Genomic DNA, 72,089 nt, shown 5'->3' on the forward strand with positions numbered 1-72,089 from the left:
TCACTTAGAAAATAAAATGGAATTACTTAAGTTTTTTGTGTTTTTTCTTTATCTCTACAGGAAAAGCATAATCCACAGACAGAATGTTATGCGTTTGCTTTATCTTAATATAACCTTTCTCAATGTAAATGATTAGTTATAATATTGTGATTCTATTTGAAAATGAAAAACAGAGCAGATGGTGTTCTAGCATAGGAAGTGTTTGGTCTGTTGTGTCTAAGTAAACATAAGTCAAGTCTACAGGCCATGATTTCCTTCAGTTATAATCCGAGTACGCAGCCACCGGTCAGAGCTAAACAATAAATTGGTTCTCTTGAATGCCGTGATTCCCTTACTACCTGTGATACAAAATAAAACTTGGCTTTGCCTAGGAAGTCAACTTTAGAATTTGAATTATTAACATAGAAAGAACTGTCTAACTCTACTACAATCCCAAGAATCACTTTCCCCCAATTAATTAATTTGTTACCTCACTTCCTCTATATAAGATGTTTAAAAATATCACAAACTGGCCTACCTTTTAATTCAGAACTTCGACACATGATGAAGTGACAATCAGCAAATTTGTTATTCCTTGTATCTTCTTTCTTCCGTTTTTCTTGTCCTTCTTTCTTCCTCTCCTTCCTGCCGCCTGCCTCCTCTCCCTTCTCTCCTCCTTCCTGTTTTTTGTGGTTTTTGTTGTTGTTTTTAATATATCTGAATTCTCTCAGGTTATTCCTTTTCGCCCTCTGATCACTCTGGCAGCTGGTCTGGAGATCAGACAAATTGCTTCTCTGAAAGTCAGCTTGCCTTCCCTTATGAGCCCTAATTCAGAATAGTTGCTGTTTTCACTTTATTCTCATTGAACCTTCAGAACAGGACTGTTTTATGAATTTTAACAAAAGAAAACATAAGAGCAATTTATGTCATTAATTGCATCAGCCTTTTTAGGGAAATAGCGTAAGTATGAAGTATCAAAGATTTTTCTGAAAGTAATTGGAATGTTTCACAGGTTTGATTGAACTTACTTGGCCCCTAGGGAGATCCTTAATGGGTGATTAACAAATGTATTTCAGTTTGCTTTTCCTCCATTACCTAAAATTACTCTAGCAAGGAGTATAATAGAGTTTTTCATTCAGGGAACCTCAAAGAGCTTTAACGGTCTCATTCAATTCTAGAGTTATTAACAATGATATAGTATATTCCCTTCTTTAAAATCACTTGCGTACTTGACATTTTTATAGAAAAACCTACAGAGGGAGAGTTTGATACTTGATGTAATTCTAAAAACCTATGTTTAAATCTCAGAAAGCACAGTTAAACAGCCAAAATAATTAAAAACAATCTCATTTCTCTACAAATTAGAACAGTGGTCGGCAAACTGCGGCTCTGTTGACTAATGAGTTTGTTTCTCTCTCCCTCTATCTTACTCCCTGAAATCAATAACATATACTTAAAAAAAAAACTCTCAGTACATTACCATGTAAAACAACCACATTATTATTGTTAATAAATATGCTATTAAGTATGTTATTATTTACCATGTTAATACATAATCTTGCAAAACCTTCTGATAAAAGTTTTACATGACCAAAATGTACCATTTACAGCCAAGTTATTGCTCATTAGACATCTAGACAGCTGGGTAAGATTTTTTTCTTTAAAAATATGCATCAATTAAATATTTTGCGAACTTGACACCAAAGAAATTTTCTCAACCTTTTCATTATTCAGAAAGTTATTCAATTAAAATCAACTAAATAGATTACAAAGAAGAAAAAAACTATAAAAATCTCCTGGTGAAGATATGAATTGGAACCATTGATTGAGATTGTTTCCATATTACTGACATTTATAATCTAGAATCTTAAAATTCAGTATATGCAATTCAATGTATAAATCATTATAGAATTCCATTCGGCAACTTAGATGTTAAAATGGTTCAAAAACAAACATATAATAATTATGAAGGTTTTTAATATGTTTATCCAGTGACTTTTAAATATTCTGTATTTTGGGGCAATATTCTTAATCTCTTAAATATTCATTAAACTAATTTAATGGAGAAAAGTAATAAAAATCATTTTGCAGCAATTTCATAAATGTGAATGAAATATAATACGTTATAAAGCACAAGTGACTCCAGCATCTTCGGCATGGGTACAGGCTCTCACACCCCACTGTCGGATTTTACAGTCCTCGATAGATGATTCCCTCCCAAAGCAAAATATTTCATTCAGCCATATTGGACCAGTACCTACAGAAATCAGATACAATTGCATTATTAGGAAGTATAGTTTAGTTTTTATATTTGAATGAAACAAAGCCATTTATTTACTCACTAATTTAACAGAATGTGTTGATCATTAGGATTAAAAAATCAGTACCCTGCCACAGAAAACTTTATATTTTGTCAATGTGTAAAATACTAAAATCCAAAGAAAGGAATTCATTGCAAGAAAAGATAACTTTAATAAAGAAGGTTTTGAAATGTTTTCTAAAAAATTTTCTAAGTGTTTCATTTATTAAAGTTCTCCTTTCTTTTAGGCTTATGACATCTAAAAACAGAACCTTTGAAAACTTCTAAATGAATGATTTCATTGGGTTTTGTGGAACATACAATATGGCAAACCTCCTAATGAATTTTCAAGAACATTTCATGCCATTAGGAAACTGTTGATTTAGCAGCTAAATTTCAGGAAGCACCTTTGCAAAACTGGTGGAGGGCTTTTTCATTTGGATCAATATGTTAAAAGGTCCTCTTTCAGTCACAAGAGCTATATGAAATGTACTTAGAAATACTAAATTCAACTTGCAAACAGGTCTTTGGGTCACTATAAAACAGAGTTAAATAAAACCTTGTTTTTCAGAGGCATATGTAAAGCACATACAATGGCATTATTCTTCCTGATTTTTCAAATATTCTGTTAGCTCCATAAGTTAACAAGATGTGCATGATTATTAATGTGTACAATAATATAGTCAGATATAAATATAATATAAGAATAAATTAGCAGGTATTGGGAATTTTGTAATCACAATGTAGATAAAATTTGACCCACTCTTAAAAAGTGGATAGAGGTTTTCATGCATAAAATAGAAGTCATTCCATATAGTGGGGACAACATGACCATGCTGGCATCCAAACACAAAGTATATTAATGAGGAAGAAGGAAGGTGATAAAAAGCTAGGACCACACTATAAAATATTTTAAATTTTAAGTCACAACAAGAAATGACATAATCAGAACTACATTTTAGAACTGTGCCTACCATAAATGTGGAAGTTAAATTGAGGAGTCTATAACTTAATAGGATCTTGATGTAGACATTTTCTGTGATGACTCATGTTTTTATTTACTTGTTGCATTAGACAAGAAATTTTGATTTCCACATGTAACATAAATTGGTACAATCACTTAATTTTTGTATAATTTGTGCCTTCACTAGAAAGATCCAAATACAAGACGAAATTATATTTTGGTTTACATTACTGAGGGAACTAGGAACATTGTATTTTTCATTTAATATAAGAGAAATGAAATCATTAGGATTCAAACCATTTATTGGAAAAACAAAGGCTATCCTGGACTGGTTGGTCAATTGTAAAAGGGGGACCTGGTAAACTCATGTGAGCTTGAAATGTTCATACAGGGATTGTCTGTTTTTAGAAACCACAGCAGAGGAATCCATGAATGTTAGAATACCATTCTGGGGTATTAAGCATGAATATCTCAGCCCACTTTTGGAAGACTTTACAATGTAGGCAGAAACACTCAAAGTACTTTTGATTTGTTATCTCATTGAATCCTCAAGAAACCGTAAAAAGTTAAGTGCTTCTATGTGCCATTTTACTGGAGAGGAAAGTAAAAATCGGAGACAACAGGTAACGCTGGTCAAGGTCACGTAGTTAATGCCTGGTGGAGCATTCCCCGGCATCCGTCTAGAGCCAGGTTTCAATCAGTGATTCACTGCAATGCTCTGCATTATTCATTGGGTTGTTCAGCAGATGTTTTGAGCATCTACGTGAGTGAACAAAATCAAAATCCATTTCCTCTTGACCTGACTTCCTAGGGAGGACTTCTGCTTTAGGCAAATGGAGCAACTGGGCTCACGTATGTAGTTAGTGGCAGAGCTGACCCTGGCATGTAGAACTCCTAACTCTGACCCCACTGATGTGAAAATCAGATTGTGCTGGTGGGTAATCAGGTCTTTTCTATGTGGAAAAGACTCAGACCCAGTGAACATACTAAGCCTTTCCACATATGATTTAAAAAAAATTTACTCTTCTAATAATGTTGTAAAATAATGGTAATTATCTCCATATCATGGGTAGACAAACAGACTCAGAAAGGATGTTTGGCTTTCTCAAGGAGAACAGAGCCAGCAACAGAACATAATGCCCTTTATAGCTTGGTGATATTTATTGACTACATAGGAGCCCAAATAAGAGTTATAAAAGTAATGTTCAAAGATTTGTCATTTTATTTTTATATTAATTTATTCAGGACTATTGAGCCTAAGGGAAAAATTTACTTAATACACATTTCCCATATCCTTCCAAATTGGTTTCTGCATTAAAAATTAATGCTAAGGTGGCATAAAATTAATACGATTTTATCTTCATCTGAACCTCAAAGATAAAAAAAAAAGCGAATTTGTTTTTATTTCTTCAGGTAATAACTGTTACTCGAGGATTTTGTTGCGGCTGGTGTCATTTTTATTTTTTGCCTCAAAACTATTCTTTCTTTTTCGTGGGAACTTATGCAAAATTGATGAGTATGTTATAGATGTTTTCATTCTCTAATCCTATCTATCATCTATCTATCTATCTATCTATCTATCTATCTATCTATCTATCTATCTATCTGTCATCCACCTAATCCTCTGCACAGCTTCAATTCCTTTAATATTTGAGGGCTGCGTCGGGACAAACTGACTTGGTATTCCAAAAGCAGACATAATGAAGGCACTGTCCGTGGCTTCTGGGGTTCATGAGCTTGGTCTGTGACACATGTGTCAAACACACAGCCCGCGGGCCAAATCCGTCCCGGCAGGCCTTGCAATGTGGCCCGCACCGCGCTGTCATCACTGCACTCCGCTGCGTTTCCATCACAATGACAGTTTATGACTGTTCAGTAAACCATTCGGCCCACGATTTAGGCTGGATTTTAGATTTTGGCCCCTTCTCTGATTGAGTTTGACACCCCTAGTCTGTGATGATTGAGAGCATGTTTGATAGAAAATGCCATTTTCCCTTCATCTCTTCTTTGAAAAGAATGCAGATAGTGTTGTTCTTTGAGGGACTGAGTTTATTTAATATACTCATCACTAACTCAAAACTTTTATGGGGGGGAAAGGGAATCAGATTTTATATATTAGCCAGATATATAGCAATGTGATGAGATTTTTAGACTAGCTGCTGAATTGATATCTGTGGGAGTAAAAATCACGTGGTTAACAATCTCTGCCTGAATGTGAATGAAATCTAGTTATGGCTGAGTGACATGCATTTGCATCCATTTTAAGACTTCTAGTAGGGAAGTACTTTGTCAACAGCCTCTCAAGAAAATCATTGTGTTTCAGATCAAAGTGAAAATGGAATGGGAATCAGAATAGAGAATGATGAAACAGTCTAACATTCTGGATTCTAGTTTTGTGGTTTTAAAGAAGTCACACATGTCTCCTACTGTATTAGACATGCAAAATAAAGGGATATGGCTGAAGTACCTCTAAAATTTCATTTACCTCTTAAAAAATCTATGATTTTAAGATTTGAAGAAGCAAGCTCTTCCAACATGAAGTTCTTAAGCATAAAGAACTTAGAACATTTTGTCTAGTGAAGAGACAGGTTATGACAATAATAGAACACTCTTTTCTCCCCCCAAAGAAACAAAAACAAAAACAAAACAACACATCATAATAGCCACGTAAACTTGGGCAAATTTTGTGACAGCTTTAGTTTCTCTATGAAAAATTGGGGCTATAATATCTATTTTTCACAAGCACAATGTGCATTAAATGAAGTCATGTAATCAGCACTTGCTAAACAATATTATTCCTACTTCATACTGTCTTTGTTACCATAGTAACAAAACAGATGTGCTAAGAACTCTATAGGCTCCATATCAGGTTCCATAAGATCCAACATGCAGACTTCTTTTAAAGCTGTCAATATGCAATGTATAGTATGCAGGAATTTGAGCTCCTATCCGTTGAGATATTTTACTTATCTTTGATATTGTTTTTTACTCCTATTTACTAAAGCTTAATTGAGAAGCATAGTTAGCTATACCTTTGATCTCCTTCGGCTTATTCTTGTATTTATTTTAAAGTCCACTTAGAAATTTGATTATGCAACGGGATAGGAGTGATGAATAGCATATGACATTTAGTGGTATATCTAGAACTGTCTTTTGTTTCTGCTCTCAGGTTTGGGGCTTCAGGACAAACTTCTGTAAACTGAGGAGAAGAGGAGATAGTAGCTGCTCCTGGCCCAGCATATGCTTCCTGCATTAGCACGGGGGCTCAGGTGGGTTAGAACACGTTCCAGGAGGTACCACCATTGGCAAAGCTCACCCAGGTTTGCTGCAGGGAGACCACTGGGACAAGGGACGGGAGAGCCTGCCCAGGGAGGAAGTGATCGCCCTCTACTTCCCTGCCCCATGCAGTGACAGGCAAAATGCTTCTCAATGCTTCCTAAAGTTAACCTTTTGGTCTACTGAGGGGGAGGGAAAAAGAACATTCCACTTTAGCAAAAGACACAACCAAATGGAGGAACCTATGTAAGGGAGCATGCTTTAAGCTTTATTCCTATCAGCCACTTTCCTTGCAGCTGCAAAACTAATTCTTCTTAAAGCCAACAAGGATTCTCTCTGGTGAGCCAGGTCTGCCATTTCAAAACTGAGAGAAAAAGAGAGAGAGAGAGAGAGAGAGAGAGAGAGAGAGAGAGAGAGAGAGAGAGAGAGAGAGAAGGAGGAGCAGGAGGAAGAGGAGAAGGAGGGGCAGGGGGAGGGAGGGAGGAGGGAGAAACTGCATGAAGAAAATGGTTTTCTTTCTTTAATGGGGACTTATACAAAGAAAATTAATGCAAATGTGTTTTTTTCTTCTTGTTTGTATTGAAAGAGAGAGAGAGAGAGAGAGAGAGAGAGAGAGAGAGAGAGAATCTGATTATTCTTGCTTTACTAAGAAATTACAAATAATTTAAATTCTAATACATCCTTTTCTCTCCCAAACCATTCCACTCATATTTCTGTTTTCTGTCTCTATGCTGCATTCCAATGGCTTTTCCTGCACCTCCCCCTCCACCCCAGCTACCCTGTAAATGTAAGGTGGAGTGGGAAAGGAAGGGGGAGCGTAAGCAGCTTTACATAAAAAGGTTGTTTGCCAAGTCTAATCCCAAATCAGTTTACAAAGTAAGCCTGTTTCTTAAAACAAAACATACGATGAGGCAGATCGTGAAATTTATGTCTCGGACTTTTTCTTCAGAATGAATATCCCGTGTTTTACTACCTCTCCCAGCTCATCTTGCTTTGCGGTTTTAAATTTCTCACAATCATTCATTCCTCCCTTGTTTGGTATGGATTCCATGCTGTGAGCACAGACTAGACCTGGGTCTCCTTGGGTGGAGAGGGGAGATTATCCCGGTTCCTAGGACATTCAGTCACACCCCTCTCTGTTCAGTACGAAGTCACCTTCAACTCTGTGACCCTTGGAATGTCACTCTGCCACTGTTCAGTGCCACACAGACCTGGCCCTCCTAACTCTCAGAGGATGGGAAGTAGCCTATTGAGGGTGCTCTCCGCCTCTGTTGTGCAGTGCCACCAGACAGGCCTTATACTGGACACATTTTTGTTGTTGTCAATCCTCACCTGAGGATAGTTTTCCATTGGTTTTTAGAAAGAGTGGTAGGGAGGGAAAGAGACAGAGAGAGACAGAGAGAGAGAGAGAGAGAGAGAGAGAGAGAGAGAGAGAGAGAGAGAGAGAGAGAAACATCGATTGGTTGCTTCCTGCGTCCCACCAGAGCAAGGGATTAAATATGCAACAGAGGTATATGCCCTTGACTGGAACTGAACCCAGGACCCTCCAGTCCACAGGGTCATGTTCTATCCACTGAGCAAAACCGTCTAGGGTTTGACACTTTTATATGCCAGCTCTTTTAAGATTCAAAATAAATCTGGCTTGGTATTATTACTATTTTCATTTTATTAAAATAAGAGATTGACATCTGAAACATAAGTATCGGCACTAAAGTTTCAACTCATATCTCCTTCATTATCAAACGCCTGTTCTTTCTGATTCATTTCAGCAGGTGCTTGAAAATGTATACAGACAACAAAATTCTGGCATACCTTGCTGCTTTATCAATAAAACTCTAGTATAATGTATTGCAATATATAATATATAGCATCCCCGAGTCCCCTAATGCACAGCCTCAGTAAAAATGGATATTCATCTTAGAGAACTGGCCAGTTATCTCAAGAAAACTGCCTCCATGTAGCCAAATAAATAAATAAATAAATAAACAAACAAACAAACTAATTTCACATGAGACTAAACTCTATTGTTTCATTACTTATTTAAATAGAAAACATTTTCTTGCCAGTATTCTATAATAATTTTCTTTTTATTTTTTTTTGCCAGTGCATTAGACCAGAAACTCCCTCAAGATTTAAGCAGGCATGAATAAAAGCTGTGGAACAAAGGATATTTTACTTGTGAGACTAGGTCTTAAGGTGAATGCAGTGTTGAAACAGTGGCGATTTTACCATCTGGGATATAAGAAGTTAATAAGTTGTACCATGAGGCTTGTTCCTTAGAGATACAAAGCTACAATAAATGCAAAGTTGTCAACTCTTTGGACATGTAAAGTGTAAGTCATCTTGATAAAAGCTATTTTAGAGTATTTTTCTTTTTTTGGGTTGAGCTATTCAGTCAGTCTATATTGGTTGAATGATCTGGACAACTGGCAAACTATATTCCATTTTGTCAACAAAAGCACATCCTAAGAATTCAGATCATCATCACATGCTGTTATTTCCAAAACTGACGAGTTCTTAGCCATCACCTAGCAGTGAGTAATCAGCATGGATGACAGCTGCCTTCTATTAGAAATGAGCTGTCCACTTTATAGATCCTAAGTCACCTTATTAATTCACTTGTCCTACTTTGCCAATCCCTCTATTTTCCTCTGTTAGTACCCTGCAACTAACCAATTGAATTTACATAAAATTTACATATTAAAATTTGTCTGAGAGCATGTATCACTTGATTTTAATGTCCCTTTCTCTTCTACTTCCTAGAAAAGGCCATTTTAAAAAATCCTAGACACAATTTTTCTTCCTGTGCTATAAGTATCTATCTCTACTTGCTTCTACATATTAGAGTATGCCTGCGCTTCATTAAAACAAAAAAATTTTAAAAATCTGTAATATTCTCAACAACAATGATAATTTTTTTTAAAGTACCTTGTCTGCCCAGCCAGTGTGGTTCAGTGGTTGAACATTGACCTATGAACCAGGAGGTCAGGGTTAGATTCCTGGTCAGGGCACATTCCTGGGTGTGGCTCCATCTACAGTAGGGCATGCAGGAGGCGGCCTATCAATGATTTTCTCTCATCATTGATGTGTCTATCTCTCCCTGTCCCTTCCTCTATGAAATCAATAAAATATATTTTTTTTAAAATTACCTTGTCCAAAACTGGCTCCCTTGTGCACAGTTAAAACACCGCGGTAGCCCAGACTCCTGCAGATGACCAGTCCACTGCGCAGCTCCCAGTGGTCATCACAAACTGTGCCCCACTGGTCATTGTGGAAAATCTCCACTCTGCCTTCATGAGGGCCACTGCCGTCGACTAGTCGCACTGTCCGAGGTGGAGCTGTAACCAAAGTCAGCAGGGGTTAGTTACATATTAACACTGTTTCCTAATGCTTTAAAAATCATTTTAGTACTTCTCAATAAGGTCAACTATTGGGATATATTTTAAACTTTCTAGCATCACCCACTGAAGAGTTAAGTTACAAGCATAGCATAAGTCAAAGCTGAAGATTAAAATCTATTCTCTCTGTTTTAACATTTATGTAAGTTATGTATATGAGAACACTTCTAAGATTATATTTCAATGACTATAAAACTCAACAGCTACAAGCTTTTAAATGTTATATAGATTTTGCATACTATTTAGAAAATTTTATAACAAATGATTTATTATATTCTTGACACGCTAACACACAAATTGGAAAACATAGTACAGTGACTTTCAATGATATAGGAGGTGGAGGAGAAGATATTTTATAATATCATAAACACAAAAATAGATGACCAAACATCCTATCTTCTAGTAAGAGATACAAGATAACTATAGTGACATTTATTTAGAAACTAGAGGGCCGGTGCATGAAATTTGTGCATGGAGGCAGGGGGTGTGCCCCTCAGCCCAGTCTGAACCCTCTCCAATCTGGGACATCCCTCTCAAAATCCAGGACTACTGGCTGCCAACTACTTGCCTTCCTGCCTGCCTGATTGCCCCTAAATGCTTCTGCTTGCCAGCCTTTATCATCTCCTAACCACTCTCCTGCCAGCCTGATTGACACCTAACTGCTCCCCTGCAGGCCTTGTCACTCCTAACTGTCCTCCCCTGCAGGTCTGGATCCCCCCCAACAATGATCCCCTGCATGCCTGGTTCCTTCCCCCAAACTGCCCTCCCCTGCTGGCCCAGTCACCCCTAACTGCCTTCCCCTACAGGCCTGATCACCCACAACTGCCCTCCCCTTCTGGCCATCTTGGGGCAGCCATCTTGTGTCCACATGGGGGCAGCTATCTTTGACCACTTGTGGGTGGTCATCTTGTATGTTGAAGTGATGGTCAATTTGCATATTATCTCTTTATTATATACAATAGCAAAGATATTACTTATACTAGTAAGGCTACTGGATTTTGTGTCCCAACATGTTTTTCTTTCTTTGAATGAGATACAAAGCAGACAATTTTTGAACTAAGAGAATAAGCTTTCTGATCTCTTAAGGATACTAATTCCATCATGAGGACCCTATCCTCATAATAACATCTAAACCTAATTATGTCCTAAAAACTCTACCTCAAAATATCATCACAATGGTGTTTTTGACTTCAACGTATAAATTTGATAGGGAGAGGAGGATGAATGAACATAATTCAGTCCATAGCAGTATGCATTAGATTCACAGATGGCCGGCCCCACAGCTAGGGTTTCTGATTCAGTAGGTCTTGAGTGGGACAAGTTCCCAGCTGATGCTGATGTTGTTATTCCTGAGACTTTGAGAGCCACTAACCTACAAGATCACATTATATATTTAAATGAGGAGACATGTTAATCAGACACACCTGCTGATGCTTTTATAGGATTCTTTAGAATGTATATTTATTCCAAACAGAACGGCTGAATTCCCCCCCCCCCCCCCCCAATTCCTTATGCTTGTGGGATTTTGAAGGGGAATATGTCCTCTAATGAATTTTCTATGGCTACATATGTTTGGAATGTCTATGCCTATCTGTCAAATAAATACTTTTCAATTATAAATCAATTACAGAAGTGTGACCATATTTTGTCAATCCTTGATCACCTATGCATGGATACAGAAAAAAGGGACAGGCCAACAGGCTCTTTCAACTACTCTGCTTTGCTCATGGAGAAAAGTTCATTTTGTCATTCTGAACATCCACAATCCATTTTCTCTGTCAGACTGCAGGTCAGAATTTCCTCTGAATTTAGCCAGCTCATTATATGGTTGTGAATAATGGCTATGGTTTCTTTGCTATTAAGTAACATGTTTTGTCAGACGGATTTTTCTCCATTGGGGAATATTTACCTTGTACCTAAAGAATGCTTGTTTGTATTTTTTTGGTAGCTGTCTTATTTCTCCTGTTAACTTTATCAATGTAGACTCTCTCCAGATTCAAATCAGGTAAACACAGATAAACATTGACCATGTGTCCCTCTAATGACTCTTTTGTATTAGTCATTACTTTGTAATTGGCTAAAAACAGAAACACAAACCAAAATGGAAATGATGATGTAGGTAGGAACCACAGGATTTCCTATGATCCTAGGGGTAAGGATATGTGTAGGCATCTATTAATAGAACAGCTGGACTAACTCAACTCTGCTTAGTAATCTCTCTCCAAGCTTTACACAAAAGCCTCTCCGTAAACTATTGCATTCTTTTCTTTTGTTGAAATATAGATATCTGTTTTCCAATTCGCATGATAAAACATGTGTTTTAATAATGCTCGGGTTTCTATTTTATAGTCTCCTTCTCAGTGACAGGTCTAAATATCCAGGGAACTCCTCCTTTGATTTCATTTGAGTTACGTTGTCCATCTATGGTCTTAATAGCTTGGGCCAAAGACAGTGTCACTTGCATGTACATGGTATTTCTGGAGTGAGGGGCAGAGGCATTTCCTAGTTGAAGAGTTTTGAGCAAAGACAATAGCTCATTCCATAAAAGTCATTTTAATAATCTTTGTGTATTTATGCAATATTAATTATACTACATGGTTAGCTCTGTGTTCTTTTTCATATCTGTGACTGTAGATATGAAAAATAAATTAAAATCCATGAGACAGGTTATTGGACACTGGTTCTGCCTCTGACACTGTTTGTTTATGGGCCTTATTGGGACATTTAACCTAACAGCTGCTTAAAAGGGAAAATGATATTTGCTCTTAAATGTATCTTCACATAACTTTTCTGTACCAGGCATTTAAATGGGTTCCTGGAAAAGTTTGAATAATATACGAATCCTTCCTTCAAGATTCATGTATTTTTCAGATCATTATGAAAGTTAGAAATAGTGCATTCTTTAAAATGGTATACAAGTACAAAGTTTTTATTTTTACAAGTTTTGAAAATTTTGAGGTTATCGTTTTCTGTTGAAAGCATTGGAATATGTTATATGTGATATTAATCACCTTACTCATTAATGTTTCTTTTTATTTGACCTTTGTTACTTAAAAGCATGATTACCTATTATTTTTAGGAAAGTCTGCTATACCAGTGAAGAATAAATTATGGCCCATGGCCAATTTCAGCCTATTGTCTGTTGAACTAATGAAGTTTTATTGTAATGCAGCCACACCTATTTGTATGTTGTTTAGGACTCCTTTCAGGCTAAAACAGCAGGTTGAATAGCTGTGACAGAGACCTTCTGGCTTATTTGCTATCTGGCCCTTTATAAAAAAAGTTAAAAACACAATAGACAAGGATTTCAGTAGGGATAAGCCTGCAAGTGATCTTTGAAATAACCAAGGTCATAATTCATCTCTGCTTTCCTCTCTATTCAAACCCTTTGAGAACCTCTACACCCCTCACTCCTGCTTTTTATTTTATTTTATAATATAACTAAAGGCTCGGTGCACAAAATTCAAACAGTGGTAAGGTCCTTAGGCCTGGCCAGCGATCAGAGTCATTTGAGGCCTTCCAACTGCTAGCTGGGACCTCCCTTCCCTGGCTGCCACGGGGATAATTTGCATATTAGGCTTTTATATATAGATTATTCAATTTGCCCAAATAAGCCTTACACTCCTTAATTTCTGGAGCTTTGGTCCTTTTCTGAAATGTTCCTTCTATTCCCCCTCACCACCTCCCTGCACCTTTCCCTCCCCCACACACAAATCTCCCATTTCTTCATCCTCAATTCTCTCTCCCCCTACCCCCTCAGTTTGTACAGGATTCCCACTTCTAACTCCCACAGCAAGCTGACCTATCAAAACACTGTCAAATAGTTTATTTTCTTCACTAGACAGAAATCCTTATTGTTATCTTTTTAGCACTTGACAAAGTCTATATTTTCACTTAGTAGTTACTTGAGAAAGTGTTATGATATGAATGAATGAATAAATGAATGAATGGTGAACTCTTCTTGATATGCAAATTGCATTAACTGAATGAATTAAATTGGTAAGTGCTTAAAATATCAAACAATAGAAATAATAAAATTTAGTATTTTACAAGTCTCTAGAGGGAATATAGTCTCTATATGTAGAAGCAGTAAGGGAAATTGTGAAGGAAAAGATTGATTTAACTGAATTAATCGTGAGTATTTTTATGGAGAAAAACGACATAGCTGTCTACTGAAAGTCCCCAAGGCAGCAGGGTCCGGTGGGAAGGTCTGACCAAAAGCCTTACATATTCCAAAACCTGATTTTGTAGGGTTAGAGAATTTATCTCTTAGTGGCAGACTAATGTTAAACAGAATCTTGAGACTAAATGTCAATTCAATTTACAAGGAGAAATGTGATTGCCTCAAAAACCGAAATATTTGTATCTGCTTGACAAGGCCATTTTCTCCCCATGAGCAATCTTTATAGGAAGTCAAATTACAATAAGTGAATTCTTCATTTAATTAATTTATTAATTTACACTGAGACATAGCAATGAGATTTTGCCTCTGGGACTGGACAGCAAGCTCTTTGGTTAACACATTTTTCTTTATATATGTTAATACATTCAGTCAGGTGAATTGATTTGACATTTATCTCTGCTCTGATTCATTGTAATTTAACTTTTTAAAGGCAATCTTACTATTCCTACTTCTTAGTTCTGGGGGGAAGAATGTAGTACTATAATTTCTAAAGTGTGTATATAAAATAAAAACAATATGAAATATTTATTTAAATAGCACATTCATATTTCTATGACTACATGATACCAAATAAAAATATGTAATAGAGCAGATACTCTATAAAATGGTTTATAACTTAATCTGAGGAAATGACACCAAATATAATAAAAGTTAACAAGTTCAGAAGTTATTTTTATTTTTTTATTACAGATTTATTTTTAAAGGGGGGAGTAAAACAGAAATATATTAAGTATCTCAAAATAGACAGTTATACAGTAGATGGATAGTTTTTGAGACATTAAGACCAATTGTCAAAAAGATTGTGTAGAATGGGGGAAAGATGATAATAAAATATTAAATGACTATATTGACACTTACAATTTATTTCAATTATGGAATGACCAGTCGCTATGATGAGTACTATGGCAGCCAACAGGCCCAATCAGGGCCCCAATTGGCCCCTCCAATGGCCCCTGCCTCCAGCAGATCCTGCTCCCAATCAGCCTCCCCACTCTGATTAGGGGCAGGGCCAGCCAACACCCCACAACCTCTCACCCCTGCTGGCACCACTCCCAATGGCCCCCCAGATCCTATTGTGGATCTGCTAATCTCTATTAGACATACAACATTCTAATTTGAAAAGAGAAGTTGGTAAGAATGTGAACTCTGGGGCTTTTTGCATGTGTCGATCATGGCTGCTTGGGTGAAGAACTGAGGTTAAAAACGACTTGAGGAGTGGAACTCATTTTCAATTATGATATTGTTAACCTTGTGGTCCTTTTTATATAATTTATTTAAATTGTGATTTAGAATTAAATATATTACAATGGTAATTATTATATTTGAGTTCCAAATGTAACAGACATTTAAAACAATGGCTGCAGATTGACCTGGATGTCCTTGCAATATGGCAAGATTCCTCCAAGAAGGGAACTGGTTTTTCTTTTTAAGATCATTATTGGAATGAGGCACTTAGCTCTGAAAGCCACAACCCAGATTATCAGATGTTTGGAGAAACAAGTTAAATTTCCCTGGAAAAGGAAAAGGAATTAATATCAGACGTTGGGTGTCATTAATGCCTGTGGTCTTGATCCAATATCTAGAAGGGTTTTGGAATCAGGAGAAAGGGCTGTGTGTAGATTAAATAGGAGTCCAGAGACAAAAGATAATTTTTAAAGGCATTGGGGGGTCAGAGGAGTCTATCTAAAGGAGCTAAGTTCTCCTTGTCTCAGGACCCCTTGCTTTTTATTAACAAAACTTGTCCTAAAGCAAGGTGGAGATATACACTTCACAGTGTAGTGTTTCTACAGAAGCATTGTTAGATTGGGGAATAGCCTATGGTTGTTCAGTTCAAGTGTTTGGCCAATAGGAGATAATAACATGTAGATTAAGATGCCCAGAGCTGTCTGGCAGCAAACAATCATCCTTTTCAGGTTTGGGGAAATGCCTTAAGCCATTCCAGCAGGTGATAACATATGTGACTCAGCCTTTGTTGAGTCCTCAAGTTCCATCAACCTTTTGATGAAACTCTTACAATTACGACATGCTGGAATTGGCTTCCAGCAAGGAATGTAACAGATTTTGAATCTGACTCTGGATGTTAAGAGAGACAAACATTCTGGAAATCCCAGGACAGAATAATATGAAGAAACTAGGGCTGTGGTAACAAATGCTCACAGTGTGAGGCTTAAAACAACAGAAATGCATCTCTCACAGCTCTGGAGGCCAGAGTCTGAAATCACATCCTTCCTTGCCTTTCGCCAGCTCCTAGTGGCTTCTCAGCTTGCAACTGCATCTCTCCAATCTCTGCCTCTGTTTTCACAGGATCCTCACTGTGTCTCTGAGTGTCCTCCTGTTATAAAGGTGTCATTCATTAGCGTTAGGGCCTATCTGAATCCAAATGACTTCATATGAACTTAATTATATCTGCAAAACCTTATTTCCAAAGAAGGTCACATTCTGAGGTTTTAGGTGCCCATGAGTTTTTAGAAGCACGATTATACCCATTATCACAGAGGTGGCAGGGATTTGAATGAGGATATATAGAGGAATATAAGCTTTCTATGTTTTCAAGTAACTATTTTAGACAGGAATCATTCAAGTTGTTTTAGAGCATGAGGCTATTGCTCAAATAATTTCATTTCAGTTTTAAAGCACAAACTGACCACTAAGAGTTGAGACTGCAGAATAGCTGGTTACATTGCAAATTAGTTAGCAAAGTCAGCCATGGTTATACTGAACACCCATAGTTCAATTGCCGAATAACTAAAGGTTGAGAATTTGTTGCTTCAAATTAACTATACTAAACTCATGATACTAAGTAAATCAAACTTAATCATGCATAAGAGTGTATTAATTCAATTTATGCAAGTTCAAAAATAGCAGAAGGCTATTATTTTCAATATTGATTTGTCAAGTTTTTGAATGAAATCATAAGATAGGACTTAACATATTACTAAAAAAGTGGTAAATATTTAATATGAAAGAACTTGGTATTTCAGAAGACCTCTCTAGTTGAACAGATTCTCATAGGAATGTGATGTTTAAGAATAAGCATATGTGTGGAAAACAAAACTGAAAAATCGAGGGAGTCCAGAAAAGCAGAGCATGGTCCCTGGTGTAAGTTCTCCTGAGTGTCATCAGCTATAAACTGTTCCTACCACTGGATTTTCAAAATACCAATTAAATCAAAAGGTCTGTATTTCAAAAATCATATTGCTTCTTCAAGGGATATTTGTCATAATTTTAAAGCAACCTTACTATTTTTAACATGTCATTTTTAAGTGAGTCTTAATTTCTAGAGTTATGTAGGAGAATATTTAAAACTTTATAAAGGGGAATTTTATTTACTCATTTGTAAGGTATTTTAATTTTTGCTCTTCACTTAAAACCCTAAGGCATAAAAATAATCAAGTCATCTATGAATATATGAAACAAAGCTAATTTAGAAAACTCACATCATAAAAAAGCATAAATTACATTATTATTTTTTTCTGATTTCTGAAAATGTAGGCCTCAGCTAGATCTCATGGAAGCCTTCATGTCTATCTTTATAAGCTGTTGAGATGTAAGTGACCTAACTCATTGTGGCTTCATTTACTCATTTATAAAAATAAACATAATGCCTACTTCCTACGATTGAGGTTTCAAATATGACAATATGTAAAAAACTGGTATTTAAACTTTAAAGTACTATATAAATGGTAGTGATAGAATAATTATGCTTAATTCTGAAAGTTATTGTAGAAACCTATAAAAGCATTTACTGTAGGGAATTTGAGCTGTGGATCTCGTGGAGAAAAATGTCCCAAATTTGGCCCACTAACATTTAATCTGTCTGATTCTTGGCAGGGCTGACCACTCAGTCAGATTTTCTGGCTTTTTATGAAGATAAAATAATTTTTAAAGGAACTGAGTGTTTGTACCTTGATTTGGATCGGGAAGTAAATGAAAAGACAGTACCCATTCTCCTGGGCACTCTAGGCTATGTTTTGTTTATGCTCGTAACTGTCCAAAGCTCTGCAAGCTGCTACCAGGCTGACTTATAGGAATTGTGAGAAGACAATAGTGTGAGTAGTCTTTATTACCCTACAATCGATAGGAGAGGCCATAACTTGTGTCTAACAGCTGTGCCCAGAGGTATTTAAGGACAGATCACTCGAAAACTCAACAAAAATTCAGCCAAGAATGCTCCAGCAAACATTGCTTCCATTTGCTCAGCTTAAATCTTGACTATTATTTTTTTAAGAAACTCTTTTATAATTTTAACAAAATTACAGTTATGAAGTAGCAACGAAAATAATTTTATGGTTGAGTCTTACTACAACATGAGGAACTGTATCAAAGTGTCATTAGAAAGGTTGAAAACCACTGGTCTAGGGAATTTGGTCTTAAGACTCACGTTGCAGGGCAGGGCATTTCCAGAGGCCAGGCTGAGGGGGCAAGGGATAGGTTGTGAAGCTCTATTCAGATTGTGCTTTACTTGGAATGAACTAAACAACCCTGTGTTAGTCTGAGATATGTTCATGCAGAATCTGAAGAAGCACCCAGTTCTCTAAAGGTCAGGAAACCCGCGTGTCCTCTGAGGTTGTGGAGGAATGTGAAGTGGCACATTGGGTCTCTCCACTCCCATTGCATCCTGGCACATAACTGGATGAATTTCAGGTTTTCCTGGTGTAGAAGAACTGGCTGGAGCTGGAACGAATTTCCCCCTTTCAAGTGGCTCTGTTAAGAGCCGCTGTGAGAATTAGCTGGGCTAAGGACTAAACGGGACAAGGGCTTACTGCTGGATCCATTACTGATTGAAATCTCTATTTCACCTTACAAAACATATTAGTTATACACACCATCCAGGGACACGTCTATTGTGTGAATGAAACACTGTATATGTTTAGCAACCATCTGTAGAATCATACAAAGCTTTAAACATTACATAACTGTGGAGAATGGGCAGCAGCTGTCTGAGTTTCCTGGAGCCATTGCTACTCAGGTACGCTCTGCTGTGCTCAGTCACCACTGGGGCCACGGAGAAAAGTGAGGAGGCGAAAAGGAGACTCAGTAAAACAGGGACAACAAAGCAGTCAAATTATATTGGAAAATGTTAAAATTGAGCCTGTAAGTGAAATAAAGATAGTATAGTAACAGGTGGCTCCTTTCCCCCTGCACATAAGTAACTCTCTCTGCTGATAATGGAAGCTTTGTGTACATCCTGGGGAGTCTGTATTTCTCAGTAATATTCTTGGGGGAGGAACTGCAGACAATAGATGGAGGGGTAGATGAAGATGGAAACATACACAAATAAAGATTCATTGAGAGTGCTTTCTGGAATTTGATCTAATGGAAGTCGTGCTGTATGAATGCTTATCTCCATGGGGTCTTTAAATTCATAAGCCCATTCTGGAAAACTACACTCATGACAAACTTGTCTCTCTTCCTCCTTCCTCTCTCCATAGCCTCCGTATACAGACATGTGGTATTGACACTAAAGAAGACATAAAACGGGCGTGGGAGTGTTGAATGGAGTCGTAGTTACACACGGGGACTTTGGGGATGGATAGCGTGGCTTTAAGTTTCTGCCCTTCTACTTAGTAAGCAGTGGAAGCGTCAGTTTCTAATCTATAAAATGGGAATAATAACAGTACTTACCTCAAATACTCTTCTGAGGGTTAAGTGATATAATGCATCAAAAGCCCCTACTGCACAGCAGATGTTCTCTAAATGCTCTTCCTTGTAATTATTTAGTGATTGGAGAAGGTGAGTATGCCACACACTAAGAATCTATTTGTAGTCTGAGGTGTCAGGTAACTTATGAATGGAACCCTCTGGGCTTGTCTCCGGGTTGTCCGGGCTCTGAGCCATTCTGTGGCCAACACGGACTAGTGAATAGGCTGCTCGGCTTACACCTGCTCCCCAGGGCAGAGCAGGAAGGAGGTCCTGTCCACTTAAACCATGGACAAAGAGGTCCAACTAGTTTCAGATGTTTGCACTAACTGGCTAGTCAATGTTGCCAGCTTGCTAACATTTAGGACTACCTGACAACTGGCTAATTTCTCCCCTTCTTCCTTTTCTCCCTCCTAACCCCTGAGACTGGTGTCATGGAGGCCCAGACCCAGAGTATCACTGACAATTCTGATTTATTTCAACATTTCAGCTGCTTTCTCATCAGCAGTGTCTTGGGCTCATGCTTTGTCTTTCAGAGCCAAAACTATTGTTTTATGAGCCTGACATTTTTTTTTTTTCCTGACCTCTACTGACAGCTTATGGCCTCTTGCATGCACTCAGGTAGGATGCTGTTTTTATTTATAATTTATGCTCTTCTGCTTGGCTCAAACTCCTTGATTTGTGATCTGGTCACACCTGCATTGCTCTGTCTAATGTGAAATCTTATCTTATTTTCTAGCATCTCTCTTTCTGTCCATGACATTTCTTTGGCTTCTTGAACTTTCATTTTGCTTTCACTCCTTCGTATTACAGATTTGAAATGTCTACATTATACCAACAAGGAATAGCAATCAGTTCAAAAGAGAACACTGTGAGCCATGCCTTATGTGTTTAAAGCACTTTATGATTATAGAGAGTACCTACACACAGCGTATCTCACGTGATCCTCACAACAACCCTGTGAGGTAGGTGGTCAGACGTCCGTTTCATAGGGAAGGGGGTGGAAGTGGTGAGATACATACAGGCACACTACTCAGAGTTCTACTAGACCTAATGCTGTGAATCCTGGGATTATGTGTTAAACCTTGAAGGAAGGAGGAGTTGTGAAAATGTAACCTATTAATAGAGAGATAGTCAAGAATGACATGGAATCCCACATATTTCCTATTCTTTTTTCTTGATCTTCCTCTTCTAATCTTTCATCCTTTCTCATTTTTAGCCCTTTCTTTACCCACACAAAATATTTCCAGTTCTACTAAAATATTTCTTTTCTCCAGGATCTATATTCGATATTTATAGCACAAGATATAAAAAGCTTTTAAAAATTTATATATATATATATATATATATATATATATATATATATATATATCTCAGCATTACTTTTTAATGACAAAAAAAGTATTACTTGAAATGGCCAGGTAATTTAAGAAAACAAGTTTCGTTTCTTATTCAAAATGTGTTCAATGAACTATTACCTCACTATAAAACTTGGAAAAAATGCTGTAATTTGGTAAGAAGACAAGAAGGTAAACTAAGCAAATCAAAATCAATTTATCTTTTTAATCTCCTAAGGAAGTAAATATTTTGATCTCTTTTAAACACCTATAGAGAGCCCTGTTCTTCCTCCAATACAGTTCCACTATACTTTATAATTGTCTATTTACATGTCTATATCTTTCAGAGATGATTAGCTCAGTAAGCCAGATACAACAGCAATCTTATTAGTTGTGAAGTTCAGCTCCAGGAGGTATAAGATAAACATATGTTGAATGAATGAATGGATTTTCTCTTGTTATCCCTATTGCTGGTTGAGGCATAATTTTAAAGTAAAGAACCCACATTTAGTCAGTACCCATGGGATTTCTCTTAGAACCCAATGGACTAAATTGGTTCGGCAAACACTGGATGAGTGGGTGGCAGAGGATACCTTGCTTGGCGCTGAGGGCTGGTTGGAAAAACATGCCAGTCATACAATACCAGTTAGGAATGCTAAGGGGTGATGATGGGATACTAGATTAGGGAGAGGTATGAGCATAAGAACAGAGGCCCAAACAGTACCCAGGACCAGTAGAGGAAACCAGGAGGAAGCTGGGCACCACGCGGAAACCAAGGTTGTTTGGAGGAGTCACAAAGGGATCTTGGAGTCAGTTGTACTGGTGACTTGTCCAGAGGTGAAGGGCCTTTTAATGAGATGGTAGCAGAAGGTGTCCCGTCAGCCCACCTGATCTTAAAAGGGTCCTGCCCTAATATGATCAGGGAGTGATACCGGTCCTGACACATATATAAAAGAGGAATTTAATTATTATTGTTATTATATTTAAATAATGCCTGAAACATATAAAAACTGTATATTAAAATAATTTAATATAAATTTTCATATATTAGAATCAATTGAAGATGTGGGGAATCAGGCACTTTCATATAGAATAAATTGGTACAATCTTTTAGGAGCCATTTGCAAGAATCTATCAAATTGCAAAATGCATGTCATTTTTGAACTATTGATTTTACTTCTGGAAAATTCTTCTACTAAAAAATATTCCCACAAGATCATGTAGAAGAATGCTGTATTTAGCATTGTTTATTAAAGCTATTTCAAAGCAAAAAAGAAAAATCATCAAGTGTTCAAGCCTAGTGGACTGAATGATATGTTATGATAATTACGGTATGGTTGTACAATGGAATGATGTATATACATTGAGAACAAAAAGGTAGAGCCATGTGTACTGACATGGGCAGATGACTGGCATATTAACTTTAAGAGAAAAGCAGAACATATTGTATAGATGTTTTTGAAACATCACAGAGTTATATACTCTCCGTGGAGTCTGGAGGCTATATGTACTTATATACAGAAATATCTCTCTTAATGCTTTGACAAAGAAAGAGTGCACATGAACTTCAAACATCTATGAAAGTATCTGAAATTGAAAACATTTCTGAACACATCAAAAAAGCATTTGATAACCTCAGGCAACAGAAGACTGTGAATGTGTTTGCTTTACACACTACAAAATAACGAAGTCTTGTATTTGCCAAGATTAACCAGTCATAGTTAAGTAGCTCAGAGAAAGTCTCAAGAAAAGGAGAAAAGGAGATAAAGAAGAACCAAAGACAAAGGTAAGATAATGATAGAGAAAAACATAAAGATAGGGAAGAGTGAGTTATACAAGGGGCTCAACTGAAAACAAATGGATGACAAGGAGAAAGGGGGAAAAGAGGGGGGAAAGTATACAGTAGTTCAAAGTGATCAAAGGAAAAAAGATATACTAATGTCTCTACTATCTTAATATAATAACAACACTAATAATCATTGAATAACACTAAAGCACTTTGAGGAGAAACACAATGCTAGTATTACTTAATTCAAGGGCAAAGAGATCAACAACGCAAAATTGATGAAAAAGTCATGTGGTTATACATACTTTAATGCCTGGCATTCACAATGGTGACGCTAAATTTTCTAAAGGGGGCATCCACACACAGCATTAGGTTAAAATAATTACTTTTGTTAATGCAGAGAAATTGGTACTGTATTTTTAAATAATTATTATGAAAAACTGCTAGATTTGTTTGTATGTTAAAGAATTTGCCATAATTTGTATATTGATTCTACTTCTGGAAAATTCTCTATTAAAAATATTCCCACAAGATCATGCATGAGAATACTATATGTAGCAGTTTATTAAACCCAAATCTAAGCAAAAAAAATCTTCAAGTTCTCATGACTAGAGGATTGAATGATATAGTAATTACTGTATAGCTGTACAATGGAATAATGTATAGCTATTGAGAGCAAAAAGGTAGAGTCATATTACTGACATGGGTAAGGATTATGATCCGTGTGTATGTGTATCAGCTATTCCCACAGACATACACACAAACATCTCAAGTAGCTCCTATTGCGAATCCAGGGGAGCAACCCTTGAATTCTGAGAAGTAGGAATTCCTTATTCATTTTCATAATCCTTTCATTATATCTGTGTAGATTTGGCCAAGACAGTGATTGCCTTTGGCATATTGAAGACATCTTGTCTAATATTTAGTTTGGAAGGCCCAACTTACAGATTCTCTACACTGCAATATGAGATTAGCCTCCATTGAACAGAGATTCCTTTTGTGAAATCTCTTCTTTTGCAGTTTTGAAGGTCTCTGACACAGAATACCACTTTTCACATTTTTAGTTAAATAAAACAAAACACAAAATCCCCAGCCATCTGAAAATTAGTCTGTCAGGGTTCTTACATTGTCCAGGTTCCTATATTAATATTTCTGTTGGCTCAGGTCACAGGTAAGGTGGCTGTAATTATTCCTTCATCAGATAGAAATTGGCTTAACCTGTTAACCGGGGAGGTCCCTTTTTAATGACACAACCTGTAACGGGCGCATACTCTTTCACTAGGACGTGTCAGTACGTCACGCCCGAAGGATGTAATTTCATATTATTTTTTTATTTATATATATAAAGCACAAAGGAAAATACAAAATTACCAAAAAAAAGAAAAGAATACCGACCAAAAAAAATGGACACGTAGAATTAAAAATTATAAATTTTACAAACAATGATAAAGATTACAAAAAATAGCAGAAACCGGTTTGGCTCAGTGGATAGAGCATTGGCCTTCGGACCTAAAGGTCCCGGGTTCGATTCCAGTCAAGGGCATGTACCTTGGTTACCGGTACATCCCCAGTGGGGGGTGTGCAAGAGGCAGCTGATCGATGTTTCTCTCTCATCTCATCGATATTTCTAACTCTCTATCCCTCCCCTTTCCTTCCTCTCTGTAAAAAATCAATGAAATGTTTAAAAAAAAAAGATTACAAAAAATATATACCATCCCTCTTGGGGCGCAACATATATTTCAATGACATATGCATACGTCCTACCCGTTCCTGATATTGTTTATGTTTGACGTATTTATAGGTCCCACTCGGTTAACAGGTTAAAAATTGAACAGTTTTCTACATGGACTTTTTAGAAAATTGTGCTCATCACAAAACCAAAGCACAAATGGGTAATGAGATTCAAAGTGTTGTACAATTTTAATCTATCTGTTTTACTCCAATTAGCACACTGTGTGTGTGGAAAATGGGGCTGACTTCCAGACTCTCTATGGATCAATGTTGAAGTTCTTTCTCAGCCGTTGCCTCAAGCCCAGACCTCTACTATCAAAGCTTGTTTATTACAGAGGTGCACAGAAAAAACAAAAAAACAAGAAACTATAAACTTACATGCCATGCTTCTACTCCCTTTTTCCCCTTTCTGGCCTTTTTGTCCAGGATTTCCTTGGGGGGAAATAGAAAAAGAAAACAAACAAAAAAAAAACGCTTTTTAAAATACTGACAATTCACGATGCTTACTTTAAATGGAGACAGAACATCACAGAGTAATCTAGAATATCACTTTATAACAACCTGCAGAATTTTAATATAATGCTATTGTTGATGATGATAATTATTATATCATTATATTATTCTAGAAGCCCTATTACAAACCTGGCACTGTTCTGGGTAGATCCTTTACACACATTATCTTAAATAATGTACAAGAGCATTAAATATCCATTTTCCTACAAGAAGGCAAAACTAAGGTGTTAATCAACTGGGTTTGGACTTATTCATCTTCTTGTAAAATAAATATTCCTGTTTCTTTTTAAAAAATATATATATTTTTACTAGAGGCCCAATGCACAAAATTCATGCATGGGTAGGGCCCCTAGGCCTGGCAGGCAATTAGGGCCGATCTGTGGGGCAGCTGGTGGGGTGATCGGGGTTGGCACTGGCACACTCATTGGCCATTGCCACCTCGATACCCCCTCTGCTGCAGTTCCTCCCTCTGCAGGGCGACCAGCAGGGCAATGCGGGGGTTTGGGGGACTGTAGAAGGGGCTGCTGGCATCCTTCTTGGCTGGCCTGGGGCCTGCAGGCTGGGGGCAGCTCCTGTGTTGAGCCTCTGCCCCCTGGTGGTCACTATACATCATAGTGACTGGTCATTCCATTGGTCATTCTGCCATTTGGTAGATTTGCATATTAGGCTTTTATTATGTAGGATTGATTTCAGAGAGGAAGAAAGAGGTAGAGAGAGACAGAAACATCACTGATGAGAGAAATCATGGATCAGCTGCCTCCTGCACACCCCCTATTGGGAATCGAGTCTGTAACCCCGGGCACACACGTGCACTGACTGGGAATCAAACCGTGACCTCCTGGTTCATAGATCCACACTCAGTCATTGAGCCACGCTGGCTGATCATTATTCATCTTAGTTGTTCTCTTGACTTTGCCTTCCTCCCTACCCCAGGAATCCTGGTGACTTCCACCTCAATCTAAGCTGTGTTGTTCTATTCCCATTACCATTTTATCTGTCTTCTTTTCCATCTCCTTAGAGTGGTGCATCCCAAAGACTGGGCTGTGAACGAATTTCTGGGCATGCAATCCATGACCTACTGAATCAGAAATGCTGGGTATCAAACCCAGCAGGCTGTTTTAACAGCCCCTACAGATGATCAAATTCCATGCAATTTTCAGGTCTGCGCTAACACTAACATGTTTTGCTGCACAGAATCAATCATTCTCTACTCTCTGCTCCCATAGCATTTTGTCCTGCTTCCTACAGGCTTATGACTTAGCATACTGCATCAGAGCTAACTGCTTCTGCATTTCTCTATGGCCATTGACAGAAGTGACTATGCTATATTTATCTTACCATGATTTTCCAAGGACAGTAAATGACCAGCTATTTGAGATACATAGCAGGCTAATACACCATTTTCATTTTAAACTTAGAATACAGATGAAACAGGAACTTTTAGGGGTAAAAAAAGACAGGCTTTGGGAAATTTTAGAAATTAAAGGAAGAGAAACACAGGGCTGCAGAGCACCAGAAGGTATATTTCCATAGAATAGGGGAGCTGAAAAGCTGCAACAGGTACATTTCCATAGAATGAGGGAGCAGGAAATAGCAGAAGATCTATATTTACAAAATAAAGGGAAGGAAGCCCTTCATCCAGAAGGAGAAGAAGAAACCTGAAAGGGAACAGGAAAACAATAAGGAAGGAGGCGGGGAGAGAACCTCATATGTACCCTGTGAGTTTGACCTCTGAGCTCAGAAGTTACTATAGTAACCAGGCCAAGGAAATAGTGACCAATCAGAGGGGATATCAAGGCACCAAGATCTGCAGCCTTTATTATAAGCCATTAGGAAAAGGAACTCAGCAGGACTCTTTCCCCCTCCCCAGGTGGGAGTCTGTGCTGTGAGAATCTTTCCCTTTCCCCACGAGGAAATCTGTTCTTCAGTAAATTCCCACCTTTGCTATATACCACCTTCCTTCCACCCATGGTTTTCATTCTTTGATTCCCACAGAAAAAGAACCAGGAACCATTCTGCCCAGGCGGAATACTGCGTGGTGTTCCAGTCCAAAAATTCCGTTTCACTGATACAATATGTTTTCTCACTTCACAGAATTATTTTGAATTGTCTTGGAATCTATAAATAGCTTTGAAATTTTTTCAAATTTAAATTTAAAAATTTTTTTCTATTGAACCCCAATTGTCATATAGGAAATTCACAATTCCTGAGTGATGCAGATAATTTCCAACAAATGAACAAATGAACAAACACTTCTTCCTAGGATGACAAAAAGGCCTGATTAAAGCTGGATGGTTTGAGAGGTGGTTGGTACCTAAATAGACCACTCAGTTCAGGCACTCAGGTCTCTGGGGAAGACAGTGTGGGTTGCTTATTTGTGGCCTGCTGATTTTCCTCTAAGCCTCATGCTAGTGCCAGTCCATAAACATTGACAGTGACAAAAATACCTCAGTGTACCTATTAGAATTGCTGAAATCCAAAACACTAACAACACCAAATGCCTGAGGATCCGGAGTGATAGGAATTCTCATTGACTTGACAGGAATGCAAAATGGTATGGTCTCTTTGGAAGGACTGTTTGGCAGTTTTTACAAAGCTAAACACAAGTTTACCATGCAATCAGGCAACTGCACTTCTAGGTTCACACAAAAATGTGCACATGTATGCTTAACGCATCTTTTTTCCTGATTGCCAAGATTGGGGAGAAAGTAAGATGTCCTTCAATAGTTGAATGGATAAATAAACTATAGTACATGCATACACTAGGATATACTGAGCGTTAAAAAGAGCTATTAGGCAACAAAAAAAAGATATGCAGAACTTCAAATGCATTCACTTAAATTGCTAAGTGAAATAAGCCACTCTGAAAAGATTACATATAGTTTGACTCCAATTATGTGACATTCTGGAAAAGGTAAAAGTATGGCGGTAGCAAAAGGATCAGTGGTTCAGGAGGAACTGGGTGAAGATGAGTAGGTGGAATAGTGGATGGTTAGGACAGTAAATCTTCTCTGTATATTATAATGGTGGATACATGCCATTATTCATTTGTCTAAACCCATAGGATGAACATCACCAAGAGTGAATCCTAATGTAGCCTATAACTTTAATTAGTAATAATGTATCAATATTGGTTTACCATTTATAACAAATGCACCACTCTAAGGCTAGTTATGAATAATAGTGGTAACCGGCCCGGTCAGTTTTTGAGCTTTGACCTATGAACCAGGAGGTCACAGTTAGATTCCCAGTAAGGACACATGCCCAGGTTGCGGGATAAATCCCCAGTAGCGGGTGTGCAGGAGGCAGCCCATCAATGATTCTCTCATCAGTGATATTTTTATTTCTACTTCCCCCTTTCCTTCCTCTCTGAAATCAACAAAATATATATTTAAAAAATAAAAATAATAATGGTAACTATTCGTGGATAGGTGGTATGTGGAAAGTATATATTTTCTGTACAACTTTTCTATAAACCTAAAACTACTATAAAAACACACTAGTTTTTAAATAATAAAGATCATATTCTTTTGGTCATAATTTAAATTGGGAAAAAATAAACGTGCTCAAGTCTAAATGTCTGTGCAAAGTTAATAATTCAAGCTTAAGCTACTGGGTAGTGTCAGGACTAGAAATAATATCATCATGTATGTAAATCTTAAAGGATATGAATAAGGTTGATTATTAAGTAGTACTATATAACAGCAGGCAGTTTATCTTGCATAGGATAGAATTTCAGGTTCATCTGTATTTTGCTAACTATACCTTAAGAGGGTTTGGCTGGTTTTGGTTAAAGCAATATTTGTACTTTGCTTGTTTGTCTTTGCCAGTCTTTCCACTCTCTTTGTTCTAAAATAGATACCATTCTTCATGGTGATTTATGGTTGTGTGGAGTTTATAAATCCTCTGTTGTTGTTGTTTTTTAATTATTTCCCTTCGGGACATAGGAATTTTCCTCAGGACAATAATAACCAGTTTCAAAATGTTTCAGACCACTAAATGTATTGCATTTGAGTGCTACCATTCATACTGTGATGGCCATTGCTACATAAGAAGCTGAAAAAATAGCTATGATCCAGCATTTATTTTACATATTCTATGAAGAAAATACAATTATCATAATACCTTGCCTCCCAGTCTTCCCTGCTGGTCCTATGAATCCTCGATTTCCAGGAAAGCCAATTGGTCCCCGATCACCTTTAGGACCTGGAGGACCTGCATGGTTAATGAATAAAAAGAAAATGAGTATAATGAAACAATATAGTGTCGTTAATGAATATGATATAGGTAAATCTCCAAAGAATAGAATATTTCCTAAAATTCCATATACTATATCTAAACAGTAAGTAGAAACATCCATTTTACATCAGTAGGTAGTAACATTAGTGTACTTAGTACATTGTAGGTTTTCAATAAATAGCATTGTTATTACAAATAAAAACATATCAGGGGGAAAAAGTCTTGGTGTTTTAACCAAAGGGCTTATGTTATCTAATCAGGAATCTTCAAATGGCAGGATTTGCTGTAACTATAATGATAACTTTTTTAAAATTTTATTTTATTATTTTTTTAAAATATATTTTATTGATTTATTTGAGTGCCACCATCTTGTGGCTGTGAAAGCCACAATCTTTGTTATGGTGTGATGGCCAATTTGCATATTCCCTCTTTATTAGACAGGATAGTTATTACCCTGTTTTCCTGAAAATAAGACAGTGTCTTATATTAATTTTTTCTCCCAAAGTTGCACTAGGTCTTATTTTCGGAGGATGTCTTATTTTCGGGGAAACACAGTATTTCACCTGCCTTTTGTGAAGGCTGCTAAATTTAGTTTTATTTAATGTATGTACATATTATAGTTAGCAGTGCCATTTTTTTAAATTCATTGGCACAACGTGTATATTTTAGCAAGCACTATGCTAAGGACACCTGAGGCGGGGCCTCCCTAGGTCAGCCTGGCAGTAGGATTGGCTAGAATAAAAACATGCCTGGAGATAAAGTCTGATACAATAAGGTTCCTGGACTCCAACCTCTGACATAAGGATAGTGTTCCTTTCTCCTCCAGAGGCATAATCCATGGTGGAAAATACAGACCACATAAGAAAAATTAACAGCCTTAGGGGATGAGAATTTTACAGCCAAGGAGTCTTTGGTACCCTCTCAAGGCATCTTATAAAGGTCGTACCTCCTGTGCATGCAGGTCAGGCAGCCCTGTGATCCCACAATGGAAAGAAACGGTCCATTGAATGGCTACCAAGAGGTTTCTGTAGGAACTAGGAGGTGTTCTTCCAGGCATTCCCGACATGATGAAATTTCCCCCAAAGTGGCCCCCCAAAATCTCATGTGAGATCAGGAATCCTTGGTTATGAAATTCATCACTGTTATATAACTACTCATCATCCTGTATGATCTGTGAGGGCAGAAACTGTATTTCTGTGCACGGGATCCACAGAGGCTTATAAAGCACCAGCACAGAGAAAGAACAGAATCTCGAGTAAAAGGCAATAATTTCCCTGGCATAACTCCAAGGAAATGACACTCTGAAATAAATTTCTATCGTATTATTTTGAGGTAAAGCATATTTTAGCATAATATCCACGCTGTACATAAGTAAAATTGTGATGGTATTATTTAAGACCACTAGCATAACCAGTGAAGTTTCTCAGATTTTCATATTGTTGGTGTGAGTCTAAGTGACTTTGACTTTGTCAAGCTGAGTTTAGGGGGTTTAATCAGATGTACAGGTGGAATTTTAATAAACTTGCTCAAATCAGGAAGTAGAATTATCCTGACAGTCCATTACCGTATTTTTCGGACCATAAGACGCACCAGTTTTTAGAGAAGGGAAATGAAGAAAAAAAGATTCTGAAACAAATAGTGTCCTAAAATATTTTATGTGCATTAAAACCCAACATCACAGTCATAAACACATGTAATCAACCCTGTAAAGTAAACAGCAGCATTTAGAACCATTTTAGAGCCGGGCAAGCACACAGAGACCACACAGAGCCGGGCAAGTAAAAAAACTTTTTTTTTTAAGTATATGTGTAGGCTATATTTGGACCATAAGACGCAGGGACTTTCCCCCCCCCACTTCTGGGGGGAAAAAAGTGCGTCTTATGGTCCGAAAAATACGGTATATATTCTTAACTTCTTTATTCCAGTACCAAGTATGGCCTATTTAGGCAATTTGGCAGAGGACAAAACAGAACACAGCAATTAAGGAAGGAGGCATTCATTAAGAGAGATGCCTGATGACATGGGTACTTCTGCTACAGTCTACTGAACCAAGTGGACTGAACCTAACCTCCTCAAAGAGTCCACCCCCACAAATGAAATCTTTCTGGTATGAGGGCCTGGATAATGCCTGTTTGTGTAAATGAGCAGTACTGACAGCGCTAGACTAAGCCTCACTCCATGAATCAAAGCAGCTTTACCCTGGCATCTGTTTATGGTGTTAACGAGAGCTAAGGCTTGTAAATCCTTCTTTCGTGTTTCATGCATCCATACTTCAGAAAGAGCTGCAGAAGATGCTCCCAGATGAGGCTTTCTCCGCTTTTATGTCTGAATTATAAAGCTGTGACAACCATGCTCTGTGAGAGAGGAGCAGACAGGCCTCCGACCATAGCAGCTCTGGCAGCTGACTGACTACTACTGGTTACTTCACCTGCTTATGCCATTAATGCACCATTATTAAGATCTGCTTAATGCTAGTCAAGTAGAAAGACTTTTATGAATAAAAGATCTTACCTGACAGTACTTTCCAAAGCACACAAACAACCCATTAGATATATAATAGATTTTTTTCTTTAAAATGATTTTTTAAACTTTTCCCACATAAATGTCATATAGTGGCTTTTTAAACACAATGACGGTCAGGCAGGTGTAAAATCCATGCTTTTCATTTTTAAAAATTATTTTTCTGATGTCACCTGGGGTGGTCAATACATTGATTGCGGGGGGAAAAAGAGAGTCTTTCATATACTCAGAAGACAGAAAAATAAGATGAAATACATGATACTTAGACACTTTTGTCTGCACAAACCACCTTGTTATAATTAGACCATGCAATATACTCCCCACTTTCAAAAAGCATGTGGGTAATTGATTTCTAGCCAAGAATAACATGAAAATCATGTTATTGTTTCTGTCTTCTTTATTTTCTTGCGAGCAAAGAAAGTTTATGCTCTTTCGCCTTTTCTGTCTTCTACGATCTTCTTTCAAAATATTGCTTTCAAGATTACAACATAGACAGAGAAGAATCATTTGAAACAGTTTTGCTCTAACTAAAATACAGAGAATGTCTGAAAGCACAGAAAAAAAATCACCTGCATTCTAGTCAGTATTTACATTTGGATTCCGTAGGTTTATGCAGATGCATTCCACTTAAGGGCCATACAAGGAATATAAGCGAACTTGCTTTTGACTGCTATTAATGAATATTTTTGTATCCTAAAAACCAGGTAACTTGCAAATATATTCAAAGTGAAGATGATTTTACTGTTCTCCTTCACAGTGAGCTAAAGCTAGATCACTGCCTTATACTGTCTTCAGCCCGTGGTAGAGAGAGCCTCCTACATTTCTGAGGTTTATGAACCACTCTATGTGGCTGCTCTGGCTAAAGCGTTTAACTTTCTTCCAAATCAGTGTTTGCCATTCAGTACATGATAGTGATTAGGCGGCTGGAACAGGTGATGTGCCCTTCAATGTATAGACACACTGCGCACATACATGGACATGTATATGACCAAGAGGTTTCTGTTATCATACCCACTGGACCTGGCATGCCTGGGTGGCCAGGTTGTCCAACAAAGCCTGTATCTCCTTTTTCACCTGGGGGTCCGGGAGGCCCTTTAAAAAATAAATTATAATTACGGATTGCAGTTTTAAAACATAGGTAAAATGAACTTGTCATTTGTTAAGATAATTGTATAAGTAAATACAGAGTTTGTTATTTGTTACACAATAACGCAGAATAAGTAGGACTAAAGCGTACCCATATTGAGTCGTGCAATGCCCTATCCTGGTAAAAATGAGCCAGCCCTAAATTGGACGGCCTAATTATCTATAAATATTTATGAGTGCCTAGCACTTTTCCAGGTTCTCAGAAGCTGAGGGCAGAGAAGAGACAATGAGTCAATGATGGCACAACCCCATGTGGTATTGTGCACATGCTTGACATAGTTCACTGTATTGAGTTCCATATTGTGTAAGAAATGTATAAGGACTTATAACTCATGACAGATACCCTCAAGGGAAACAGAACCACACATACTAGACAAACTAAACAATGTTGAAAGTGACAAACTCCGGTATTTGATAGGTTCAGATCAGCATGGGTAGCAATATTTGAAAAGGCTTTATTGAGGGAGTGGGGTTTGCAGGATATTTTGAACACCAAGTAGAATGACATGAAAGAAAATTCTGAGTAAGTGGGAGAGATGTGGGGAATGGCAGGCAGGTGAAAATGAATAGTTTTTCAAGTAAAATATTACTTGAAAATATTACTGATAAACAGATCTATCTATCTATCTATCTAATTGGAGGGGTTGCAGGGAATATTAATGACTACTTGGCCTCATAATTTTCAAGATGTCCTTGAATACTGAGTAAGAGCAACACTAATACAGTCATTTGAATTTTCTGTGCCCAGTAAAAACAGATATAAGATATGTGTTGATCATTTCTTTAGAATGATGGTACTGAGCATGTCTTTAGAACCTAAAGGTATCCTACTAGTATTCTCTCTTCCATATAGAGTGCACAGGGCAAAAATATTATTCCCCATCTGTAAAGTGAAACACTTAGCAATTTTCTTTTCTGCTCTAAGAAGAAGAAACAAACCAGATGCATCATCCTATCCTGTATAATAAAAGGGTAATATGCAAATTGACCATAAAGGTGGACCGACTGGGAACGACTGGTTGCTATGATGCACACTGACCACCAGGAGGCAGACACTCAATGCAGGTGCTGCCCCCTGGTGGTCAGTGCACTTCCACAGGGGAAGCACCACTCAGCCAGAAGCCGGCTTATGGTTGGCCAGTGCAGCAGCTCCTTCCTTCACCGTAGCTTAAAGGATGTCCAATTAATGGCTTAGGCCCGGGGATTCTGGGATGCCAGAGGGATATCTAACTGCCAGCTTAGGCCTGATTCTCCACTCCCCACTCCCGGGAGCGGGCCTAAGCCAGCAGGTGGACAACCTCCAAGGAGTCCCAGACTGCAAGAGGGCACAGGCTGGACTGAGGGGGCCCTCCCCTGCTAAGCATGAGGAGATACCTCCCTCCCCCACACCACAAGTGCACGACTTTTCATGCACCGGGCCTCTAGTCTATATATATAAAAAGCTAAGTGACTTGACTGTCCATCTGCCCAACCAACTGGCCAGTACAGATGACATGCACTGGCAATTTAAAAATAAGCATTGACTTGTGCACGCACAATACATATAAAGCTCTCGCCAACTGCATGTGCGTATTTCAATCCGTCATTGTCAATCATGAATTTGGTTGACACTCTATTATAAAGGGTGAATAGTGATATTAAAATATTTCTTCTAGCCCTAACCGGTTTGGCTGAGTGGATAGAGCATTGGCCTGCGGACTGAAAGGTCCCAGGTTCGATTCTGGTCAAGGGCATATACCTTGGCTGCAGGCAAATCTCCAGTAGGATGTTTGTGGGAGTCAGCTGGTCAATGTTTCTCTCTCATTGATGTTTTTAATTCTTTATCCCTCTCCCTTCCTCTCTGTAAAAAAATCAATAAAATATACATTTAAAAAATATTTCTTCTAATTAATTTTCTTTCAATGTGCATGAATCCTTGCACCAAGCCACTAGTAGAATGTTTTAAAAGAGGCATTTTCAACTGCTATGGTTTGGCCACATACAAAGCCCAAGGACAATACACAACTACAGTTAGCATCATTGGTTAGAGTAGTTTGTTTACAAATTCTAATTACGTTTAGAGATGTAACAATGGAAGAATTCTGAGAGGTGGCCACATAAATAGGTAAAGATTATTTCATGAGTAAGTATATTCATCCATTTCCTTTGTTTCTTTTGAAGTCCTTGTTTTTGCTTCTCTCTATTTTTCTGATCTGTTCCATTTTTTTAAGGTATAACTTGTGTTTTGGAACCTTCCTTTCCTGCTTACTCAGTTTTCATATATCATTGTTCTTCTCAATTGTACATTGTCCTTTTTTTTCATATGCAACATTGAACAGTATTGTTTTATTTTATTTTCATTACAAAAGCAACTCTATTCTAGAAAATATAAAAGCCTAGAAAAGACATGACAGAAAAATATAATTTATAATTCTATCATCTTAAGACAACAGCACTGTACATTTTTCTTGTATTTGTGTATATGTTGTCCATTTTTGCACATTTTTTCACATAATCATCATGCAAACTACATACTACTGCGCATTAAATAATTAACTAGCAAATTCTCCTAAGCCATAGCTTATTGTTGGAAACATATATTTAGATGTCCCACAAGAAATATGGTCCTACTAGTATATCAGTGGGGATCTGTATGCATGTCCTAATCTATGTGAAATGCAGTTCTTCCCAACAAAGGAAGTTTAATTTCCCACCATGCACACAGCAGCAGGCCATTCTCCACACCGTGATGATGGAGGGGCAAGCGGAACAAAAAGATTCAATTTGCATCCTGAGTTTCTCTGATCAAATGAAAGGAAGAAATCCATGGTACCCAAGGATGGTGCTGTTTTTTTAAAAAAAGTGGACAAGCAAAAACTTTGATTTAATCACTCAGCCTCTCTAAAGCAGAGAAAATTAGAATGTGTGAGACAAGAAACGAAGGGCACACAGACTAGATCTAGGCTCTTAGCCTCTGAAATAAAAAGTTTTTACCATTTCTGTGGTATGTAAGAAATGAACTTCATAATCACTAATTATCCTTTCAGTTATTTTGCATGTAACTATGTATAATAAACCACATACAGCTCTAAGGTTGGAGCATTAGTTCAATCATAAGGAACATTATGCTAAGTGAAATAAGCCAAGCACAAATTCCATATGATTTAACTAACAAGCAAAATAGAGACAGACTCATAGACAGAAAGCAGGCTGACAGCTTAGTAAGGAAGATGGGGGTTGAGAGGTGGAAAGATTGAGCAGAAGAGAAAATTAAGAGAAAGAACTCATGGACACAGATAACAGTGCAGTGTTACACTGGGGGAAGGAGGATGTGGGTGAAGGTAAATGAGGGGATGGGGGATATATGGTGATGGAAAAAAATATATATATATACACTTAAATAAATAAGTATATCAGAAAAAACATGTTATTTTATTATATTCTGAGTTAAAAATCCCCTTCTTTCTGTTTTAATGTAATAATAATGATACTAATTGGCAGTTACAAAATAGTTGTGAATATGTAAAGTACAGCAGAGGGACTACAGTCAGTAACATTGTAATACCTGTGTACAGTGTCAGGTGAGTAGTAGAAGACTAATCAGGGGATCACTTCATAAGTTACATAAAAGTCTAACCATTATCCTGTATACCTGAAACTAACATAACATTGATTGACAACTGTAACTGAAAAATAAAAAATAATTTAAACAGTAAGTAAATAAAGGCATTTCTTTAAACAACAAAGACAATAATAATCACCTGATACCAGGTATCTGAATCTCAAAGTAAGGAAATCAGGTTAATGTTTCCCTTAAGGAGTTTTAACTATGTATGTTAGATGCTACTTCTTTGTTCTTATTTTTCTTTTTTTTCCTTTTAATATTTTTTATTGATTTTTCACAGAGAGGAAGAGAGAGGGATAGAGTTAGAAACATCGATGAGAGAGAATCATCGATCAGCTGCCTCTTGCACACCCCCTACTGAGGATGTGCCCACAACCAAGGTACATGCCCTTGCCCTGAATCAAAGCTGGGACCTTTCAGTCCGCAGGCCGACGCTCTATCCACTGAGCCAAACCGGTTCTGGCTGTTCTTATTTTTCATATAACATTAATGTCAGTCACTATATTATATTTTATTTTTAGCCATTGTTATATCTCTTCTATTGCTATGAAGAAAATGTGAGTAATATTTAAATAAATGTTTTGTGTCTTAAATAGTTTGAGCATATAAAAGTACACAGATCATAAACCACTTTTCTCTTAGCTTCTTGCATAGAACTTTTGAACACATAATGCTATCATGCTATTTTCCAAAACTGCTTTCCTTTCCATCTCTAGTAGTTCACATGCCCTTCATCTCTCAGCTGATGATTCTAGATATTTTGTAATCTGGTCTGAAAGTATTTTGTATATTTCACCCTCATATTTCCTTCAGTCAGCTTAAAAATTGTGTATCTCTTTATCTATCTATCTATCTATCTATCTATCTATCTATCTATATATATCTTGTCTATCTCTCCAACTCAACTATAAAGAAACGTAGCAATCTACTCTGCCATGTTATGGAGGGAAAAAAGGATGAAGATCTTCAAATTAGGAGACTTAGAGTCTATCATAGTCACCTTCTTTGTTCTGAGTTACTATTTAGCCTCTCAAAATTCTGTTCCATAATTACAACAATATCACCTATGTGCATAAGTAAATGGAAATAATGCTAAATGTCAACTCCCTTGCTAGCATATGTCAAAAAAATGAGATTGGTATAGGTCAAAATATATTATTTGCCCTGGTTCAAAAAGCTGTAAGCATTCACATTATTTTTTTTTCATTATATACCTCCTAACTGCAAAGTTACAGGAATAATTATTAAATGCTATAGCAAAAATGTTTCGTGAACAATTTCCCTTATAGAACACATATTAAAAAATCCACTATTTAGCTCCTTCTCTATATATATATATTTTTTTTTTTTTAAAAGGAAAACAGATTTCTACATAAGTCCAAGAAATGTACTGATTTAGGACACTCAGTAATCATAAATATTATAGATCAACATTATGCAGTTTACTGACAGAGCAATCCCAGTCATACCATTATTTTAAATCTTCAGATGGTAATATAGCACTAATATCTGCAGAAATTTCCAGTTATGTTTCATGTCCTAATTATTATGATAATAAATTATTTGTTCTCAATCTTGCCTCATATTGAGTTCAAATCTTAATAGGGTCTAACTACATACACCTGTCCCCTTGTTTTGTATTCTCCCAGTGTTCATATTCACTGACTTAGATATATTTAATCTGGAAAAGTCTTAAAGATTCCTTAGTCAAACATACTTATAGAGGGTCAGAGAGAGTGAGTTATTCAAGACCTTAAAGCTAATTGGGTAAAACCAGAGCTGGAACCCTTCTTTCCTGACATCCTGGGATAGAGTATTCCAAATTTAATCGACTTCATTTTTGACATCTGTTCTTCCATTATTCCTGAGATTAGTTTTTCCTTTATTGTGGCTAAAGACATGTCAATCTATTTTTAAATTCCAATAATTAATTGCACACAAATCTCCAAATTTAAATACAATCAATTGCTTATTCTTCTTCCTTACCATGAAATATATTTATTTGGTGCTTTTAGATGTTGGAATAATGCATTAAAATTTTCCTAAGTGAACATTATGTTAATTTTTTTCACAACAGAGACATATTTTATTTCTCTTAGCTTCCTGCCTCAGTGTTCACCAACTTTAAGTCATGCTGTCCCCTACTCTCTACCAAACTCTGTTTACCATTTTAATAATTTAGTCCTTTACACTTTACTTACTATAATTAGCTGAGAAATGTATTAAAACATCTTTACTTAATTTATCTTTATAGTTATTTAACCATTGTTAATATAAAGAAAAGGACAGAAAGTAATGATATGATCCTACAAACCACAAATGATAAAGAACTCATTAATTTATACTATATATATATATATATATATATATATATATATATATATGGGTTGTAGTTTTAAAATTTGTATTTATAAATGTATTTTGTGGTAAGATGCTATAAATAATGTGGAAATAGTCCTTCATTTTAAGGAACTTACTGTTTCCAAGAAGACCTAACATTTCACTGTTAGGTAATATGAGATTCTTTCATATATGACAACTAGTATCCTTACACATGAATCCGGGCACCAGGAGCTCTCAGCCACCCTCCAGTAGGTCTCTGCCCACTGCCCCGCCCTCCTGTAGTCCCCTAGGCCCCGTCATAGCTTGCTGCCTTGTCCTCCTGTAGCTCCCTCTGCTCCCCACTCCCCTCATCACTTCTGCCCTTCCTCCTCCTGTAGCTGTCCACTGCCAGCTTGTAGCTTGCTGCCCTACCCCCCTGCTGATCCGTGATCTGGTCCTTACATGGTCAGTTGTTATACTTCGTGGCAAAACAACCATTTGCGTATTACATCTTTGTTATATTGGATCATATTAAGAATACGCCTGTGAAAAAAATGCTTATTGCTCAATATTAAGCAAAATATAAACGTCAGCAATAGTATTACTATGGTGGAACTAGAGAAGGCTTCATGTAAGAGCTCAGATATTAGGTGGACATTGAATGGTAGATATTTTCAGATACTAACAGAAGAAGAAAAATATTATTTCAAGTGAAGTAAAAGACCCAAGGAAGGATGTATGAAAGTATTGGGTATGTTATAATTACAGTAAAAGCAATTGAAATATTTGGGATCAAAAAGATAAAAGGAGAGCATGAGACATTAAAAAAATAGTTAAGAAACACATTACAGAATACCATAAATGCCAAAAAGAGACATATGTCTAATGAGGAGGAAGTGAAAGGCTTTTTTGTAATCTAGGTTCCCTTCAAGAACACTGCATTCTAACAAGAATGTAGAAAGGATTATAGTGTGAAAGATTGAGGCAGGAAATAATTGGGAGACTATTTCAATTGTCTGGGAGAGCAGTAATAAAAACAGTTTATACAAGCATATAAAAGGTAGAACATAAGAACTAATAGCCTTGGGAGAAAGAATAAAAAATAATTAAATATTATATCCTGGAAACTTGGAAGAATGCTATTGCCATTATAAAGTGTAACTTGACAAGATAGTACTAAAAATTAAAAGAAATAAAAGTACTATTTTCACTTATTCATTCAATACATATATAGTTGCTCACCTACTATATATCAGGTGCTCTAACATGTGCTAGAAAAGATAGTCAAGACAAGATTCAACTTCCTGGAGCTCACAATCTACTGAAAGATATATGATAAACAAATAGCAAATGAAAGTGGAAAACAATTTCATATAGCAATAAGTACTATGAGGAATTTAAAGTAAGTAAGAGATGGAGAGAAGAATGAGAATGAGGAAGGGAGAACTTATCTCTAAAAAGGTGATTTTGAGTGGAGGCAAGAAAAATGAGGTAAGGGAAGGACATTTCAAGACAGAGAGTCTATTGCTCATTCTAGATAGCAACAAGTGAAACTAGCACTTCCTCCTTATTAACTTACACTTTTTAAAAAATGCTTACATGAGAATATGTTTTTATTGGGGGGAGGGAGGGAGGGAGGGAGAGAGAGAAGAGAGAGAAAGAACCATGGATGTGAGAGAGAAACATTGATTGATTTCCTCCCACAAAGACTCTGACTGGGGACCAAATCTGCAACCTTTAAGTATGTGCCCTGATGAGAAATCCTTTTTGGTGTATGGAAGGACCCTCCAACCAACTGAGCCACTGGGCCAGGGCTTAACTCACACCTTTTAATGGCATTTTCATTCTTCCAGATTTCTAAGCTAGACAGAGGGAAAATTAGAAAATAAGGGCAGATAAGGAGATGAGTGCCAGACCAAGTAGAAATTAAGATTTTCTTACATGTCCAATAGGGAGATATTGGAGCATCTTAGCTTGAAAGAAGGAAGTTCTAACGATATTTTTAAACTAGAGGCCTGATGCACAAAATTCGTGCAAGAGTAGGCTGCCAGCACCAGGTTCCCTCTGGCATCTGGGTCCTGGGCTTCCCTCTGGCACCTGAGACTGGTGCTCCCCTCTGGCCACGGACAGTACCCAGGACCGGGGCTTCCCTCACAGCCCTGGCTTCATCCAGAAGGTCGTCCGGAAGGAGGTCTGATCTAATTAGCATATTACACTTTTATTATTATAGAAGACTAGAGGCCTGGTGCACAAAATTCATGCACTTGGGGTGGGGGGCCCTCGGCCCAGCCTGTGCTCTCAGGGAGCGGGGCCTAAGCCAGCAGGCGGATATCCCTAGCACTGCCCCGGAGGCAGGAGGCTCCTGCCACCACCATTGTGCTCACCAGTATTGAGCCCAGCTTCTAGCTGAGTGGTGCTGTTGGAGCGCACTGACCATCAGGGGGCAGCTCCTGCATTGAGTGCCTGCCCTCTGGTGGTCAGTGAGCATCATAGTGACTGGTCATTCCGTCATTTGGTCAATTTGCATATTAGCCTTTTATTATATAGGATATGTTTTTATTAATTTTAGAGAGAAAGGGAGAGAGATAGAGAGATAGAAATATCAAGGAGAGGAATACTGATCAGTTGCCCTCTATTGGGGATTGATCCAGCAACCTGGAATGTGCCCTGACCTGGAATCAAACCATGACTTCCAGGTACATGGGCCAACTCTCAAGCACTGAGCACCCCAGCCAGGATAATGACATTTTTTTTGATAGCACCCTTTTGCTCTAAATTATGTAGAATGAATTAAGAGTACAGTTAGGCCAAACAATTGGGAAACTGATGGAGTGCATCAAATTGGAGTATAGTTGCTTGAATTAGAATAGTAGCAGAGGAGATAGTAAAAACAAATTTTATTTGAAATATTGTGAGTTAACAGGACTTATAGATGGATTTGATGTAGGGAGTGAGAGGAAGATGTCAAAGATAATTTCCAAAATGTCTGAGAGAGACTGGAAAAGCAACAGATTTGGAGGTGGATAGAGTGGGATGCTCAAGAATCAATGATTTAGATTTGGATTTGTAAAGTTTAGGATCTTTATTTGAAATCTAAAGTGTAGTTGTCTAATTGTTAGAGAGAAATCTGATTAATTGAAAATTCTCTTTATCATCTATTTTAATGTAATAATTAAAGAATATATATGTGTTTCCTATAAGTAAGCTATACTACAGAGTAATAAAAAAAAAATCCCTGCAATCTAAGAAATAGGTATCTAATCTACATTCTACCAGACTCATTCATCTACTTCCATTTCAAAGATAAATACTTAAAAACATAATATGAACTTAGTATGTTTCATTAACCTGAATTTAAAAATAAGCTTTCTTATTGTATATGTATATATCTATAAATATACATTATTTACTTTCTCTGAATTGTGAGCATTGGAAGCAAAAATGTACTCTATATAGTCCTCTGGGACTTATTAAAAAGAGACGAACCTAAACAAAAAAATCCCAAAGGTTGAAAGTAAAAGGAAAAATACTAACAATTAATTAATTAGAAACTAGTGTAAAAATATTAATTTGCAAATTTACCTTGCTTTACAAACCAATGAAAAAGAAATGAACAAATTCACTTATTACGGAGAGTTCAAAGACTTTTCTAATTAATAATACAATAGGGTAAAATATAAGAAAGAATCTGGAAGTTTTGAAAAAGAGAATTAACAAGCTTGATTTATAGACAGATAGAGAACTTTGTGCCTTACAGAAAACTTGGGATAATGATTCATTAGAACTTATCTCTTACTATTTAAAGGATACCAGGATACTGTTACCTTACCAGGATCTAATATGATCTGAAGATTTCTCTCTAGATATTTGTAGTAAATGTATGCTCAAAAACTATTTTTAAAAAATATATATTTTATTGATTTTTCACAGAGAGGAAGGGAGAGGGATAGAGAGTTAGAAACATCTCTGGGGATGTGCCTGCAACCAAGGTACATGCCCTTGACCGGAACTGAACCTGGGACCTTTCGGTCCACAAGCTGACACTCTATCCACTGAGCCAAACCGATTTCTGCTGCTCAAAAACTATTTTAAGTCATAGGATTTTGGAGATCAAATCTCATGTGTATCATTACATTTTAATATATCATTTTCTGGAAGAAAGAGAAGTTATTTTACCTTGAATTAAAGTGATATTTTTCAGTGTCTGAGAATGTTCCCAATCTTTCAGTCTAAGATCATTAGTGATGTTGTTCAACAGTTTCACTTCTCCTTTGATTTCCTGTTCCAAAAGTGCTTGTTTTTCTTTCATAGACATAATTTCTGCTGATGCATTGTGCACTCGCTCCTCTAATTTAGTCCTTTCCTGTGAAGCATAAGCAAGCATCCACAATTTTTGTTACACCATTATTTATAAAATATGTAAGTTTAAGAAATCCTGGAAGCCAGGCTTTTAAAAAATACATATAATATTACAAGAATATTATGGAATAAGAATACAAAAATTAGAGAACCATTTTAAAAGATTCTTTGGTTTTAATCATTTCCTCTTTTGACTGAACAACTGAATATTCACACCCTCTGCCCTGCTCCCACCTAGTTGAATATATCTAAGGTATTCTAGTTCCAAATATACAGATGTCAAAACACAAACAACTTTAAAACACTTGTGATATGGTTTTTAATTTATCTCAAGTAAGGCTTTTTTATACTGTACTTATAGTAAAATTTAGTATTCCAATTCTGTGAATTTGACAGATTTGAAAATATAATTATTTTATATCAGTAACAAAGTTTAGTGCCATATTTCCCAGTGGAAATGAACATTCAGGATCGCTTTTCATATTCAATATAATCTCAACTAGCATATTAACAATATCTTATTTTTAATTTTTATTGCCTCTGTATTTGAGATTTCATTATTATTTTGATTTTAATGGCATTTAATACCTGCATGCATATATGCATATACTAGTATAGAGAGATTGTGAACAAGCGAGATAGTACTTGTTTGATCTGGGACATGCTTTAATTTTTTACTCAATAATATATTTAATTTTTTATTCAATAGTATATGTACCTATTATAATACTGAGAGGCTGACTTATATTTAATAATTTAGTAGAATTATACTGTATCTATTTTTCATAGTTTATTTGATTCCTATTAGAGTTTCAGCTGGACCTGAATAATAATGCTATAATGAACATCTTTAGAAAATTTTTTATTGATTTCAGAGAGGGAGAAGGAGAGAGAGATAAAAACATCAATGATGAAAAAGAATCATTGATCGGCTGCCTTCTGCATGACCCCTTCTGGGGATCAAGTCCACATCTTGGGCATGTGCCCTGACTGAGATTGGAACCATGACTTCCTGGTTCATAGGTCAACAGGTCAACGTTCAACCAGTGCACCACACTGGCTGGGCTGAACATCATTTTATATATATGTGTGTGTTTCTATAAGACAGCTTCCTGAAAGTGAATCTGATCCAAGTGTGTAAATATTAAAATTTTTGTTCAATACTCTCACCCTGTCATCCAAATACTTGATATCATTTAAAAATCTTATTAATTGTACATTAGTGCCTACTTTTTGCACCTAAATTCTTGGCATTATCAATATATTTCCCTTGGCAGAGTAAAAGTAGACACAATAAATTCTTAATACTTAATTTGCTTTTCAACTATGATAAAGTTAAATACCAAATCATAAATTTTTTTTATATTTTTCTTTATTACTTTTTCTTTCAAGTCTTTTCTTGGTTTTCTGTTGTGCATTGGCCTTTTCTCTTGCTGATCTTCCAAACCTTTTTTATCTATTTTGATAATGTTTTGCTTCTTTGTTTTACTTTTATCACAGAGTGGAGCAGTTTTGACATAGACCATGTAGTCCCAAAGCTAAATATTTATCTGACCCTTTAAAAAGAAACTTTTGCTGGCAATTGGTCTAGAATATATCCTGCTCTTTTGTCTTGTACATTTGATGCTATTATGATAATACATTCAAATTTTAATTTTTAAATTATAGTTAATTTACACATAAAAGTTACGTATACTTCCTAAGAGTGACAAAGTAACTATTTTAAACTAGGTTTGTTAGGTTATCCATGTGAAGGATGAGGATAAATGGGGGGTCTATTGTAAAATTTACAGAGTGCCCACCTCCCCAGATCTGCTAAGGTAATCTAAAAATCATAATTGGTTTAGGCAGCCACAAGAGCTACTCTACCAGGTTTTATTATACTAAAATACCTTGAGAGGCTATATCCAATGGAAAAATGTTTTCCTTTTTGCTGGGAATCTGGAAAAGAAACTAGGTTGAGACCTGGTAAGTTTCTGAATGGAATCTAGGTAGGTAGGATGATGTTCAATCAGGGTTTATAACGTTTGATCTCCTGCTCCAATGCGGAGATAGGAGCTAAATGAATTCAGTATCAGCATGTTGCCTTCCAATAGGAAAGTTCTTACCTCTTGTTGTTTAACTGCATTCTGTTGGACTTTGCCATTCAGTGTTTCAATACTGAGCTGCAAAGCAAGTAATGTGCTGTTCAGACTTATTAATGACTTGAAGATTTCGTCTATTTCATTTCCATGTTCCTGGACTGAGGAAGCCACGGTTCTCAGTTGGAGAAGAACATCATCAAATCTTTCATTAGTCATTGCACTGACATTTTGGAAATGCTCTGAATCTATGAGATTGGCTTGTGCATCTGAAATATAGTGGATTCTTTTCTCCATGCTGCTCAAGTTTCCTGTGACAACTTCTCGGAATTTTATATCCTCTTCACGGTCATTTCCTTTTCCCATCAGACTCTGAGATGAATCACTGGCATTCATTGAACCAACTGTGCAATTCTTCCTTTCCCATTTTAGGAGTTGAGCTATGTATTTAAGAAAATATAAGCAGAGTCATGGCCTGGCTCCTTAGATGCATACCAGTATATCATCCCATTCTAACATTCTGAATGCTATCCCAAATCAGGTATTTATTTTAAATAGACATGTATGAACCACAGTAGGTATATTGCTGAGAGGGTGACAGTCTCCTATTCCCAATTTACTTTAGAATTTATTCCAGGATTAAGCCATTCTTTTTGAATTGCTGCTTGTAAGGATCTCCTGGACCATTGCATTTGGCTTTCCCAGTAAGAGAGATTCACAGATTATAAAGTGCATTGAACCCTACTCCTTGGGTCTGTCATTAAGATAAAATAACTTCAGAGTATCTGAAGTTAGCATGTTGAATATACTAGTTCTTTTAAGATATATGATGATAATAACAATAAAGTTTGTAAAGTAGAAGTATTAGTGCTATTTACTAATAAATTAGTACTATTTACTAATAAGTTTATGAATAAATTGTTGGTTCATCTTCCTCATCTTATCATTAAGAATTGTCATTTTCAGTTTACACAGGCCTAATTTATAGTTGGTGGAACAAAAAATTGGGCAAATAATATTCTTACTTTAAAAGGTATTGTTTTTCTAAGCTTAGTCTTTATCTACTATGAAATATTTATTCATAGCAAAAATTTAGAGAAGATGAATAATAAGAAAAAACTATTTAACATTGATCTTCTTCCAAGTTAAATGCTAACATTTTGGTGTATATATATCAAATCTGACTCTCCGTTTTCACTATCATATTATTATTACAAAAGCAAGATTATATTTTTGGGACATGTAGAGCTGAGGATATGTACTTCCAAATGGACATATATTCTCTAAACAAGCTAATTATCCTTCTGAAATGACCTACAGCAATATAATATGCTTAGAATTTCAAGAAATGAAAAGCATAAACATTAACTTTGCAGATAAAATAATACATATTTATATAAAATAAAGAAAACATTAAATACCATTTTACCACTAACCAGTGATGGTTAAGATTTTCTTGTTTTTTCATATCTCTATATATTTTTCTCCATCATTTATACCTTTTATCTACATAAATATGTCCTTCATTTATATTTGTTTTATTATATAAATTTTTCCATATCTGACCATTATTAAGCAATAAAAAAATAACTTCACATAGTTTAAAAATATATCTGCATAATCAGTTGTACCTGATCTGTGAGTTTTCTGAGTAAAAATTATATAGCAATAGTATCATCTTTATAGGTTTGTGAGAATTAAATGAAATAACACATGAGAAAACATTTAGTTTTCACCCTTAGCTCAGGATACCTGTTTTCTAAATAAGACGTTGGTGTTTACACAGGATTAAATTGCCTGATTCTGGATTCTAGCTATACTTCTCATTATTAGTTGGGTTACTCTGGGCAAGTTACTTATCTTCTCCATGCTTAAGTCCTCACAAAGATCTAGAAATAGTAACTATCTCAACAGTAATACTAAGGATGAATGAGATAAGGCATATAGTATATGCACTTAAATCCCAATTTTTAGAAACACACATTATATCCTATTGTCCTAGTTACATTCTCTTTACAATTAAGCGAAATGTGACTACATTTTTATATGATCCACAACAAAGGCCATTTTAAGTGTGCATAATTTTATACTTCTTAATTTATCAACAAGTTGGACAAAAAAAGTATATTTCTTACTAAGATTTTATCCCATTTATTAAGTTAAGTGTGAGGAGTAATTTTTGGATTGACAGCCTCGTTTATGAATTCATCAATACTATGATTTATTTATTAAGCACCTACTAAGTATAAAACACTGGGAATAAGATAGACTGAAATTCAAAGTTGTCCCTTAAAATTTTCCTTTTACAGTGATTATTATTGTTGTTTTTTAATTAAGAATTCAGGTTCTAAATTAGAACTGGGTTAGCAATTCTTGCTCTCTCCTTTACAAATTGTGACCTTGGGCAAAATAAGGTGTCAATGCTTTCATTTCACTTTTATATAAATGGGGTATGAATAGTCAGTGTTCAAATAATTAAATGAGCTATTTTATGTGAGGTCTTTAGAATACATCCTGGCACATAATAAGCTTTTGGCAAGTTTCAGCTTTTTTGTTATTATTAATATTTTGGATTCAGTGCTTGTGACGCGCATCCATATGCACATCATTGATAATTAGGGGCAATTAATATTGTGTAATACAAAAGACTGGAGGAAGTTCCATATTGCAATGAGTACAGTAATCTCTTTTTATTAGGCATATGGATATAATTATTCAATCATGTAATTTTACTTATACTGGAAAAAATTTCTATATTATATAAGTAAAGCAACTCTTGTTCACAATATAAGAGAGACACTTGATTTAACAAAATGTCATATGACCAAAGTTTTTTTTTTATTTGACATCAAGTTCAACATGGATTGACAATAAAGGTTACATTTTATTAATATATTTAAAAACAAAACAGTTCTTATTTCCCTGAATTCTGAATGAGAACTAATTTGATCCCTACATTTTTTAGCAATGTTTAATTTTGTATCATAAATCTAGGTAAAGAACGCAAGAGTTCCTATTTTCAGATCTTTATTTATCTCACTATCATTGGAGAGATGGCATTTTTTTTTTACTTTTCTATTTCACACTTAAAGGAGACAAGATTTTAGGACTTGTGTTAAAGGCCTAGGGAGACTTATATTTGATTCCATGGATCACATTTACTCTTTTGTGTTGGTAATACCTTTTCCTACCAAAAACCTATATTATTATGAGCTAAAGAATATAAAATATTTCAGTGGCAATTTATATACATTGATACTGAGTTATATTTGATTGTGAAGAAATATTATGCTGTTCTATTAAGCCAGTGATCCAGTAGGTTCTTAAAGAAAAGATAGCATATAGAATAGATTTTAAAATTAAGGAATATCTTTTTATGAATATGACACTTTAAATTTAAGCAGAGTCTTTATGTACAACATTTTACTTCACTCACCAACTCTTATTTGCCAAAACAAAGTGATTACTATTATTTTAGTAGGGATATATTTGGTCTATAATTATAATTTTTTGGTATCAGTAGAGATATGTATTGCATTTTAGTTCTTTTTTTGGAATATATTCTGATCTACAACTTAATTAAAGTTGTAAATGGATGATCAATTGTTTATTATTCAAGAGTGATAGACATGGCAAGATTTCCCTATTTTTATGAATTTGGGTGCTAACATGAGCATATGATTTGAACATTTTAAACTTCTCATCAATCTTCATAGGTACTATTATAGTTTTAGTAAACAAAACCACTTCAGATAAATCATTGTCAACCCTAAATTAACTGTGTTGACTGGATAGTATTTTCTAATAGCCCAGAGATCCTGAACTTGCTGAGAACCCCGAGTTCTTTTCAGACTTCAGTCCACATTCTACACTGGCCTATTAGAAAGTAGTTGCACTCTTGGGTTGGCGCTACAGACCATGGTTGTATAAAGGCAATTAAATTAACCCAATCATAACTGGCAAATTGCTAATAATCCCAAACAATAAAGTATCTTTCTGTTATGTCTTTCCAACTACAGATAAGCATGTTTATAAACAGCATACAGATAACCTGAGTTCATCAGGAAGTTCATTTCATGAGAGATAACTAGGTTCTTTTATTTAGATGGTTGTGGTTGGTTTGAGTGAGTGACTGGTTTCGTTTCTTGTTGGTTTCGTTTCTTATTTTGTTTCTAATGGCCAAAATAGGAGTTGATCATTATCTGGGGAAAAAATATTTTCCTCGCTAAAATTACAGCAACGCTTCTTTGTTTTTTTATTGGTCAATCATATTTTGTGCTAAAAACCCAATTACCCTGGAAGACAGTAGGACACAGAGGTTAGGAGTCAAGTGTATGGGTGGGAACTGCAGCTCTAGTACTGAACACGCTCAGATTTTTTTGTGGGTAAGGAGGGTGAATTTATGCCTACTAGGGGGTAACTGGAAAGGTGTATTTAGACAATCTGTGGATAATTTATAGCCCAGCGCCTGAACATAGTGAGTGCCTAAAATCGATAGCTACAGTTACAATTGTTGTTTTATTATCATTTCTTTCTTAGCATAGTTTTGGCTCTGTCTTGGAATATTCCTTTAGATTGCTTCTTAGCAGAGAAGGTTTGGCCTTGTATTTAGGAGCACTTTCTTGTTAAGCTGATTAGTGTGTGCACAAAAAATGTATCTTACTCCCAGCCTATCTCTTAGAATATCATATGCCCAGACATGTCTTCAGTCATAGAGAAAGGAGAGCTACACGGTATATAAAAGCAAATGCCAATCAAATACATAAAAAAAATGTTTCTGAGGGGAATAATATTTACAGATTTCACTGAGTTATATGCAAGACACCTCTATAGAAACCCTCAGATTTATCCCCAATTTAAGTCAGACTCTCCAAATAAATATGTACCTGGAAAATGTTATGTTGAGCCCAAGTAAAGTGTTCTAGTGTTTAGAGATGTTTTAAATAATGGCTTTATGAAATATGTGGCTATATAAACTGTAAAGATATTACTGACGTGTAGGCCACTATTTTTTTTTAAGACCTATAGGAATATTTCTTTATGCTCTCAATATTAGGAGTAGATCTTTACCCAAAAAACTGGCTTGCTTTTATATTTTAGGCATTGTTAATGTAAATGGTCATATTCATATTTTCACATTGGCAACTAGAATACTTAGCTTGAAATTTGTGACTCACCGCTAGACGTCTATAGGACTTCAGAGGATAATCTATTTTTGAAATAATCCTTTCCACAGCTATATTTTTATCTTAATATTTAATTTCCTATTCTATTTCATTATTTCTATTTTTTGACTTACCGTGTTTCCCTGAAAATAAGACATCCTCCGAAAATAAGACCTAACGCATGGAAAGATAAGACATCCCCTGAAAATAAGACCTAGCGCAACTTTGGGAGAAAAAATTAATATAAGACACTGTCTTATTTTCGGGGAAACAGGGTAGTAACTTTGAAGAATCCATTTTTTCATTTAATAAATTTGAGGAACACTTTGTGATATGATGTTTACCTTATGAATCTCCCAAATACAAAAGACTGAGTGCTTCTCTTTTGCTTTTATAGCAACTAAGTCACCTGCTGAGCTGCTGGGTTTCAGAACTCTAGAATACTGTACCTGCTAGTATCCCAAGGATAGGTATGAGGACTATAAACACAAGGAGATAAAGGGCAATCAGGGCAGCTTTGACGGACTTCAGTTTCTTTGGAAAGGCAGGGCCATTTTTAAAACCTAAAAAACAAAAGCCCAAACTGTTGTTAGAAAACTTACTCTTACTCAATTACAATTTTTATGACCTGTAACTACCAAGCTTATTTAAATTTAAAGAGGGGGACAGGGGATAAGTCTTTGTTTATTCAGTAGGAAGAAAAAGGGACAATCACAGTCTAAGCCAATATTGGCATCACTGCAGACATTTTGATTTACTTACCATGCACTAAGTGAGTATCTTCTACAGTTTGTACTTGTCTCATTTGGGGCCACTGGTTGATACATCTTAATATTCATACCAACATATGCAAACAATTTTATTCTTCTGTTTCATATGGGAATATATTCTGGGTGAAAATACCTCCTCCCCTCCAAGTAACTATGTAATTATGATTTTTTTCTTATATTAAGTCAGATAGAAACATTTATTTTCTATGATGATTATACTAGTACAATTTTCTTTTAAAAATCCAATCTCTATAATTTTGTATTTGGATACCTCTTATGATGTGAATAAGATGTAAAATAAGAAGTAAACGAAATATTCACATTTTGACTAAATTTTGAAATAAATCAATGAAGTTCATCCTCTGTATATATTAGAAAATATTAACATTTCAGTATTATTAATTTAAATAAACAGTGATTCACATAATGGGTACTAATTATGGAAAAGATAACTTTGTGTAGAAGGAATCTCAATAGAAGAGGAAGACATTTATCAAATTAATAAAACCATTTATTAAAATATTTTTCCTATAGCCATTGCTCTTGTTGCTCAGTTTCCTAAAAAAAGTAAATTTTATTTTCAGGTTGTAAACTTCAAAATTAAAAACAAAAGTTCAGACAGTTCTCAGTAATGTTCTATGAGGAAAGAAAAGGAAAAGGAGAAAAAAAATTAGGAAGTAAAGTTAAGCCCCAGCTGGTTTGCTCAGTTGAGTGAGCATCAGCTTACGGACCAAACGGTCCCATGTTCCCTTCCAGTCAAGAGCCTGTACATTGATTGCAGGCTCCTTCAGGTCTGAGCCCTGGTTGGGGCTTGGGCAGGAGGCAACCAATCCATGTGTTTCTCTCACATCAATCTCTCTCTCTGTCTTCCCCCCTCTCTTCTACTCTCTCTAAAAAACAATCAATGGAGATCAACCAAAGGACTTGCATGCATGCATATAAGCACAACCAACAGACACAAGACACTGGGGGGAAGGGGGAAGAGCAGGATAGGGGGAGGATGAGGACAAGTGCCAGAGGATAGGGGAGGAGGGAAAAATGGGGAAAAAAGAAAAAAAGGAGACATATGTACTACTATTTATAATACCTTATACAATAAAATGAAAACAAACAAACAAAAACAATCAATGGAAAAATGTCCTTAAGTGAGGAGACTAACGAAACAAAAGAAATATAAGAAAAGTAAAAAAAGAAATATAAAAACATTAAAAAAATAAGGATAGATTCTCAGGAAAAAGAACAACCCACAATACAAGCAAGATGGGGTATTCCATCCACCAGGTGGACTAAGCCTGAGACCCAGGAGTCATCATCTCCAAGCCTCCAGTTTATAATCACAAATTATCCATAGGCTGCCATTTAAAAACTCTCAAATGTGTTATTGTGTGTGTTTGTTTTTGTTTTTGTTATTTTGCCTTTTTTCTGTTCCCACTGACTGTTCTCCTTCCTCAGTCTCTCAACATCTCCACCTTTAAAAGCTTTTACTGTTCTCTTTCTTGTCTCACTGGTGTCTCATCATCTATTGTGAACACAGCATATAAGATCTATCGTGTCTTGCAGTTGTGGTCTGTATTTCAGGTTTTTCTATGTATGAATTAATATACAATCCTGTAACTCTGCATTTGCTGCTTCCTCTAATTGAAATATCTCTATGTCTCCTCCCCCACCCACCTCAGCACCTGGTAAATACTTAAGGCTTGGCAGAATTCAAGCATCTCCATCCTCACATTAAATGGACCTATCTAGATACAGTCAAATACTTCTTCTTTTGAAGTCTTCTGGTACCCTGAACAAGCATCTGTTTCAGGACTGTTACGCGCTGAATTGTGTTTCTCAAAAAGATATTTGTTGAAAACTAATGTGAACTTATTTGGGAAAAGGGTGTTTGTATATATGATCAAGTTCAAGGGAGGCCGTACTGCATTAGGGTGGGGCCTAATCCATTGATTAATATCTTTAGGATAAGAGGACTTGGAGACACCCTGAGAGAAGGCCATGTGTAGATGGAGGCAGAGATTGCAGTGATGAAGTTACAAGTAAAGGGGCGGTACTAAATATTACCGGGAGTCACTAGAAGCTAGAAAGAGGCAAGAAAATATTCTGAGCTTAAGAGCTTTCCAAGCGTGTATGGCCTTGCTGAGACCTTGACTTAGACTTCTGGCCTTTGGAAGTGTCAGAGAATAAATGTCTGTTGTTTTAGGCACCTACTTTGTGGGTGCAGCCACAGGAAACTAATATAAGTACCAACCACCTATGTGTTTCTTTTTTATTGAAAAAAGTTATACAGATGAAAAAGTTATACAGATGTTGAAAGTTATACAGATGAAAAAAACACACACACAAAAAAATAAGTTATACAGATGTACCCTTTATTTTCCCCATTGACCCTTCTAGCCCATCCCCTCCCCCCTAGGCCTTCACCACCCTATTGTCTGTGTCCATGGGTTATGCACATATGTGATATAAATTCTTTGGTTAATCTCTTCCCACCCACCCTCCTTCCCTCATACTGCTACAATCAAAGACATCTCCAGGACCTAGTCCATGGCTGGGAAATCAGATAACTCAATCAATCTCAGATTAATTTAATATATTATAATGTTTCCTTACTTCAATTTATTTTGTATTCTCTCTCAAGACAGGGAAATACCTGCTTATCAATTAAGTCTTATTTTAACATTCATACACATTTAAGGTAAGCTACAAGACTAATGTTACATAGTGTCAACAACTCTTAAGGACATCCTCCCTGGGATCCAGCCCTTCCTCTACTTACTCAGAGGTAACAGAGCTGTCACGGATCGAGCATCAAACTTCACAGATTCTGAGCAGCTGTCAGTGTCCCCATCTTGATCAGGAAAGCTATCCCACTGTGCCATCCCTCTATTAAACACATGGAAAAACATTAATTACACACAAAATGCTTAGGACCCTTTGGCATAATGTTTCCAACTGAATTTTAGAATTAAAACTCAATTTGAGCAAGAAAACATAATTAACTAACTAAATTTACATATCTACCATACATATCAATAAGTTTTCATTGTAACAGTAAGATAGACTTACATAGGACCTACTCATGTATCTTTCTACATACACTTGTACATATTTCCATGGTCTTTTATCAGAACTTTATGAGCCAGTTTTTCTTTTGTCAAGGCATCTGTTTATCATTTTGGGCAGAAAAAAAATCTAATCACTAGGTTAGGAATTACAGAAAAAAACTTAATTTTGGTTTTTCTTTTTCTTACTTGTATTTATTTACTTCTTTTTCAGGAGTCCTCATTATACACTGGCAGCATCATAAATATGTCTTTGTACCTTTTCAGAGAGAGAGGGAGGGAGAAAGATAGAGAGACAGAAACATTGATGCCATGACCTCCTAGTTCATGGGCCTACGCTCAACCATTGAGCCACACTGGCTGGGCTATCCTTGTACCTTTTAAAGCACAATCCATATTCTATGATACAATCTATACCTATGTGTCTTAAAAATTCATCAGAATCATTTGAAAGGCTTGATTAAAAACAAATTGATGGGCTTTACCCTCAGTCAGCAGGAGGTTAGCCAGCCAGGGACGGACTGTAGGAGGGCTCCTGGGTATGTCCAGCCCCTCTTGCTCAGCAGGACCTCAGCAGAAAGCTAACCTACCAGTCAGAACATCTGCCCCCTGAAGGTCAGTGCATGTCATAGCAAGAGGTTGAGCTGCCTTAACATATCATTAGCATATTATGCTTTGATTGGCTGAAGAGCCAACTGGTAGACAGGACACTTAGAATAATATAGGACTTTTATTATATATGATGATAAGTATTGGGATATTTTTCAATCAATAACTTTAACCTATTCCTTCATGTAGGCTACTCCAATTTCCTATCATGTACCATCACCTCTTATATTGTGCAAGTCACTAGACAGCAAAGATCAATGTGTATAGAACATTTTCAAGCTCCAAAGATCTTATGCACCAATAAAAAAGGCTAATATATAAATTATCAGATACATTATATATATATATATGTATATATATATACATATATATATATATTACATTATATATATATATATGTATATATATATATACATATATATATATATATACTTACACTTATACATATACATATATCCAGCTGTGATCTTATTTCTGATCCAGCTCAGAATCATTTCTTTAAATAATACAACTAGCTACAACAGTGTGTTTTCCACATCAACCTAATTTTTATTCTTCCCAGGTTTATTGGTGTTGGCATATGTCTTTATATCATCTGTTTATTATAATAATTCATTTCTATTTTTTATGCAGAGAGAAACACATGATAAAGTCAGATGTAAAGATAAATAGAGATGCTAGCCAAGCATAGTCACTTCACCCAAAGGCCAAGGTCTATTCTAGTTCACTCTCATCCACCAGACCCATATCTGATTGCATGGCAACTCCTAACTTCCTCCTCCATTCCTTCCACTCTATTCCAATTTTTTTTTTTTTTTAAATTTCAGCTCCTTTTTCTCTACCCCAGCTAGGCTCCTAGGGTAACAAAATGAAGTTGGCAATGAAAGGGGAGAATCCAAGAGATATTTAAAAAGAGAAGGAAATGAAAAAACTTGGTGAGCAAGCATCAAAATATAACACTTTAACAAATACTAGGAGAAAAATATCAAACAGAAAATATGTTTCAGGAAAAAATGTGGAGAACAAAACTTGAGAACAAATATATTTAATGACCAAGTAAAGGAAGAAGAATCAGCATTAAGGGTAAGGAATCACTTTTGACACTATACTAGAAGAAGTCCAGTCATGAAATAGGACAAAGAATTCCAAGGCATGTAAGAACATCCATAAGCTTCTTGCTACCATGGAGTTTGTCTTGCTTATATGGTAGAGAAGCAGATTCTTGAGAAATCAAGAAACAATAAATGTATAAAAATGATAGGCCTTGAGTATGTAAACGAGAAATTTGGTCATGTTCATGCTCTTATATTGAGAAGAGATATTGAAGATTGGACTGAGATAGTACATCGAGGGAAGTTTTATTTTTCCTTCCTTATTCTTCCTCATCTCCCAACTTAACATTAAATTGTGCCATGTCTCAGTTCTTGTCCTCTTTCTGTATTATTCATTCCCTCGGTGTTCTCATTAGCCACTGCTTTAAATACAAACTTGAAGGCTGCTTAATGACTCTTACATTGATGCCTGTTGCCCAGAACTCTCCTCTTAACTCCCGACCTTACTAGTACATGCAGTGGTCTTACAGCATCGCAACTTGGATTTCCCTTTGGCCCAAACCTCGGGGTCTTCCTTATCTCATACTCCACATCCAATCTATTGTCATGTTCCCTTCTGCCATCCTGGTTGGAGTCCCATCATCTTTCTCAACTTGCCTCTCAGCTTCACTCTTACTCTTTCCATTTTATTGTATATGCTTACTTATTCTCCATACTACCTGTAGAGTGTTCCTCTCACAAAGCAAGTCAGATCATGTCACTCCACTGCTCAAAACTTGTGGACACTCTCCCATCTCACTCAGCTCCTCATGAAAACCTCACTTTCTTAGAAAGACTGACATTTCTTGAGCCTCATTTGTAAAATTACAGCGTATCTCTTTCACTTCCTCAAGTCCTTCCTGGCTTAATTTTTTGTTTGTTCTTCAAAAATTTTTTTTCACTATCTAACTGATATGAAATACATTTTTCTTATTCATCATGTCTATTTTCTGTCTCCTTTCACAAAAGTTAGATCTATGATTCAGGAGTGTTTATCTCTTTAGTTCAATGACCAGAAAGTTCCTTGCAGTTGGTAGATTCCAATTACATACATATACATTATAAGAAATTTCATAAAATAAATGAAAGACTGTTTTTTGCAAGATGACTAGGTTTCATATGTAAGATTATGCCTCAAGCAAAGTTTGTATTTCACCATTGTGGAAATTTTTAAAGTTGTTTTATACGTTGGAAAATGAAAATGTTTTCTCTGAATTGTGTGTAAATAGGAAACTGAAACAAAACATTTCAACCTCAAAGTTCCCATTTTGCCTCAAACACATTAATTAGATTTACTAGATTACTTCAGTTCTTTTTTAAAAATATATATATATATACTTTATTGATTTTTTACAGAGAGGAGAGAGAGGGACAGAGAGTTAGAAACATCCTGCACACCTCCTACAGGGGATGTATCCACAACCAAGGTAGATGCCCGTGACTGGAATCGAACCCAGGACCTTTCAGTACACAGGCAGATACTCTATCCACTGAGCCAAACCAGTTAGGGCTACTTCAGTTTTTTACTGTATTATTATTATTGTGATTTTTAAATAATTTTAAAGAACATATACATATGAAGTTAGCAGCCAGTTCACAATTTATGCAATTCAAATGTGCCTTTAAATGTTATTTCCAAGGTTAAGAGGAAAAGTAACTTCACATAAAGTTATCATTCCAGCCAAATTATCAATGCACTGACAAAGGACTGTGAAATTTTCTGAGTTTGTATAATCTATTAAAAGCATGTTCTCATGGGAAGTGAAACACATCTCTGCAATATCAGCTTTTGGTAAAGTGCGTGAAAAGTTTACAGAAGCTGCCACGGGAAACCCACGTGAAAGAATTTCAATGTTAACTTGTTTGGAAACATGCCTTTTACGTTTTTCCTATTGTTTTTATTATAAAAATATGATAACAATGTTTGAAGTAAACTAAAGGAAAGTTTCTATCATTCTTTGTCCTAATATAAAAAAAATATACTTTCACACTTTTACATAAATTTTGAGTTTTGTACCTAAATATCCATGTTACTTAGTTGATTTATAATGACATTACCATTTGGTCTTATATATTTCCCTTAAAATCATATCAATATGTTATATTTCAAATTATTTTAATTTATAATCATGGGCTACATAACAACTCAGTAAATATATGAATCTTATTCATATAGTCATTTTTCTATAATGTGATTATTTTTAATTTTTCCCTTCTCCTTTAGAGGACAATATTTACTAATATAGATAATGTAAATATTTTCATAATATCTGTCTTCTTTTGAAATGTTATTTTAGGATAATTCATTGTATGTTAAAACTACGAGTTAGCAGAAAAACTATTTTAAACTTCTTGATATCTACTGTCTAACTGCTCTTTATAAAGATCATACAAATTTACAAAGATTACAGACAAATATAAGTATGGTAGTATTAAAACCAAATTCACCACTATTCAGTAATAATATTTACTTTAGAATCATTTTGACTTTGATAAGAGTTAATACCATGGTGGCTTTTCTTATATTTTTTGTTATTAGTCTGTAAGAGATATTTGCTATAACTATTTTTCTTCTTGGGTTTTGTGTATTCATATCAGGAGATCTTTATATAGATATGAATAAACTCTTTAAAGCAATATATATTTTATGCAGACTTCCTTCTAAGACTGTTCCCTATTCATATTTGTCATCAAATGATTAAGGTTAACTATATCCTTAAGATCTGGGGTAAATAATTACTTTGTAACTTTTATTATTAATAAAAACTTTGATTTTGCATTAAAAGTTAAAAAAATATGTATAGAATGAAAATAACTAACATATTTGAGAAACCAATAGCTCTACACTTAAGAAATGTATCCATAAAAGGGATTAAGGTAAGAAATGGAAACAACTATATTGTGCCTGGTACTACTGATGCTCATTCTTGGTAGTGAAGGGAAAATGGTATCTTTTTTAAAATACATAAAGTCTAGGATTGAATATTGGTTGTGCAATTTCTGAACTATGTGACCTTTGACAAGAATTTTAATTTATTTTATTGCAGTTTCTCTATATATGTAAGATATTATTATAATTTAAATATTTATTTTGAGGATTTAAAATAATTTTTGTAAATTGCCTGGTACACGGACAACCATAAAAAAAAATTAATCACACTTTGTTTTAAAACAACAATGCCTTTTTATCTGTACCTTTTCTATTTTATCCTCATAGCAGCTTCATGAGGTATAGAGCAGCATTGTTTCCATTGTACAAGGCAAGAAAGCCAAGACATAAAAGTTTTGTATAACTAATTAATGAGTGAGGAAGCTTAGATTTGTGTGTACTTCCAGAAAATCAGCTTTCTAACTATTGCATAAAACATTAATAATCTGAGTGCTATAACTTTTTTTTTATCTGAGAACACTTACCCATTCTTTAAGATGAATCTAAATTCTAACAAATTCATGAACATGTTTTTAATAGTTCTTTCTCTCTTTGAAGTAATTTTGGCCTTTCCTATATTCCCATAGTAGTTGTCTGTACACTTTCACACTAGTCAATGTACCTAAATTATATGTTGTTATATTATATCATATTATATTATATTATATTATATTATATTTATATTATATTATATTATATCATATATCATATCATATCAAGATGCTCAAGTTAAATCATAAACTTCCTGAAGATAGTAACTGTGTATTCTATATTTTGAGTGTATACTTCCCTATAACTAGTCTAGTGAAGTGCATATATACACAACCAATAGTTCCTACATAAGCATGTAATGCTAATAAAAGATATTAAAGCCACAAGTATAATGTGAAAATTAAGGAAATGTGTCCAATTAAAGTGTTTAATCATATTTTTAATAAAGCTGATATTTTTCAGTAAAATATACAGTTATATGCTCAAAATTTCTTACCAGTTTAACCTGCAAAGTATTTAGTATATTTTAGGTATATATCTATGTACACACATATACTGTCCGTTCATGGAACATTTAGCACAAGTTTCCTTTTTTTAAATTATCATTGAAACAACTAAACCAAACTATTAGTGCTACAATAAAAAAAAATCTACTAGAAATGATTGATTTTGTATGTATACACCTGTATCTCACATATCCTATACACACACCCAGACACAAAGAAGACACATATAATTAATAGAATTTTGAAAAAACATTAAAATAAACTTACTTTACTGTTTGTCCTAAAGACTGCTGAACTGATTTATCCACTTCCCACTTTTTACAATTGAAATGTAAAATCTTTATCACATAGTATTTCAGCATCTGATACATGAAGAAAGGAAATGACACACTGAGTGTTGAAAATCTTTCTTAACAATGCAATTCAATTGTATTCTCACCAAAGCACAAGTTTGCAAAATCTAAATCTGTCTTCCCATCTAGGACATTACAAAATAAAAAGAGAAGTAAGATGAAAAAGGAACAGGGGTTGTTATAATAAGGAACAGAATATATGGCAGATGAATTCTTCCTTTTTATGATGTATATGCCTTCTATAAATTCCTATTCTCTATTATCTTCTACTAGAGGCCAGGTGCACAAATTCATGCACCACTGGGGCCCCTCAGCCTGGCCTGTGAGATTGGGCTGAAACCGGTTCTTTGACATCTCCCAAAGGTTCTGGGTTCAAGAGGGCACAAGCCAGGCCGAGGGACACACCAGTGCACCATCTAGGCTGGCAAGGGACACAGGAGGTTGGCCATTTGGAGAGGGGCCATGGGAGGGCTTCAGGGTGTGTCTGGCCCATCTCACTCAGTCCTGATTGGCCGGACCCAAGCAGCAAGCTAACCTATCAGTCGGAGCATCTGCCTCCTAGTGGTCAGTGTACATCATAGGGTCTGGTAGACTGTCTGCTCCCTGGTGGTCAGTGTATATCATAGTGAGCGGTTGAGGAGCTTTGGCATATTATTTGCATATTACGCTTTGATTGGTTGAACAGATAACCACACAACCAGATACTTAGCATATTAGACTTTTTATTATATAGGGTTCTCATCATATCCTTTTTCATATGATGTAAGTTTGATGAGAAAGTCTATGTTTACGTAATTTTTTTGTGTGTGTGTTTTTTAATATACGTATTTTTATTAATTTCAGAGAGGAAAAAAGAAGGAAAGTAAGACAGAAATATCAGTGAGAGAGAGAGCCATTGATTGGCTGTATTCTGCACAACCCACACTGGGGATCGAGCCCACAACCCAGGCATGTGCTCTGATCAGGAATCGAACTATCGATATGAACTCCTGGTTCAGAGGTAGACACTCAACCACTGAGCCATGCCTGCTGGGCAAGTGAGTTGTTTTTCTTAACCTCTTCTCCCCCTACATTCTTATCTCTTGCTTCAAACACAAAACACACGAGAAAAGGAAACAAATACTAAGTAAAAGTAATAATAGAACAATGCTCACTTCAGTTCTATCTAGACTGATGTTAGCATTATCTACAGATCTCTTTTGAGTATCTGACTAATTATTTGTTTTCCCAGAGGAAGAGATCAGGAAAGGGGGTCTCAAGTATTGAGTCAGAGGAAGGAAATGTCCTTCACCTTCTACCACCCTGTCTGAGTTTGCAGTTTTCATCTCATTTGCTTGATCACATTCAACAAGTTCCAGTGTGACAAACAGAAAAGGCAAACATTACCGTAATGAATCTAATATTTAGATCTAATTCTTCTAGGGAGAGGCGTTCAGATTTTATGCCATAGGCACTTCTTAATCCGCTAACAGGAGAGATCATATTTTCTACCATACATGGCCAAAATGATATTGTGATGCCCTTGAGTACCACAGAATGCTATGTTCTCCAAGGACAGTATGCCTGTGAGAAGAATGCAGGAACAGAGCGCTGTGCTTGAGAAAGTAATAGTATCATACAATCATTCTTATTTTTTAAATATTAGATAATATTTCAATCGCTTCCTTATTTATTTATTTATTTATTTATTTTATTAATCCCTACCTGAGGATATTTTTTTCCATTGATCTTTTAGAGAGCGAAGAGAGAGGGAAAAACAGAGAGAAACATTGATGTGAGAGAAACATTGATTGGTTACCTCCTGCATGCACTCCAGCCAAGCCCAGGCCAGGGAGGAGCCTTCAACCAAGGTACATGCCCTTGATTGGAATTGAATGCAGGAACCTGTCATCCACAGGCTGACACTCTATCCACTGAGAAAAACTGGCTAGGGCCTTTTTTAAACTGAATTTATTGCGGTGATATTGGTTTACAAAACCATACAGGTTTCAACTTGATAAAATATCATCTGCATACTGCGTCATGCACCCCCCAAGCAAAGTCTCTTTTTTATCCCATTTCCCCCACTTTGCCCACCTCCACCTCCACCCGATCCCCATTTTCCCTGGCAACTATCAAACTGGTGTGATTATGTGTTATGTATATATGTTTTTTTGCTTAATTCTTTAACCTTCTTTCATCCAGTCCTCCAACCCTCTTCCCTCTGACAGCTGTCAGTCTGTTCCATGTACCCACGTCTCTTTCTTTTTTTCAAATCCACCTGACATTCTAACAGTAAATTCTTTTTAAAAATATTTGCCAAATTTCCATGAACCACATAGTAAGTTTTTCTATAGTTTCATTTATATTTACAATAATTTTTAAAATATATATTTTGTTGATTTCAGAGAGGAACAGAGAGGGAGAGAGAAACATCAATGATGAGAGAGAATCACTGATCATCTGCCTCCTGCACACCTCACCGTGGGATTGGAGGCCACAACCTGCGCATGTGCCCTGACCGGGAATTAAACTGTGACCTTCTGGTTAATAGGTCAATGCTCAACCACGAGCAATGCCAGCTGGGCTACAACAATTTTTTGAGATAGGTACTGTTAGTGCCCTCATTTTATTAATGAGGAAAATGAGGCTCAGAGCTTAAATGGTTTGCCCTTGTAAATTGTTGGGCCAGAATTCAAATCCAAACATTTGACTTCAGGTCCCATACACTTATTTCTTCTTTTTTAAAGTTAAATTTATGGGATTACATTGGTTAGTAAAATTATACAGGTTTCAAGTGAAAGGCTAAAAGTAATAGTAACAGAGACACTGAGGTATGCTGTGAGAGGTCTAGCCAGGTAGCTTCAGACAAGAAGTAGGGTCTCTGAGGTAGACAAGGCTGACCTGCAGGAAGGCTATTGAGCTATTCCTTAACCACACTAAGTTTATCACGAAATTCTTAGTGAGGAGGAACTTACGCTAACATCGAACTCACTCTATTTCCTATATAATTGTGTATAAATCTTGTTTTAGATGTACATATAAAATATGACCCTTTTGTGATCTTTAACAAATCTGGAATTTGAAAAATCTTTAACTTGAATACCCCTATCAACACTTTAATATTAGAAAAGTCAGATTGGGACTAATAAGCTAAGGCACAAACTTTCCAAACTTTTAGCCTAGTGAGGTTTAATTTTGTCAGAGTAGGCTATATTTCTAGCATGTCTCTGTAATGTGTATATCTTTCTTTTCATAATGCTAACCACTTCTGTTTGATTACTTCCACATTCTTCAAAAATGAGATTATGCATTTAAAAAGCCCCGTGTGTGTGTGTGTGTGTGTGTGTGTGTGTGTGTGTGTAAAAGTAATATGTAACGTATTACATTACATGATATTCTCCATTAGGTTTTTCTATATGTAACATAGCTCACTTGGGAACCATGCAGAAAATATATTCAAGTCAACCTAATGATTAATTGAAAGAACAGAGGTAATGTCTAAGGAGTTGGAAGTTTATATTCATGGTTTCATTTGATTTCACAGAAACGTTGCCAGGACATCTTTCTGATTAAGATATTGAGGCTTAGAGATATTAAGCAAACTTGGCAAGAATAGAGTTATGAGTCATCGCACATAGTATTCAAACCCAGTTAAGTTAGATTTCAAATCTTGGCAAAATATACATTTTTCTCAATCTAAGATCAGTGTATGCATTTTAAAGGGTCTCTATCAGAAATGTCATATTGAAAACAAACCACAACCATGGACATATTCCAGATCATTGGGATAGTGGCTTTACAATCAGTTACTGCCGTGGGATTCCAATGACTTTGTTTTTGTGGCCTGAGGACATATGTGTCTAGAGTGGAGGCTATATAACATTATCCCTTGTGTTCAGATAAAGTTTTACAATCAAAGAGAGAAATGGATTGGAAGAACTGACTAGGGTCTCATGGGGCTCACTGTGGTAAATGAATGCATGCTGAACTCAAAGGAAGATATATTTTATACTCAGTAAGAGATACTTTCGTATGCCCCAAAATGCAACAGGTCATTAGTTAACCTATATAATAAAAGCCTAATATGCTCATACTCATGGGCAAACACTAAAAGCATTTTCCTTAAAATCAGGAATTAGACAGGGACATCTACTTTTACCACTCCTATTCAACAGAGCACTGGAAGTTCTAGCCATACCAATCAGTCATTAGAAATAAATAAAAGGCATCCAAATTAGAAAGGAAAAGTGTCACTATTTAAAGATTACATGATACTGTATATAAAAATCATAAAGACCCCACCAAAAACCTACTAGAGCCCAGCTGGCATGGCTCAGCAGCTGAGTGTCAACCAAAGAACCAGGACATAACAGTTCCATTCCTGGTCAGGGCACATGCTCAGGTTTCAGTCTCAAGGCCCAGGTTGCAGGCTCAATCCCCAGTGTGGGGCATGCAGGAAACAGCCAATCAATGATTCTGATCATTGATGTTTCTATCTCTCTCTTCCTTTCCTTCTTCTCTCTAAAAAAACAAAAAATAAATAAGTAAATAAGTAAATAAATAACTACTAGAACTGATAAATAAATTTAGTAAAGTAGCAGGATACAAAATTAATGGTCAGAAATTAATGGCATTTTTATACACCAATAATGAACTATCAGAAAAAGAAACTAAGAAAACAATCTCATTTATAATTGCATCAAAAATAAGGAATAAATTTAACCAAGGAGTTAAAAGACTTACACTCAGAAATTATGAGTATATGATACTGAAGAAAGAAATTGAGAGAGATGCAAATAAGTGAAAGCATGTACCGTGTTCATGGATAGGAAGAATTAACATCATTAATATTTCCATACTAACTAAAGTCATCCACAGATTCAACTCAATTCCTATCAAAATACCAACGATGCATTTCATAGAACTAGAACAAACATTCCAAAATTTTATATTTTACATAAAGATCCCAAAAGCCTCAGCCATCCCCTGCCCCCTCTCCCACTGCCCTGACCACTCCACTGGATCTGCTGCTGCCACCTGCCTAGCACCCCTTCATTTCCAGCTTTCAACACAAAGTTGCAAGTCAAATGGCAGGAAAAAAAGTTATTTGTCAAATGGCAGGAAAGTGTATCCCGGACCCTAAAAGTCACACTCCTTGGACAGTTGGGGAAGTGCATGGGGTAAGAGTATGCACAAAGTGCTAGTGACTAATTTCTTTACAAGCTCAGCTGACTCCCCAAAGCAATATTAACAATTTACCCTTTCCTTGTGACTCGTGTCTTAATAAAAAGACAGAAAAATACCAGTTAAGGAAAAAATTAAATGTGAAGTAATTTCTAAGAGATATTTTTAAAAACATGAATGCACATTGCACTTGGTATGGGGAAGTGCAGCTTCAGAATTTCAGTGACAGACCCGTGTAGTTTAAATAAGCTTAAAAGTGGTAAAAGTGTCACTTAATTTAAGTCTGAACAAACTTCATTAAGGAATTCCTATCCAGATTTTTCCTGGAATCATTATGAGATGCCAGCCTAGGAGCTCTGTATTAGAGCCAAGGGAATTGTAGATATCATTTACTTTATAGCAATTTTATATACTTCCTATCCTTTTCTTCTTACAGCAAAACCTCTTCATTTTAAAATGAGGAAACTTAAAGACTCCTCAAAAATTTACCTAGGGTCGGCCTGGAGAAAGACAGAGTATTAACTAAGTCTGAATTCTATAGTTTCCTTTCCATTTCCATGACAGATAGATACTTAGCTTTCGTGAATATACATAATTATTTGTCTATACTTCTCTATTTTCTCTCTTAAAATCTTCAGAAGCCACTGCTGATAATTTTCAGGAGTGCTTCCAAAGCTCAGATCTGTCTTTTGCTGTTGGATCTGTCTGCAATGGCTTTTAGAGAATAAAGGAATCTTTCTCTTTTGTCTTCTGTATTTCTTGAGGGAACCACTCAGTGATGAACTCTAACCGGGAAGCATATGGTGAAGGTGATTCTGAACAACGCAGTTACTAGCATCTTCTCAAGGGCACAGAAAAAAAAAAATGGTAAAAAGCAGAATAGCAGTGCTGTGTAGTGAGGCAAAAAGCCATACTACATACTTACTTAGGCTAGGAACTGAGAAAGGGACACTTATCTAAAGAAGGACTGGAAGTTGAAATGCTGCACAGGAAGAGAAAATTCTAGATGGAAGAAGCAGTGTTTCCAAATGCCTGAAGAAGGGAAGAGCATGAAGAGCATCAAATAGAAAGGAAGGCAAATGTGGCTGGAGAAAAACAAAACAAAAGAACAAAACAAAAACCCAGAAAATGGCAAGCAAGGTTCCAGATAAAGCTGAGAATTACTAGGAGGCTAATGGATTGAGAAGTTTTTCTTGATCTTAAGAGTAGTGGCAAGAGCCGAAACCGGTTTGGCTTTAGTGGTAGAGCATCAGTCTGCGGACTGAAAGGTCCCAGGTTTGATTCTGGTCGGGGGCATGTACTTTGGTTGCGGGCACATCCCCGGTAGGGGGTGTGCAGGAGGCAGCTGATCGGTGTTTCTCTCTCATCAATGTTTCTAGCTCTCTGTCTCTCTCCCTTCCTCTCTGTAAAAAAAAATCAATCAATAAATATATATATATAAAAAAAAGAGTAGTGGCAAGACTTATGATTTTGAAATGGGATTAAGGGAAAAGTTGACTAGTTTGCAATGCAATGCAATGAGGAAAATAAATTAGAGGTTTGAAGTTAGATTAAGGACAAGTACACTAGTTAGAAAGTTAGGAAAGTTGACTGACTTGGGTGCTGTCATTGCAATGGGGAGAAGTGGATAGATATTAAAAGGAAAATTTAATGGGGCTTGATAATGGGTTAAATTGTGAGAGATGGTAGGCTTGGCATTTTCTCATTTACTACTCAAGATCTACTTTACCTCTTTTCACCCTTCTATTTTCCCCAACAGGCTAACCTTTTCACACTATATAAATGCCTCCCTTCTCCTCTGGCTTCTAATTAGGTTTGGCAAATGGGCAGCCCCACAGGTTTATGAAAGGAAGGATGGTTCGTTCTTCATGTTAATTGCCTAGAAATAAAATGAATATTTATTGTCTGGGAATGTTAGGTGGCCTCCTAAGGAGCTACCTGAAATAATTCAGCAGAACATTTCTGGGTCTGGTGGGCTCACTCTTATTATGATGATGATTTTAATAACTTACCCAGTTCCAGAACTGTAACCGTTTAAAAAAAAAAATCCACTACGTACTTTTTTGAGTTATGGGGGCCTTGTGCAACCCACAAGTGATAGGACTTACAGTAAGCAGAATAATGCTCTGGCCCAGGAAGATATCTACATCCTAATTCCAAGAACAATGTTATATTCCAGAGCAAAAAAGAATTAAAGTTGCTCATGGAATTAAGGTTGCTAATCACCTGAAATTAAAATAGGGAGATTATTCTGGAGTATCTGAGTGGGTCCAATGCTATAATCAGGATTCTTTGAAGTAGAAGAGAAAAGCAGAAGAGAGTCAGAAAAAGTGATGTGGTGATCAAAGAATGGCCAAATAAACTTAAGGTTGCTAGCCTTGGCAATGAAGGAAGAAGGCTTCTAAAAACTGTGGTGCCTGCTAGAAGCTGGAAAGGGGAAGGACAGATTTCCCCCAAGAGCATCCATAAGGTAGTGCAGCCCTGCCAACACTTGATTTTAGCCCAGTCAGATCCACTTTGGACATCTGAGCCATAGAACTACTAGTTTAAGAAAACAAGTTTGTGTTTTCTTAAGCCACTAAGTTTGTGTTGTTATTACAGCAGTAGAAACAAACAAACAAACAAACTAATATAGGACTGTATTCATTTCCTAGAGCTGTCATTCAAAATACTACACTGGGTTGTTTAAGCAACAGAAATTTATTTCTCACAGTTGGAGACTGAAGTCCAAGACCAAGGTTTCAGCAGGACAGATTTCTACTGAGGCCTCTCCTTGACTTGCAGATAGCTGCCACTTTGCTTCTTCTTCACATGGCCATCCCTCAGTGCTCACTTTCCAGTTGTCTCCTATGTATTGAACATTCCTCTTCTTATTATATAAGGACACTGGTCAGGTCAGATTAAGGCCTTAATCATTTTACCTTAATCACCTCTTTCCAGGCCCTATCTCCAAATTTGGTCACTTAGGTACTAGGACTTAGGGTTTAATCATGGACTAGAGGCCCTGTGCATAAAATTCATGCATGGGGGGAGGGTCCCCTCAGCTCAGCCTGCACCCTTTCCAATCTGGGACCCCTTGGGGGATGTCCAACTGCCAGTTTAGGTCCAATCCCAGGGATCAGGCCTAAACCAACAGTCGAATCTGAGACTACTGGCTCCTAACTGCTCACCTGCTTGCCTACCTGATTGCCCCTAACTGCCCCCCTGCCAGCCTAATCACCTCTAACTGCCCCCCCACCCCCCACCAGCCTGGTCGACCTTTACTGCTGCCCTTGCCAGCATGGTCACCCCTCACTCTCCCCTTCTGCTGGCCTGGTAGTGCCCAACTGTCCTCCCCACCGGCCTGGTTGCCCCTCAATGCCCCCCTCTGCCAGCTTGGTTGCTGCCAACTGCCTCCCTGCCAGCCTGGTCACCCTTCACTGCCCTCCTTCCCCCTCCACTCTCCCCACCCCCTCCACTCCCCCTACCCCCTTGCTGGCCTAGTCGCCTCCCTCAGCCTCTGTTCAGTCATTTAGTCATCCCTCATAAACCCCTCTGCTGGCCTTGTCACCCCATGTAGCCTGCTGTTCAGTTGTTACTGTGAGGGTATCCTGAACAATTTTCATATTACCCTTTTATTAGTACAGATTTTAGGAGAACACAATTTAGTGGATAACAAGGACTATATTATAAATCTCCTCTATATTATAAACCTCCTCTGATGCCATCTTCTGAAGGTCCTGGGGAAAATATACTCAGGTGACTTGCTGGGCCTTGTTAATTAGAGCTCAGAATTCATGCCATTTGGGATGCTTATGAACTGTCTTGGCCTAAGTTCATCTAATAATCATGTTGGTAAGCTGACCTCCTCTGGGGGAAGCCAGTAAGTCTCTTCTACAAGCCACCAGTACATGTACAAAGTGATCTCGCAACAGAGGTGAGAGCGACGCCTGAGCTGAAGAAGGACGATCTGGATATTGTGGCTAATGCGCTTTCAATGCATCAACAGCAGTGGTAACCCCTGATACCTCATTTTTGTGACCCAGCCCATCACCTGATAGCATACTGCTATCAGGTGATGGGCTGGGTCAACATTTATCATCATCATCCTTCTTAGAAAACAGAGGCTCAGAGAATTAACTTCGTAGTCAATATCATGAGGATGGTAAATGTGGAGTTTGAATTGGAACCCAAACTGTTTGTTAACTGGTCATTCTTTGCAACATTGTACTACCTACCTGTGAATATAATACTTATGACTGAAGTAAGCCATTGCCTGTTGACTAACAGCATGAAAGACCCTTTCTGTTTCTGGTAATTTCCTCACTGTGGGTATCATTTTGGGAGGCAAGGTCCTTGAGGCTGCAAACTCCAGCATCTCTCTCTTCCTTCCTGGATCTCAGCTATGAGTTAAGCCAGGCCAGTGATTTAATCCTGCCTGGGTTGTGAGTCTTGAGAAAAAAATAAGACAAGATGTTAGGATAGGTCAGAAATGATTGATAGCAATGGTGGGAATGAGAGTTCAGAGGAAGATTTACTGTTAAGAATCCTGTGTTGGTGGTGCTGTGAGCATCATCTTTAAGTAAAAGAGGCTCTGGGCCCGTGTGCTTAGCCTTCTCTACTCCTTGCTGCGTTTGCCAGCCTTCCTACAGATTCCAGGAGGGATCAAAAAGCCTTTCCGTAAATTTCTTTGCTCAAATTAGCCAGAGTTCTTACTACTATAATACAATAGCGATGATAATTGACATAACCAAATAAAAGTAGATATAAAGATGGTCTCAATAGTACTAAAAACTATTCTGGCTAATCACCATTGTCTAGAACTTTTTCTTTACTTTCCAATTCAGTTAAGAGTTCAAAATTTAATGACTTACCTTATTCCAATGATAACCTTGTAAATGGCCTGCTATCTCTATGAAATCATGGACAACATAAATAAATTGAATTTTACATGAAAATTGGTCACATTCTATTTATCTCCTTTAGATGTGTAATATGATATGTAATAAAATATGAGAAATGCTTTATGACTGTTGGTAATGTCTCATTTTAAAATATTCACTTAATCCTGAATGACTTGGAGGAAAACACCTTAATTTTCCAAATCTACAACAATATAAAGAACAGTTCAAACTTCATTAATGGGGCTCAGATGACTGAGCAGATCTGATGGAGTCCTACAGCTCTCTGCAGGACCAGAGTGTCATCCAAAAAACTAGCTAAGGAGAACAGTGACAGTGGTAATAAGGATGAAAGAAAATGCCAACTTTTCATCATTAGCCACCATGAAGGATATCCCACAAAGGACAAAAAGCACTACCTTTTGAATAACAGTTCAAAAAAAGAGGGTGTTTCAGGAAAAATGAAGAAATGGAATTAATGTAAACTGCTCAAGTTGCATTTTTCTCTATCATATATATGACCCTTTCAGTGTTTAACCTTGAACCTTCTATTATTTATATATGAATAAAAATTATTTTAAAGGATTCATTCACAAGCAAGTGTTTTTTAAATTTCAAAAAAAGAGTCATCTGTCATGATGCTTACAACAAATTTACACAGATTCACATGGCACTGGCTGTTTCACATCCCATGGAAGGTATTTTGTTTGTTTATTTGTTCATTTTATTTGTTTTACTGTGGGAGACACCGGCATATCAAATATTCCAGTCTGTCTCTAAAACCTGTACCGAAAACACAATACATTTTAAAATATGCACTAGCTAGGGCAGATTAAGGAGAATTGTTAGAAAATTGGTTATGGATGTTATTATGTTTATGCCTCAAAATAAACTCCCTGCATCCAAATCGCGGGCTTTATTCATACAACACAGGAGAACATGAGCTGGGTGAGGCCGCTAATGATAAACTAGTTGTTGCAAACTGTTCAGGAAAGAAACATGGTGTTATTTATTTGAGGAGCACACTCTAGAATCCTCAATGTCTTTTAGGAACTAAACATTTTTATTTTCTTATGATAATTTACTCCTTGTTATACACAAGATCCTTATTTAAATAGCACGATAGGTAAAGTACAGATGCTAATGCAGGCTGCTGAGACTGAATCATGCCTCTGGAATATGCTGTGACATCAGGCAAATACTTTTGCCTTGGTTTTTTATCAACAAAATGAGAATTTAAGAAAGATCCTATTAGAATTGAATAAATTCATATTTATGAAACATGTTTAAGAGTGCTTGGCAACTAGCAGCCCTCTGGTAAGAGTATTATTAAAAATAAATAGAAGTGTCGCCGGGACCGGTTTGGCTCAGTGGATAGGGCGACGGCCTGCGGACTGAAGGGTCCTGGCTTCGATTCCGGTCAAGGGCATGTACCTTGGTTGCAGGCACATCCCCAGTTGGGGGGGTGCAAGAGGCAGCTGGTCGATGTTTCTCTCTCATTGACGTTTCTGACTCTCTGACCCTCTCAATTCCTCTCTGTGTAAAATCAATAAAATGTATTTAAAAATAAATAAATAAATAAATAAATAAATAGAAGTGTTAAAATGCAAAAATGTAAAACACTGAATCCTCTTCATTACTATTTCAACTTTTTTCCTAAAAGAGCAACCTCTTAGGAAATATTAACTG

General features: G+C 36.3%; 1 protein-coding gene across 3 annotated transcripts; it reads right to left on the reverse strand.

Annotated features, from left to right (window-relative positions):
• Positions 1–1,472: 1,472 nt before the first annotated feature.
• On the reverse strand, positions 1,473–60,426 carry MSR1 (macrophage scavenger receptor 1). Of its 3 annotated transcripts, XM_036457785.2 has the most exons (10): positions 60,269–60,426; positions 54,089–54,195; positions 50,992–51,105; positions 45,405–45,817; positions 43,114–43,300; positions 32,877–32,957; positions 29,232–29,321; positions 24,972–25,025; positions 9,668–9,856; positions 1,482–2,236 (listed from the first exon to the last, which is right to left on the reverse strand). In XM_036457785.2, the coding sequence occupies exons 1-10, from the start codon at positions 60,370–60,372 to the stop codon at positions 2,103–2,105; spliced, it is 1,473 nt and encodes a 490-aa protein (XP_036313678.1). In that variant the 5' UTR covers positions 60,373–60,426; the 3' UTR covers positions 1,482–2,102. The 3 variants fall into 3 exon arrangements, with proteins under 3 accessions (XP_045444882.1, XP_036313678.1, XP_036313679.1); XM_045588926.1 differs by lacking the exon at positions 50,992–51,105 and having other exon boundaries at positions 1,473–2,236; XM_036457786.2 differs by lacking the exons at positions 1,482–2,236; positions 9,668–9,856 and adding an exon at positions 21,188–22,013 and having other exon boundaries at positions 60,269–60,425.
• Positions 60,427–72,089: the final 11,663 nt, after the last annotated feature.

The sequence above is a fragment of the Pipistrellus kuhlii genome, unplaced genomic scaffold (genome assembly GCF_014108245.1).
Source record: "Pipistrellus kuhlii isolate mPipKuh1 unplaced genomic scaffold, mPipKuh1.p scaffold_m20_p_3, whole genome shotgun sequence".
Lineage (NCBI taxonomy): Eukaryota > Metazoa > Chordata > Mammalia > Chiroptera > Vespertilionidae > Pipistrellus > Pipistrellus kuhlii.

What these genes read in the sequence shown, in the direction of transcription:
- MSR1 (XM_036457785.2), bottom strand. Translation starts at nt 60,372, where the DNA reads ATGTATCAGATGCTGAAATACTATGTGATAAAGATTTTACATTTCAAT. An exon ending in TATCCTTGGGATACTAGCAG is followed by an intron (nt 45,818 to 50,991) that starts GTACAGTATTCT and finishes TTAAATACATAG; the next exon opens with CTCAACTCCTAAAATGGGAA. An exon ending in AAATATCACTTTAATTCAAG is followed by an intron (nt 32,958 to 43,113) that starts GTAAAATAACTT and finishes TATTTTTTAAAG; the next exon opens with GGCCTCCCGGACCCCCAGGT.